At 49.8% G+C, this 69901-nt stretch overlaps 2 protein-coding genes, 1 long non-coding RNA gene and 1 pseudogene across 5 annotated transcripts in view; 2 read left to right on the top strand and 2 right to left on the bottom strand.

Moving 5' to 3' along the window:
• Positions 1-4141, top strand: part of LOC117086931 (TBC1 domain family member 3E-like) — a 5899-nt gene extending 1758 nt beyond the window's left edge. Inside the window, exons 2-7 of one of the 3 annotated variants that reach the window (XM_033216585.1) lie at positions 1-469; positions 649-697; positions 1693-1813; positions 2510-2604; positions 3519-3618; positions 3734-4141. The exon at positions 1-469 is cut by the window's left edge and continues 711 nt beyond it. In XM_033216585.1, the coding sequence (XP_033072476.1) occupies positions 282-469; positions 649-697; positions 1693-1813; positions 2510-2604; positions 3519-3618; positions 3734-3927 (747 nt within the window). In that variant the 5' untranslated portion in view covers positions 1-281 and the 3' untranslated portion in view covers positions 3928-4141. Of the gene's footprint in view, positions 470-648; positions 698-1692; positions 1814-2509; positions 3449-3518; positions 3619-3733 lie in introns of those variants that run through there. The other 2 variants (XM_033216576.1, XR_004438626.1) reach the window with 2 other exon arrangements.
• Positions 4142-30923: 26782 nt separating this feature from the next.
• Positions 30924-31417, bottom strand: LOC117086937 (annotated as a pseudogene).
• A 5938-nt stretch (positions 31418-37355) lies between these two features.
• Positions 37356-39537, bottom strand: LOC117086942. The gene is made up of 3 exons (XR_004438628.1): positions 39497-39537; positions 37714-37790; positions 37356-37395 (listed from the first exon to the last, which is right to left on the bottom strand). It is a non-coding gene; the product is annotated as an uncharacterized LOC117086942 (long non-coding RNA).
• Positions 39538-42194: 2657 nt separating this feature from the next.
• Positions 42195-65127, top strand: LOC117086925. Its single transcript, XM_033216563.1, has 6 exons — positions 42195-42231; positions 42495-42582; positions 43209-43344; positions 43865-43947; positions 62176-62917; positions 64892-65127. The coding sequence occupies exons 1-6, from the start codon at positions 42195-42197 to the stop codon at positions 65012-65014; spliced, it is 1209 nt and encodes a 402-aa protein (XP_033072454.1). The 3' UTR covers positions 65015-65127.
• The last annotated feature ends 4774 nt before the right edge of the window (positions 65128-69901 follow it).

Genomic DNA, 69901 nt, shown 5'->3' with positions numbered 1-69901 from the left:
CAACATGGATACTTAAGAGGAAGGAGGTTCCACTCCAGACAAAGATGACTCAGTGAGGAAAAGGAACGAATCCCCGATGTCCACAGGACCATGGGTGGAACTTAGATGCATATTGCTGAGGGAATGAAGCCAGACCCAACAGGCTACCATCGCAGGATTCCAATTCATCGGCCATTCTGGGAAAGAGCAAAGCATAGAGACAGAGAACAGGTCAGGATGGCCAGTGGCTGACGGAGCCGGGAGACGTTAGCTGTAAAGGGGACACACTGGGGACTTGGAGGATGAAGGAGCTGCTCTGGGAGGGGCTGCAGTGGTGGACGGGAGGCTCTGCACATTGGTTCAGAACCATGGAACTGCACATCCCAAAGACTGGACTTCCATGTCTGCAACCTGAGAAAAGCAGGAAGAAAAAAATCAACCAGAGTGAAAATGATTACGGATCCAACTGTATACCTACGATATTTGCATTGTAAGGAATGGGGATTTTACTGAAAAAACTCCTAAAAACCAGGTGTCCTGAAGAGTTCACTGCTTATTTGGGAGAATATCTGAACCCAGAATTGTGTTTGTTGCCCGGGTTTGCAGACAAAATGAAACTGACAACATCTGCACAAAACCAAAAAAACCCCTCTTTTCCCTCTTTTCTAGGCAGCAGGAATTATGTGACATCCTCGTGGCCTATTCTGCATATAACCCTGTGAGTATTCCCGGGCAGCGATATTCCTGGGCCATGTGCCCATATTCACAGGCATGGGTGTCTCTTGGGGGTGTCAGCACTTCTGGAAAATTCAGTGTTCGTGACCCACCAGCACACAGTAGGCAGGACTCAAGCTCACTGCTGGCGTGGACACCCAAGCAAGGGGGCGGTGCAAGGGATCAAACTGAGACAGAAAATGGTTGAAGCCCAGACTCCTGGTGTCATCTGAACCTGACCACCATGTCTCAAATGAAGAAATGACCTTCCCCTCCTGGTGTTGCCCCAAAGCCCAGGAGCTTGGCAGGGTTGCATGCAGATGGTCCTCACAGGAGACAGGTTTGACAAGTTGCTGAGGTGCCTGATGGGCCAGGCTCTTGTCATGAAATGAGTTTGCATCCTGAGGAAGCCTTTTCTTCACCAGAAACCAGGCAGAGATCCAATTTTCCCTTTCCCTGAACTTCAAAGGAGTGCAGCAGACAGGGAGGGTGTCACCCAGGTGGCTGCTCCTGCTCCACCCCCACTTTCCAGACCATTCTAGGCAGGGAGATTGGCTGAGCCAACTCCATGGGCTGCCCACACGGAGTCTGGACCCAGCTGCCCTCCTGTGCCTGGCAGGCAGCCCTTGGGCGGTTGCAGGATCCTTTGTGTGGTGGTCAGTGCCCCACGCCTGCCCTTACGGTGGGTGCAGTTCACAGGTGCTGCTCCAGGCCTGGCACAGAGGCCTCCCCAGCCTGGCCCAAGGGAGGGAGCATGAACAATCCCTGCCTGTGCCCTTTAGGGCCCTGTGAGCTTAGATGCTCGCTGCAGGAGTCCCCCCAGGATCCTTGTCAGCTGAGTCATACGTGACCTGCTCAGTCCTCATGCCCACCCCAAATCCCCGGGGGTTTGAGGCAGGTGTCCCTGAGGACCTCTGCCATCTCTGGTGACATGAGTCCTCCCAGGTGGCCTCAGCCCTCCCAGGTGACACCCTTCCACGGTGACTCTGGCTCTTGCAGGAGGTGGGCTACCACAGGGACCTGAGCCACGTCACTGCCATCCTCCTCCTGTATCTGCTGGAGGAAGATGCTTTCTGGGTGCTGGCCCAGCTGCTGGTCGGTGAGGGGCACTCCCTGCAGGGTAGGTGGACAGCTGCCCCTGGGGCCTTACACAGCCACGCCAGGGGACGGCCACCCTGGCTGGCGATCCTGACTTCCTGGCAAGGCGCCTTACTTGCATCCCAGCTTGTTTGGAGCCTCCAGGATGTCCCTGCTGAGGTCCCACAGCAGCCTGGGTCTGGACAGGGACCCTCTTACCTCAAGTCAGATGCCTTTCACCTCCAATAGCAGAGGTCATTGATACTTCCCCCTGGCTGGCCTTTGTTCCCTGAAGCCAGTCCCAACTTTGTGCAGGCACTGCTCAACTCCCTGAGTGTCCTCTTGCCTCCCAGCTGGCTGCGCTGCCAGCCACTCTCCCTGCCCACGAATGGGCCGATGAAGCCCAGAGGGTAATGTCCCCCATGCATCCCATGTCCCACAGCCTGACATCACATCCAGGAGATGACCACATAGCCCCCAGCACCCACCCCGTTCTCCCCACTGGCACCTGCCTGCCTCTGCCCTGTCCCAAAGCATCAAAGGCAGGCCTGCTCTCCTGGCACCTCAGCCCAGGATGCCACTGGGCACCACCTCCAACTAGGGCCCTCCTCCCCAGGGCTGAGACCGTGTGACGGGGTCACCAGATAGAGGCAGGGAGGCCTCAGGGCCCAGGGTCCTCTGCCACTACCCAGCTCTTGGGAGTGGACTCTGATGGGGTGATGGGTTGGGGGCTTCTCAGTATTCTACAGCCCAAATACTGCCTGGCTCTGGAGGCTCCTATCACACCAGGAGCAGGTGTTGCACAAGTCCTTCCCAAAGATCATGAGATACCTGGTGAGTGGACGACACCCTCTGCTCCTCCCCAGAGGCCCTGGGTCCCAAGAGCCAGGGGCAGCTCGAGTCCCTCATGGAGCTGACAAGAGGCCAAGTCCCAGCCATGGCCTGACCTGGGATGGGGATTCTCCGTGGGTTCGGAGTTGGGTTTCTTTTTCCTGCCCTGAGGGAGGCAGAGGCACTGGGACCAGGGCCAAGCTCTGGCTGAGCAGGGCTGAAGGAAGTGTGTCCATCGGGCTTCTGGGTATGGGGCAGGGGTTGGGGGATCCCTGGCCACTGCCCTGGGTTCTGCTGCTTGGAGAAGAGTCTGCAGAGGGGACTGAAAGTGGGAGGACTTCAGGGTAGCCCAGGGGGCCCTGAGCACCTCTGCTCCTCCCTTCAGGGCAAGGAAGGGCTGTGCACTGAGGGTTCCACGTTGATGAGGCTCCTCTGGTGTTTCATTGGTAGGGTAAGGAGGCACAGGGAGACGCCAGCCCAGGGATGCAGTGCCCGGCTCCCTCAGCCCAGGGGTCCAGCTCCCCCAGGAGGACCTGTTTCACCCCCAGGTCGCAGGAGGCACAGGCAGGTTCCTGCAGGGCTCACAAGCCAGGCCCTGCCCAAGAGGGGCATCCCATGGCAGAGGCCAGGACTCAGGCCCAGCCTCGTGGGAAGACTAGGGCAGGACCCGACTTGGGAGGACCCCAGGAAGCCCCAAATCCTCAGGAAGTCCCTCCTTCCGGAAGCCGCAGCGCTGCTGAGATGAGCCCCCCCATGAGGAGCTACAGGACCTTGTCTGACTCAGTCTTATGGGAGGGTCTCATCCCATGGAGAGGGGTCCCCAGGACTCCAGGGGACTGAAACCCCAGTGGGCCCTGCTCAGGCCACCAGCCCCAGCCTGGAAAGGCAAGGTCCTCCCATACCTGCTGTCCCCACAGAAATCCTTCGGGCTCACCCTGCAACTGTGGGATGTGTTTATCTTGGAGGGCGAGCGGGTACTGACAGCCATGGAGCATGCATCATTCAAAATACACAGGGGTAAGTCCTGTGTGCCCAAGGGTGACCAGGGGAGGGAACACGCAGGACAGATCCCAACTGGCTTGAGGGAAGTGTCCTCCCACTGTCCCCATGACTCTCTCCTCTGTCCTGATAGGGGGGTCTGGCCTGGTGGGCTGGGCAAGGCATGATCATACTGAGTCCACCCTCGACATGACCCAGATGAAAGTCAGGAGTGTGGTGAGCACTTCCCTGCCTAGCCTTCCCCAGCTGTCACCTCCTGTGCACAGCTGGATCCCAGGGTGGCCAAGAAGGACCAGGCACCACCTAGTGGGAGGTGGGCCTGGTTGAAATTGGGTGCAGGCACAGATCCCCCACAGGGAATCCTCCTGGCCTGATGCCTGCCCTGTCCCTAGAGCGCCTCATGAAGCTTTCCTGGAGCACCGTCTGGGAGTTTCAGGAGCGACTCTGTCAGAGCTGGGCCCTGGAGGACAACGCAGTCCTCAGGAACCTTCAAACCTCCATGAAGGAACTCACAAGGAAACACTGGGACCTGCCACCCCCAGGTGAGCCCCAGCACCGGGTCCCCTCCCAAGTCACCCTCTGGGACAGTCAGTGGTGGGGAGTGCCCAGGCCCCACCAGCCTTCCTACCTGGCCTTCCTCCTGCACCTCTTCTTCCTCTACTCTAAGAAACTCAAATGGGTCTGCCGGTCCTCAGGGCAGGCGCTGAGCACATGTGTGTGTGTGCTGGACATGCTGTGTGGACAGACAGGGGTTGTGGGCAGGACCCCATAACACCCCTTCCCGACTTTCCACATTGTCCCCCTCACCCCCTCAAAGGGCCCTGAAGGGCACTGGGGCAGTCAGACCCAGCTGTGGAAGCCCCCACCCCCACCTCCAAGCAACCTCAGAGAGCAGCAAGGGCCCCTCACTCCTGAGTGCCCCTCCAAGGGTGTCAGGACAATAAGCCAGGGGGACAAGAGAATCAGTGTCCCTGACCCAGAGAGGATTTGGGCAGAGGGGATGGGGGAAGCCCTGACGCAGAGCCAGCACCAAGAGTTCAGCTGGGCATGGGATCGGTCTGGCCCTGGTATGTGATCGGTCCAGCCCTGGCATGGGGTGGACGGACTGGAGGGCAGAGGGGAAGCTGTGGCCATTTACTTCTCACCTGCTGTGGAGACAGGCCCCCATGCAAGGTGCTCTGAAAGCTCCCCCACCCCAGGCTACACACAGCCCTCGCCCTGGGATCAGCAGCCTGCAAGGGCATCATCCTCAGTGTCAGGCCAGGGGGCCACACAAGGACCCCGAGGACTCCAGAGGCCCAGGTCTGTGGGGCCCACCCTGAAGGGACCTGATGGGCTTGGTGAAGATGTTGTTTCTTTTTTTCGGCTAAGATGGAGTGAGGGTCCTCGAGGGTGACCCCTGGCACTGGGCCCCTCTGTGAGGGGGACAGACTGGCCCTCCCCACCCCACCAGCTCAGCTCCAGGAGCTCATGCCATCAGTCCTCCTGGGACAAAAGCCTTGTCCTCCCCCAGCCTGGCTGGACAGGACTATCCCTAAGACCGAGGCTGAGGCCCAGCAGCACAAGGGGGCTTCCCCAGAACCCAGGGCAGCAAGCCACTCTTTGAGGGGCCCAGAAGCTCAAGATGAGGGCAGCCTGTCCCCCGGTGAGGTCAGGCTTTGTATTACACGGAAACACTTGTCCGGGAACGCTATGCCACAGCTCCACACAGACCTGCATGTCGGGAGTCCATGTTTCCTGTGCTGCCATTTTGAGCATGGCTCCTGGGACTCTGTCACTTCTCCATCATCTGTGGACAGCCTTGGAACAAAAAGACAGACCCCACCCAGCGAGCCCACTGGGACCCTGACACCAGGCCCTGCCCTGGCTTAGAACAGAGAAGAGGCCGGTCAAGAGACACCCCAGCAGCAAGGTGGCACCTGCCTGTGACTCCCCTCGGTAGAAGAAGACCTTGGAATGGAAGGAGCCCAGGCAGTACCCGCCCAGCTGCCTTACAGCCCCAGATGGCTGCTGGACCTTGGTTTTTATTGCTATTTTATTTTTATTTTATATTTTTGGCTTGTGGGCCTTGAGAAATCCCATTCAATGGGGGACTTGGTCCCATCAAGGCCTCAGGAGGGAAGGCTGAGCATGGGGTTCCCACAACCCCAGCCAGCCAGCAGCATGCCCTGGGGCCCCTGACCCCACCTGTGGGTCAGAGTCCCTCCTCCAGGGCCCAAGTCCCAGGCTCAGTGGGACCTGGCTTCAACCCGAGTCCTAGGAGGAGAGGGGCACCGCAGGCCTCCAGGTGACCACGCAGGGGACCAGGGCACTGCAAGCCCTGATGCTGTAAGGATTCACATCAGAGAACCTGGGTAAGCCAGGCCAGAGACGCTGAGCCCGTGCAGTGATGAGGATGTTGGGGGCTGGCTCAAGGGGGTCAACAGCTGTGAACACTGCTGCCTCTTCCCGGCCTCATTGCTGCAGTGCAGGCAGTCTGCACCCCGTAGCCTGGCCCAATAGCGCCCCAAGTGCCCTAGTCCACTATGCCAACATGGCACCTGGAGGCTTCGCAGCCCTGCCTGCCGCACCACCCCCCTCCTGGAAGCCTTGTCCTGCAGCCTAGCCCCTGTTGCAGCCACAGCAGGCACCACTGCCAAGCGCCTTCCAGCTCGGCTTCCCAGAGGGCGGGGGCGCCCTGCAGTCATTGCCTCAGCAGCTCACACTGTGAAGATAGTTTCATCTACATTCCCATGTTCCCACCAAAGAGAATCCCTGCAGAGGATGCTCTTGATCCTGAGGTGGGGAAAACGGCACGCCAGGTGGATGGAGTCAGCTCCTTTCCCTGGCCACCATGCTTGCTGGATGGGCCCACAAAGTGGCCATCAGACAGGAATGAGACTTAAGAGACTCAGCATCCTGCTCGTGCCCTGACCAGGCTGACCGGGCCGACACCACTGCCAAGTGCCCCATCTGCTGATGAGAGACTTGGTCGATCCCTGGGCTGGCACTGTTTCCCAGGAGGACCGGTTGGCCACCTGTGGGCAGGCTGTCCGCACTGTGGAGAGGGCTGAGATCGGCCTTCACTGCAGGGAGCCCCTACTTGGACACAGACTCGCTGGCCCTGCCTGTTGCCATCACAGCAGCCCACAGGGCATTGCTTGTGACCAGGGTACCCTATTCACAGTGAGGGACATGGAGCCATGGCCCCTGATCAGGGAACTAACTGTTCTCACTATGTCAGCCGCCACTCGGAAGCAACTGGGCTTAGGATCGCTCAGTTACCCTGAAGTGGTGGTTTGTTTTACAAGATAAATGTTATGCTTTCCACTGGAAACCAGCATATGGTGCTGACACTCCGAAAGCCAGCAGGTGTAGTTCTGAAAGTGAGGGTGTAAAAGTGGACGATGTGCAGTATTGCACGGAACCTCTCAGTCATAGAGTTTTCCTATGCCTGTCCTGGAGAAATGGAGTTTCGCTGGTTGAAAGGTCTGAGGACCCAGGCAGAGTGAAGCTTCCCCCAGGGGAACACAACAGTAGTTCTATTTAATATGAAGAGACAGGGCTAAGTCTGAAACCCAGGGTGTTCTCTGGTGTTCTTGGTGTTTTCATGCAAAGAGAATCAAACAAAGGTTTGCCACAGAGTCATCTGAAAAAGGAGGGGGAAGAACTACTCAGAACTCAGAGGCTTCAGAATCAAAGATGAGGCCAAGTAGGAGACTCCTGACCCACTGAGGAAGTATGTAGGGCTGCTGGGAGAGGATGTCATAGAGGTCCACCCCCACCTCGTGATCATGTCACAGAATCATGCTCTTGAATAGCTGTGCACATCTTCTTTCCACTGATTATAGTATTTCTTTCTATTTATGACTCTCCAATCAAGCAGGGAGCTTGCTACAAAATGCACATTGCTATCATAGCCTGGGTCTTGCAATCCAAGGTTGGCAAGGATTCCTGTACGTCAAGGGCCTCAGATGACTTTTGTGTACACCCAAGGACAGAGTCCTAGATGACACCTTCCTGCTCAAAAAAGAAGGAACGAGGGTCATCGAACAGCGAGCCGGTCACGGAAAGGGGTGAAATGTGAGTGCGTGGCTTTCCTGACACCCAGACAAGACTTTGGGCACAAAGGCAGGCTGCAGCTCTGGCCACTGACTCCGACCAGGGACGCCCCCATGCAGGCCGGTGTGCCCTGGCTGCTCTTCTCCCTCCTGCCACCCTCTCCTCGGTTGTCTGTGTTAGGAAGGGAGAATCTGCCAGTTTTCAGAAGAAAATGTAGCTTTATTATGACATAAGAAAGACTCAAGTTATTAGGGGAGCAGGAGGAGTCCTGAAACAGCTCCTGAAAATGAGAGGGGAAAGGAAGGTGTAAATATGTTGGTAATAAAGTCTCCAACTACAGCACAGTCATGGGAATGTTTTTTTACAATTTTTGTTTTCAAAGTTATAGTAAATAAAACAGTCTTCTGAACTGTCAAAAGAACAGCAGTTTTACACAATGAAAAGGATACACACCAAGCCAAAATAAATCACACTTGGGTCTCTATGTTGCAGTGGTGCTGGTGCAGGAGGGAACATCCAGGGAGGTTCCAGTGCCTGCCCGGCCCCCCAGGTCCACCGAGGGCCCCGGGGCTGGAGGGAGGTCACGTTCTACTCGGCTCAAAGCGCTCCCTTCAAGCATCTGAAGAGGGAAAGCCCATTTATCTTCTCCAAAATGCAGGCAAGTTTTCATACACTGGTGTGAATGTGTTGGGGTCATCCAGTGGCTCCCTTAGTGGCCAGATGCAGTTTGTCACAAACTGGTTTCCTGAATTTCTTATTGGATCGGGAGGTAAAAGAAGAGAGATTCCCAAACCCATCATGTAAGTATTTGGTTCTAACAAAGTAAAATCACAAAAGCACATCAAACACAGGACCTAATGCCCATGGTAGTGCCCAGGGCTGCTGTAAGAAGTTCTTTAGCAGCAGGCACAGAGGTAATTGCTTAGAAAGGCAATGCCACAGTGAGTAAGGGAGATTCACTGGATACAAACATTTAGAAAGATGCCTGAAAAAAACTAATGTGGCTCCATCTCTCTTCTGGATTCTAATGTTCCCAGAGCAGCAGCCACCCCTAAATGCAAGTGGAGACAGGATGGAGCCCAGGGGGACATGGGGGAGGCAGGGCTTGGCCAAACCACAGGTAGCAGCCAGAAAGGCCCACACACCTGTGTTCCACACTCTGTGGTGGACACCCCAGGAAAGCAGGGGTACCCCTGTAACTGCCAAACAGGTTCACCTTGCCCGTGGCCTCAACAGAGCCAATTTATTGAGACAGGGGAATTGCAATAGAGAAAGAGTAATTCATGCAGAGCTGGCTGTAGGAGAGACCAGAGTTATACTCCAATCAGTCTCCATTTGCATGATCCATCAGCATTTGGAGATCAGAGTTTGGAAGGATAATTTGGTAGGTGGTGGGGAAGGCCAGTGAGTGGGGAGCGCTGATTGCTTGGGTCAGACATGAAATCACAGGGAGTCGAAGCTGTCTTCTTGAGCTGAGTCAGTTCCTGGGTAAGAGCCATAAAATCAAATGAGTCAGTTTATCAATCTGGGTGGTGCCAGCTGATCCATCAAGTGCAAACCTCTCAAGCACTGATCTTAGGTTTTACAATAGGGATGTAATTCCCAGGAGCAATTTGGGGAAGGGCAGAATCTTGTAGCCTCCAGCTGCATGAGTCCTAAACCATAACTTCTAATCTTGTGGCTAATTTGTTAGTCTTACAAAGGCAGTCTAGTCCCCAGGAGAGAAGGACGTTTGTTTTGGGAAAGGGCTGTTATCATCTTTGTTTTAAAGTATAAACTATAAACTAATAAATGTGCTTTATCAATTGGGTGTGGTGGCTCACACCGGTAATCCCAGCACTTTGGGAGGTCAAGATAGGCAGATAACTTGAGCCCAGGAGTTAGAGACCAGCCTGGGCAACATGGAGACCCTGTCTCTACAAAAAATACAAAAATTAGCCAGCCATGGTGGTGTGGTATATGCCTGTAGTGTCAGCTACTCAAGAGGCTGAGGTGGGAGGATCTTGAGCTCAGGAGGTGGAGGTGGCAGCAAGCTGAGATCGCACTACTGCACTCCAGCCTGGGTGACAGAAGGAGACCCTGTCTCAAAAAAAGAGAGAAAAAAAATCATGTTTCTCCCTTCATTCTTGTAATGCAATGGATTACACTGATTGATTAGGCAGCTCTGATTTTCTAGCGTAAGCTGTAAACCTGCATTCTGGTGGGAAATTTTCCTTTTTTTTTTTTTTGAGGGGAGGGGGCTGTGTTTGAACTGACCTCTGTACTGAGTTCAGTAGCGACCTCCCCAAAAGTCATGTCCATCCAGCACCTGTGAACGTGACCTGATTTGGAAATGGGGTCTTCACAGATGTGATCAAGGAAAGATGAGGTCTTGCTGGATTAGGGAGGGCTCTAACCCAGTGACTGGTATCATTATAAGGCAGGAGATATTTGGACAGAGACATAGGAAGGAAGACCACGTGAAGACGGAGGCAGAGTTTGCATCCAGAGCCCAGGAACACTGAGGGCTTCCAGGCACCAGCAGAAGCCAGGGAAGGGGCCAGGAGGGGCAGAACCTGCCGACCCCTCGATCCTGGACTCTGGCTTGACAGGATAAACTTCTGTTGTGTTAAACCCCCTTTGTAATACTGTGTGATGACTGGCGTAGCAGCTTGAAGCACTCCCCAGCAGCTTGAAGCAGACCTTATCTAAAGGCCCTTAGGCACCTGTGGGTGGGCAGCCGCTCCTCCTGGGTGACAGCCCTCCTGAGTGACAGCCAGAGGTGACAGCCTTGGGTGACAACCCTCCTGGTTAACAGCCCTGGGTGGCAGCCCTTGCTGGGTGACAACCCAAATGGCAGACAGCCCTCTTGGGTGACATGCCTCCTGGGTGACAGTCCCGGGTAACAGACCCCCTGGATGACAGCCCTGGGTGAAAGCCCGGCTGGATGACAGCTTTCCTGAAACAGCCCCCTAGGTGATAGCCCTTCTGAGTAACAGCCCTCCTGGGTGACAGCCTCTCTGGGTGACAGCCTCCCTGGGTGAGAGCCCTCCTGCGAGACAGCCCTCCTGGGTGACAGCCCTGGATACTCCAGAGTGGATGCCTGGCATCCAGCAGAGAACCAGGTGCCAGCACCTCCTGATAGTTACCAGCAGGTGGCGCCGCTGACCTAAGCACTAGGCTCCTCTGCCCTCCCCCCCCCGCCCCCCCAGGCTCTAGATGGGGCTGGGAGGAACCAGTTTAGGTGGGAGGAGCCCTGGACCGCTTGCCCCGGACCGAAGTCAAGTGATGAGCACGGGGGGACCCAGCTTCTTCTTTTTTTTTTTTTTGAGCCGGAGTCTGGCTCTGTCGCCCAGGCTGGAGTGCAGTGGCCGGATCTCAGCTCACTGCAAGCTCCGCCTCCCGGGTTTACGCCATTCTCCTGCCTCAGCCTCCGAGTAGCTGGGACTACAGGCGCCCGCCACCTCGCCCGGCTAGTTTTTTGTATTTTTTAGTAGAGACGGGGTTTCACCGTGTTAGCCAGGATGGTCTCGATCTCCTGACCTCGTGATCCGCCCGTCTCGGCCTCCCAAAGTGCTGGGATTACAGGCTTGAGCCACCGCGCCCGGCCGGGACCCAGCTTCTTTACCTTCCTGAGGCCTTGGTCCAGGGGCTGGCTGCCTGCCCTGTGCAGAGGACTTTGTCCCTGGGGTTGGTGGGTGCGATAAATTTCAGGCTCTGACCCAGGGACAGAGGGGCACAGGGGGTTAAGGGTCCCTCACTCTCCTCTGGCAGCAGCCCCTTGTCACAATCTAGGAAAATGTCCAGAGACTGTGCCAGGTAGGGAGTTTTGCAAACCAGTCCAGTGGGTCGAAACCAGTCCAGCCGCCCCACTGAACAGATTCTGCAGTGGGTCACACCTGCAGTCCCAGCGCTTGGAGAGGCTGAGGCAGGAGGATGGCTTGAGCCCAGGAGTTCGAGGCTGCCTGCCCCCTGCACCCCAGCCTGAATGACAGAGCGAAGCAAGATCCCGTTGCCTCTTTATTTAACAAAACAAATCAAAACAAAAACAAAAAACTTTTAAAAAGTAGGTTCTGGAACCCGACTTTCTGGCCCAACTCTGGCTTTGTCACTGTCTCCGGCGACGGCTCAGAGTCAGACACCAGGACAAGGATTCCAGAGCAAGTGCTTGGTTTAGGAGATGCAGGAAGCCCCAGGGGAGGGCATGAGAGGCAGGGAAGGGAAGAAGTGAGTAAAGTATGCGTTATCAAGGCAGTTACCAGTGAAGCGCCAGGCTCCATGCTGCGGGGAGCCCTAGGAGACAGTGTGGAGCAGGCCCCAGAGGTTGCCCCACTGAGAAGCAAGGGGCTGGAGTAGCTGTCCACCACCCCCACAGCCACTGTTGGCTGAGACCCTCTCCCGGGGCAGGGACTCTCCAGGCCTCCAGCTGTGGCGCCTGCCCGTCCTTGCAGCTGGGAGAAGCAGCCCAAGGATCCTGCTCGGGTGTCCCAGACGTGAAGAGGCGAATCCTGCATGGGGTGGGTTGGTGACTGATGGATGGGACACCAGCTGTGTCCTCTGCGGCCACTGGGCAGCTGTGTGACCTCATGCAATTGCTTGGCTTCTTTGTGTCTTCTCATGCTCCTTTGGTAGGAGGCTACCTAAGCCCAGTGAAGGTAGAGGGCCTAGAACTGCACCTGACACAGCGCTACACATGCCAGGATCTCAGGAGTCCAAGAGGGAGTTCTGTCACACCCCATTTCACAGAGGATATCGGATATGGAGGTCAGAATGGCTAAGACACCTGCTCAATGCTGCTGGGCACGAGGGGGCATGTGGGGACTGGGGGACCCCGATCCCACATGCACAGTACCCCTGTCCAGTGCGCTCCTGTGGTTAGATCAAGGCAATGCTGCCTCCAGGACCACCTCCCTCTTGCCCTGCACCAGCCAGGCGTCCTCTAGGCAGGGACCACAGCACCACGGCCCCCAACCTTGGCCAGGCCTTCCGGGTCCTCTCCATAAGGTATCTTGGCACTATGCTGTGGCATCAGCATCACACACAATGCTGAGATGAAAAGTCTTATGCAGGTATCTTCGCACACCTGAGCAAACATTTCTACAGGAATAATCCACTCCAGCGGGATTCTTGGATCAAAAGGAAGCACACATGATTATTCTAGAAGTTGATAGGCATTGTCCAACTGATGCCCTCACCCACAGGGCTCTTTCCCTTGGCAATACCGGGTCCTTGTTTTTAAATCTGTGCCAAACCGATGGGCAGAGAGTGGCACCTTGTCATGTCGTCTCCTGCCCATTTGATCCAGGATTTTGTGGACCGTGGGTTTGGCAGCTGCTGGCACTTCCTCTTCTGCACGTTCCCTCTTTGTGTCCTTTTCCAGATTGCTGTTTCTTTGGGGCTTTTTTCTTAGTGATTTGTAGCGTGCTTTAAAATAAAATCCTCTGTCTGTCATGGTCTGCAGGTGACAAATATTTCTTCTCTGCTGATTGTTTTACTTTCAGCCATGTTGGTGGGGACTTTGTGATTGTTTTTGTAATTGGTCTTTGGAAGTTGCTCATGTTTGTGTAATTGGATTTATCATTCTTTCCCTTCCAGAGTTTGCGTCAGGAATTCTTCCTCTTCAACCCGTTCCTCCCCCTCCCTACGCAGACTAGCCGGCCTTCTCTCCAGATCTGCTTCTCCCGCCATGCCATGCTCTCAGGCCCTTCGTGGTGAAGCCAGGTGGACGTCCTCCTGCCCCTGCCCCTGAAGGAGGAAGCTCCAAGGCCTGCTGTGTTCATGTCCCCTTCCTGGAGCCCCACCTCCACGTGCCCACCTACCTCCTCGACATGCCTGAGCCCCTATCGCTCTCCTCTCGCAGCAGCCTCAGGTGCAGAGCCCGGGGACTCTGGTCTGACACTGATGGCTTCTCAACTGCAGTCAGCACACCTGCTGCTCACCAGCCCTGGCCAGGCCAAGCCACAGCCAGGCCCAGCCCTGGATTCAAGGTTGTTATTTCAGCAGAATGGATCATCCAGGCATCTCTGGCTTGTCTCTGCCCCCACCCCCGTACCCCGTGCCCCGATGCCCCAGGGCTGCTGCTGCTGATGTCTCCTTCCTGCCTACATCAGACCCGGCTCCCCCATGTTCATCCCTGGGGCCCGGGCCACCTGCTGCTCCCGCTGGCTCATCCACTGCTCGTTACCAGCCACACACAGCTCATCGACCTACAGCCACACTTGTCACACATCCTTGCAGACCATGAGTCCAGAGGAGCACGAGATGCAACCTCCCACACCTGACTCTTTTACAAACCAGCAGGCCGCTGGGAGGCTGCTCTCCTTGTCTCTGGGGCGGCAGTAGGGGAAGCAGGGAGAATGAACAGCCTCCAAAACACTCCTCAGACAGGGCCGCCATGGAGGAACAAAGGGTCACCATCAACAAAGCCCATTTAGCCCAATCAGCCTCCTGCCCAGCAAACCAGGGAGGCATGCTCTGCCCTCAGCCAGAGTCCCAGGGGCCTGGCCCTGGCAGCCTCCTTGTTATTCCTGGCTCCTGGGACCGGGACTCTCAGGGTGCCCATGCCAGGGAGGCCTGCATGGCCGGGAGCAGAGGTTTCCTTCTGTGCCCTCTGTGGGCTCAGGAAGACCCCACTCTGCAGGTGGCAGGAAGGGGCTGCATTGAGCAAGGGGCCCAGCAGCTGGAGTGGGCCTGGGTCTAACTCTCCACTCCTGTTCGCATTGGCAAAGCACCGCAGCTGACACAGGCTGCAGGAGCGCCACGCTCAGGGGAGCCGGCAACGGCTGTTTCCCAGCTGCTTTGCAATTTGCTGAGTTCAACACACATGTATTGACTGCCCACTGTGTTTTCTGTGCTCACTTGGAAATTCTGTTGAGCACCTACTATGTGGTAGGCACTCATCTGTGTGCTGGGGGTATGACCTGGGGCAAAAGTGTCAGTTCAGGTCGCCTGGGAAGTAGACAACAGATTGGAGTTAGAAATGCAAGAACTGTGTTAGGAGAAGGAGCTGTAAAGGAGAAAGGGGCGAGGGGCAGAGCAGTCAGGGAGAGCCTGGAGCGCACCAAGCACAATGCTTGTGAAGGAGAGGGGCCACTGGAGAGCTGGGCGGGGGAGCCTCAGCTGGCCCCAGGGGGTCTCTGGAGCAAAGATGGCCAGTAGTGGGGTCCCAGGTTGGGCAGGATGAATTGAATGTGGCGGAGGATCCCCAAGTAGCTAGAGGCTGTCCGCTGACTGCACTTCTTGCAGAGTCTTCTCTCTTGAAGGCCGACCTGAGAAGAGCACCTCCGTGGCGGCCACCAGAGATTAAATGCAGCTGCCATCCTGTGGAGGGGATGGACAACACACCAAGCAGCAACTGCACCCCCTTCTAGAACAGAGGCCCCAAATGACAGTGCTTCAAGGGAGGTGGGAGCTGGCTGCGCACAGTGGCTCATGCCTGTAATCCCAGAGCTATGGGAGGCCGAGGTGGGAGAATCTCTTGAGGCCAGGAGTTCAAGGCCTCCCTGGGCAACATAGTGAGAACCCATCTCTACGAAAAATACAAAAAAAAAAAAAAAAAAAATTCAGCTGGACATGGTGGCATGTGGCTATAGTCCCAGCTACTCAGGAAGCTGAGGTGGGAGGATTCCTAGAGCCCAGGTTAGGCTGCAGTGAGCTATGATGGTGCCACTGCACTGCAGCCTGGGTGACAAAGTGAGACCCAGTCTCTTAAAAAAAAAAAATTAAGCGGGAGGCAACCCCTTTTCCATTTTTTCTTAACCCTGCTGTTTAGGATGTGGACGTGATGGTGCACTGTCTTGAGCTACATGGACGAGAGAAACACCCTAGGGATGAGAGAGAGGAGGGTGGATCCCTGAATGGCTGCATGGAGCAGAGTTGCCACCACAGCCCTGGCCTGCCACCCCTAGACTGTGTGCTGGAGAAATGAACCTCTGTCTTGTTAAAGCCACTGTTGTTAGACGTAGCTAAACCTAGATCCTAAATACAAACATAACATGTTCTTTTTTTTTTTTTTTTCCCTGAGGCAGAGTCTCACTCTTCGCCCAGGCTGGAGTGCAATGGCACAATCTCAGCTCACTGCAATCTCCTCCTCCCGGGTTGAAGCAATTCTCCCACCTCAGCCTCCTGTGTAGCTGGGACTACAGGCATGCACAACCACATCCAGCTAATTTTTGTATTTTTAGTATAGACGAGGTTTCACCACGGTGGTCAGTCTGCTCTCGAACTCCTGACCTCAAGTGATCTGCCCGTCTTGGCCTCCCAAAGTGCTGGGATTACAGGCATGTAATCCTTACCTGGGTCCTTCCCAGTTTGGAGGGATCTCACAGTACTGTAGCCAGTACCACGTTCTACTGTCTCTTATAAAGCACAGTTCCTAGGCCAGAGCTTCAGCTTGGTATGCAATCTTGTTAGAAATGCTAATTCCAGGGCTCCCCTAGACCTCCTGACTCAGAAACTGGGGGTGGGGCCAACAATCTGGGGAATGAACCACTGCACCTCGCCAAACACAGCATGTTCTTTTTGTCCACCTAAAACTTACCGTCTTGACCACTGTGAAGTGTACAGTTCAGTGGCATTTAACACATTCACATTGTTGTGCAACCATTACCACCGTCCATCTCAAGAACTTTTTCGTCTTCCTCAAATTGAAACTCGGTCTCCAATGAACAGTAACTCCTCATTCTCCTTTCCTTAGCTCATATAAGTGGAATCATATAGAGTTTGTCTTTTCGTGGCTGGCTTTTTTCCCAGAATATTACATTCTCACGTTCTTCCATATTGTAGCATCTGCCAGAATTTCATTCCTTTGTAAGACTGAATAACATTTCATTGTGCGCATAGACCACATTTTGTTTAGCAATGGTTATTTCGGTGGCTTCCACCTTTTGGTTGTTGTAAAGAATGCTGCTATAAACGTGGGTTAACAAATATCTGTTGAAGACCCTGATCTCAATTATTTTTTGTGTTTTTTTTGGTATGTACCCAAAAGTGGAATTACTAGATTATATGGTAATTCTACACAGTGACTTTTCAACTAGTGTTTAACATGGTGTTTTGACAGAATAGCTGTAAGATTACACTGAAAAAACAGCCGAGAAAGTGCTGTGAAGGCGGCCCATGAGCTTTCAGGAAAGGCGGTCAGCAGCACACCTCCACTGTAATGGGTTTGTTACCTGCTTGTCTACTAACAGCTGCAGGCCTCTTTCCTGGCCCTGCCCCATCTTGCTTCCCACATTAGACCCAGCTGTGCTGCACCTCTGCCCTTTTGCCCGTTCCTGCTTGTTACAGGGAAGGGCTAGAGGGCTGTTCGTCCAGGTTTGTCATCCAATATAAGCGCTTAGTGCACATGGATGGCTTTACCTGGCTCTCAGCCAGTGAACTCAGCATCTGCTCTAGCCCTTTAGCCCTGAGCTAGGCTATCTACCTTCATAGGCTAATCACAGGCTATCACAGGTAAATGACCACACGTGGTTTGTGCCTCACTTTCTGACTTTGGAACATAATCCCATAGTGGGGGTGGGGGAGGGCCATTTTTCTGGAGCTTCCTCCTATTTTCAAGCTTTATCTTGCAGAACAAAACCTCCTAAGCAGAAGCCTCGATGTCCACTTTCTGTGGGTTGAATGTGTCCCCCAAAAGGCATGTATTCAACACTTAATCCCCAGTGCAATGAATGGTATTGGGAGCAGGGGCCTAATAGGAGGTGTTTAGGTTATGAAGTGCCCACCGTCACGCCTGGATTAATGCTGATTATAAAAGGCCTTGAGACTGTGAGTTTGGTCTCTCACCCTTCTGATTTCCACCATGGGATGAGGCAGCAAGAAGGCCCTCACCAAATGCTGGACTCAGGCCAGCACCATACTTTGGGCTTGCCAGCCTCCAGAACTATGAGCCGCATAAATGTCTGATTATTATAAATGATCCAGTCTCAGGTATTCTGTTATAGCAGCACAAAACGGACTCAGACATCTGTCTGCCAGCCCTGCCCTCCTGAGGCCTGGAATGCTGTTCGCCACACTTCCCAGCCTCTCTGCTTTGCCTTACACTAACTTCCTTCCCTGGAACCAGCAGTCCCTGCTTGTCTGGGCATTTTCAGATCTTATTGATTTTTCAAGGGCACCTCCTCTGTGAACTTACCTGGGTCCTTCCCAGCTTGGAGGGATCTCACAACACATGCTGTAGCCAGTACCATATTCTACTGTCTCTTCTAAAGCACAGTTCCTGGGCCAGAGCTTCAGCATGGCCTGCAGGCTTGTTGGAAATGCTAATTCCAGGGCCCCCCACGAGACCTCCTGACTCCGAAACTGGGGGTGGAGCCAACAATCTGTGTCTTATTGGCATAGATACTTCTAGGTCTACCAGGCTGCCAGGAGGCCTTAATGGCCTGACAATCATAAGGCACGAAGGCAATGCCCACAAGTCAGCAGCAGGGGATCCCCGCTGGTCTCCCCACGAGTTCTTCTTCCCTCCTCTTCTTCTTAAAATGGAGGCAAAATTTACAGCAAAGCACACGGGTTCTTCTTCCCTCCTCTTCTTCTTAAAATGGAGGCAAAATTTACAGCAAAGCACACAAATGTTGGTGTGCAACTCAATGCCTTTTAACAAACGTGTCCACCCCGTCATCACACCCCAGATGAAGACATGGAACATTTCCAGGACCCCAGAAAGCTCCCTGGTGCCTCCTTCCCGTCAATAACCCCATCCTCCACCAGCCCCACCAGGAAACCACCACCCTGACTTCTGTCTCCATAGATGACTTTTGCCTGTTTTTGAATTCCATACTGTACATGCTCTTTTGCATCTGGATTCTTTCGTCCAACTTTATCTGCGAGATTGATCTAAGTTGTTGCATGGCAGAGTCATTTGGTCTTTTCCTTTGCTATGCAATGCAGGATAACATTTGTTTGTTTTTAGTTTATAGAATGCAGTAAGTTTACTTTTGATGGACAACAGCACTTGTTTCTCTTGGTTGTCTGACCCTTTCCCATGCTTTCCAATCCTAGCTTCTAAGCTCTCCGAGGGTACAGAGTTTGCCTCTGTCCCTCCTGGCCTGGCATGCAGGCTGCTCCTGTCAGCATTTACTTAGTCCAAATTGCAACTGGGGCAGGTCCCTGCCAACTGAGGGAGCTTTTCTTCCAGCTCAGCCAGGGGTTGGCCAGTCTTGTCCCCTGGACAAAACCCAGCCAGAGCTCTGGGCACTGTGGTTCAGAAGGCCTGAGACACGTGGTTTTACCAGGGCTGGGTACCAAGAACCATGCTTAAGGCTAATGGCATTTCACTGGCAGTGTCTCTGGGAGGCTGGGGGACTCAACCGTGGGAAGCCTGTTCTGCACACAGCCATGGTGCAAGAAATGACTTTTCCTGTGACGGTTCAGTGAGAACCATGATGGCAGCAGTGCAGCATCCTCCCAGCTTGGTCTTTAAACATGGGAAGGGCTTCTAAAAAGTCACACAGCTGGTTAATGTTTGAACCAGGGTGGAAGAGGTTTGTGTGAAGCAGTGGGTGGAGCTGTCTGAATGCCAGGACGAGGGTCACCCTGGAAGCGAGTGACACCGTGGGCAGTGCAGGTCAGAGGCAGAGGCTGGGCCCAAATGCCATGCGAGTTCCAGGCCACTTTCCCAGAGAAGTGAGAAGTGGCCACGCTGCCGGAGACCATGTGGCCTCTTCAAGCCGTCACTGGTCCTGATTTTGAGGGGTGACTCATGCCGTCTTGGACATCCACTTCTGGCTCAAGTTGCTCTGGGTTCCTCCACACAGACCAGAGGGATTCCTGCGTCACAGGAATCCAGGAAGGGGTGGGGGGAGTTGCAGGTTGAGAAGACAGAGGTGAGTGGCCCCAGGGCCCCTCCCCTGTTGAGTCACAGGAAGGGAATGGAAATAGTGTGGGCTGAAGCTGAGTCAGGGCCCAGCCTCAGCTTCTCGGGACCTCATCTGGGCTCTGAGGTGAGAGGCCCACCTGTCCCTCCCTCCTTGCTGCCTCCTCTCCCGAGCATGAGGAGGGCAAGCAGGAAGGATTGAGGTTAGCTCTCAAGAAGGACTTCCTGACCCGTGTCGGGCGACACTAAGAGGCATCTCTCAAAGGAAGTTGTGAAATCTTCCTTGGGACCAATTTGAGGTTTGGTCTGGGTCCAACCAGGACTATCTTTATGGCTCTAGACTATTTTCAAGAGTTAGACATTCCTTCCTCGACGTGGCTTAGGGAACACCCGATGTGTGCCAGGCCTGGTGGCAGGAGCAGGGCCAGCTGAGTGTGGGACATGCCCCACTCTGGAGGTCTTCTCTAGATCAGCATTACAGCAGCCTTGGAGGAGACAGCCCCCACCCCTTCCCTCCTCCCCTCCTCCTGGCTCCCTTGGGCAGTCTGCTCTGCCAGCCACACCACACTCCACTTTCGGATTCCGGAAGGAAACTATGGGCAATAAATAAGACAAAGGGTCAATTTCCTTCCCATGCAAATCCCAGTAGCATTTGCATAGCGCCAAGCTTGGAGGGCGCCCTCCTAAGTGCTTTACCTGCCTTCACTCCGCCACAGCCGTGTGAGGAAGGTGCTCCCCTTTCACAGAGAAGGAAACTGAGGTTCAGTGAGGTGAGCAGCCTGGCTACAGTGGCACTGACAGCGAGCAGCAGACCCAGCCTGTGACCCGGGCAGTGGCATGGCAAACAGCCAGCAAGCACTGGGTGCTTTTCCTGCGCTGGGCCAGCACTTTGCAGGCATCGACTCAATTGAACCCTCACAACCACCACACGTTGGTAAGAAAACCACCCTGACAGTCCCGGGACAATGCACAGTCTTCATGCACTGAAGGAAACAAAAATGGACACAGCAGTCATCAAAGAGAACAGAGAGATCCATCTGGAGTGCCTTGAGTTGGCAAATGGTTTAATTTTGCTGTATAGGGACACTGGCCTTGCTGGGGCACCGTGGAGTGGGGCCCTGTGCTGGTGTGTTGTTCACTGGGACCACCTTTGTGATGCTGGAAGGCGGCACGGCAGGACCCACAGAATGCTTTCAAAAGTCAGTGGTCCATGCCCGTCTCCTTCCTTAGACTCTTTCAGAAGAGACTGTTCAGAGGTGCAGCACAGATGAACCTACAAAGCTGTTCATCAAAGCATCACTTACAATGGTGAAAAGGCAGAAGAATCGCTGAATTCCACCAAGGCGGAGCAACCGAGGAAATCGTGGGTAGAACACTAGGGAGCCACAAGAAACGACATGTTTGAGAGGATATTTATAGCACAGGAAAATGCTCATGATCTAATGCTACACAAAAAGGGCAGGATACAAACCAAGGCGTATTTGAAGAAAGAGGGTGGCATGGTTGTCCATCCACTGCTTTCAGGGACTGGACTAAGTGACCTGGATTAGAGCAAGGGCGAGAGATCTGCTTCCTGCCTGAGCCCTGTGAACAGCTCAAATCACTCGTGTGTCTGCAGGAATCATTCTTACATTTGCTATTCTGAGATAACTTCAAACCTACACAAAATTTGCAAGAATAAAAATACCCTGCCACATACTCTTCACCTACATTCACCCATTGCTAACATTTTATCGCATTTATTTTCTCTCTCATTCTTTTTTTTTTTTTTTGACAGAGTCTCACTCTGTCGCCCAGGCTGGAGTGCAGCGGCATGATCTCGGCTCACCGCAAGTTTCATCTCCTGAATGCAAGTGATTCTCCTGCCTCATCCTCCCGGTAACTGGGTCTGCCTGTGTGGACCACCATGCCTGGCTTATTTATTTGTATTTTTAGTAGAGGCAGGGTCTCACTGTGTTGGCCAGGTTGGTCTCAAACTTCTAATCTCAAATGATCTGCCCACCTCAGCCTCCCAAAGTGCTGGCATTAATGGTGTGAGCCACCGTGCCCAGCCTGTTTTTCACATTTCTATTTGATGCTCCGGAATTCAGAGCTCTAAGAGGAGGCTACCTGGGCGACCTGCCTGCAGTAGGGGTGGACAGGCTGCCTCCCAGCTGCTCTGAGGATGGCCCTGGGTCTGAGGGAGGGCATTGCACTCTGGCGTGTTTGCGATTGGCCTTTGCAGATGTAAACACCGAGCCTCCCTCAGGAACCCAGGGCAGGCGCCCCTGGGAAAAGGAATGGCTTCTTCTTTCCTCCCTCAGTCCCTTTCCTGAATGCCTATGTCACTTCTGGGCACACAGAGGCTCAGCTTGCAGGGAGCTGCTCTCCAGGTGAGGCTGAGATTTGGGGGCTCTCTGTGTGCCCCATCTGCTCCAGCACACTCTCCTCAGATGGGCCTCCTCTGTTCTCTGCTCTGTGCTCCCTGCAAGGAGTCCAATCCTTGAAGGCGGGAGAGTCCAGAGAAGAAAAGAGCCAAATGGAGGAAGAGGACCCTGGAAACCCTTGGGTGCAGCAGAGCTCAGGAGGTGACGCATCTGGCCCAGCTCTGCTCCTCTCTGCCAGTTCCCGAAGCCAGAAGTAGGCAGCTCCGTTTTCCCATCTTTTCAGAGGAAGTGTTGAGTCCAACAGGATGGGGTTCAAATCCCAGCCTCACCACCGATTCTGGACAAGTTTATTCTCCTTTCTTAGCCTCTTTCCTCATCTGGCAAGGGGGGCTGTCTGAGAACTAAACCTGAGAAGGCGCAGGAAGGGCTTCCCGTGGCTTCTGCAAAGAGCTCCATGAACACTCGCTCTCCTTCATCCGAGCAGCAATCCTCGCTGGGCCTCAGGTGCAGGGGGTAGCGGGGAACAAAACACCATCCTTGCCCTTTTGCAGCTTACAGTCTAGCGATTCTCATCATTAGTACATGTGGCCAAAGGCCCCTGGCTGTCTTGTAGGCTGTGGGGTTGAATATGAGCCTCTGGTTGGTGTGGAAAATCTGGGAAACAGGTGGAAAGGGCAGCTATTTGGACCCAGCAAGGGTGCTGGGGCCATCAGGTTACAAGTGGCAGCGCAGGTGAACTCAGGCCTTCTCACCTGAGGCTTGTCAGATACTAGGGACAGGAGGCACCCAGATTCCTCTGAGGAGCCACAGGGCCAGCCAGGCCTCAAGAAGAACAGAGTGTCAAAGTTCAGGGGACCCTGTCTGTCACCCCTTCAGGAGCCAGTGTCCCCACAGGGCCCTGACAGAGCACAGCTGAGCTTATCCCACTTTCTCTGTATCTCTTTCTGCCTTCAGCTTCCTCCGTGGCGGCCTTTGTTTTTCCTGACCATCTTTGATGGCTCTCAAATTTCATCCCCGCCCCACAGAGAAAAGGTTGCTGAGTGGCCAGCCATCCAGCATGAGGATCCCCTGCAGCAGCTCGCTCAGGCCAGGGCCCCCCTCAAGATGCTGGTTCCATGAATGGACAGAGGCTCCTGCCTGTCTTGTCACTGGGGCCCTGGTGGGGAGGGACAGTCAAGGAGCACAGGCAGGATTTGTGCAAAAGATCTGGCCTGTGGCTCCTACCTTGGTAGGGGCTGTGGGCTTCTAAACTTCCCAAGATTCCCCATGCAGAGCCAGGGCCTAAGCCTTGGACCCTTTGGTCGTCCAGGCCCCTCAAAGGCTCTGGGCCCACCGAGACCTCTGGCCTTGTGGTCCTCTGGTCCCCAGCTTATGTAAAACATGGCATGAGTGAGAAACTCAATCACAGTGGGTGAAGACCGCCACCTCTTTCCAGCCTGTCTTTTCTCTACCACACTTTGGGGAGGTGAGGGGTCTCAGACTTGATCATCAGGGGGTGCTCGGGCACCTCTTGCATAGGAAAGTTGTTTCCGGGCTCCCCAGCATGGGCTTGGCTTCCAGGAGCCCTTCCTCCTCCTGGGCTGACTCACCTGCTTGGCACCAGGACACAGGAGATTCAGGGCCAGGGGCGGGGTCCTGCGGTTGTGGGCTGCACGTGGGTGGTGAAGGCGAATCCGAGTTGAAATGCATAGAGGCTCTCTAGGACACAGTGCGAATGTACCGGCAATCCACCCACCGATTCCAACACCTGACCAAGATCCCCAGATGCAGAGCAGGCAGGCTTTGCCCGTAGCCATGGAGAAACCAAACCACTGGGAGGTTCCCTTCCCATCTCTACAAATGTGCTGTTCCCAGGAGCTCTGCCTACCTTGAATGCCCCATTTCTAGCTCTAGGATTTGCATCTGACAGTGGACTGTGTGTTTATGAAGGGAAGACCACAGAAAAGAATCTTTTGGGAAAATAAATGATCTTCCCGCTTGGCCTGCTTTGACAATGTAGATTTTCCTTGCACTTGGAGCTTTCCTTCTCTAGGCTATTCTCAATATAACAGTGGATGTGAGTTTGGCCCTGGAGCCAGACTACCTGGATTCAAAGCCACTTGCCACTTCCTAAGTGTGAGCCGTGGGACCTAAGGTGAGCTATGGAGCTCTAGGTCCCTCACCTGTGAAACGGGAAGGACCACGGTGCCCATGTTGCATCATACACTTGCATATGCAGGCACAACCTGCTTACAAAAAGCAAGGAGCAGGGTAAGGGAACAGCTATCTTGATCATGTTCCCCAGAAGCAGAGCCTGATTTGTATGGCAGTGACTGATGAAGGGCAGGCACCCAAGGAGAGCGGTAAGGGAATGGGGGTAGAAGACAGAGAAGGGAGAAGCCATGCAAGGCTGTGGCCCCAGGCAAAATCCCACAGAAGCAGGTCCCTTGGGGGACTGTGGAGTGGCGTCACATCTGTTTCCCAGCCTGAGCTAAGGATACATGTGTCAGTCATTAGTGAAGGGCCATCATGCGGCAGGGGGACAGTTCCAGCTCTCTGCAGAAAGGGCCAAGGGACTCCAATAGCCTGATAACAGTCTTACTGCAAAGAGTCATAGGTGTGGACAGTTGGAAACCAAGGCCACTCAGGCCAGGAAAGGAGCGCATGGAAGATGCGAGGGGTCACGCTTCTGTGACCTGCCGGTGGAGAGTGGACAGTAGCCACACATGACAAAGGTGAGCGTTCTGAATCCAGAGACCAGAAATGGAGGCTTTCACAAATATGCATGCACCATGCTTTTTCATGGGCTAGTCTATCTGGAAGATCATTCCAGGCTGCAGTGTGTAAAGCTACCTCATTCCTCTTTTTCACAGTTGCAAAGTTCACTGAGTGGCTACATTATTGTAGAGCTCACCAACCTCTACTGGTGGCTATTTAGATTCTTTCCAATCTTGCTATTACAAGAAAAACATACCACAATAAATATCCCTGTACTAGGGCCATCAGCACATTTGCAAGTGTCCTTGTAAATCTCTAGGAGTAAGTTTTCAGATCAAAAGGCATGTGCTTTAAAAAATAAATGTTGATAGTGGCTGTACCAGTTTATACTCCAACCAGTAACGTACGAGAGAGCATGTCTCCCACACCCACACCAACACAGTGTTATCACAGTTTTGAATGATTGCCAATGTGATAAGTGAAAAATGGTCTTGAACTATATTTTCCATTTGCACTTCTTTGGTTGTAAATAAGGCTAAACATTGTTTATAAGCTCAAGAGCCATTCTACTTCCTGCTCTGTGAACTATCTGTTCATGTCTATACTCTTGGGCGTTTTTTTCCATTTCATTTTTTCTATTGCAGTTTCATTTGTCTTATTGACTGATAGGAACTCTTTATATATTAAGGAAATTTGGATCTTGAGTAAAGTGACTTGAGGATGGAAGCAGAGGGAATTCATTCATCTAAGGACTTCCTATTAGTTTGGCTACCTAAATTTCATATCCAAACCAGTCCTTTCCAGTATGTGTTTTTTTACTTCTTCTTTTGGTTCTGTGAGCTAACCTATAACCTCCTGGCACATTCCTTGCTTGCTTTGCCTTGGCTGGACTTAGCCAGAGTTGATTTTGGTGGTGTAAGGAGTCTTGACGTATCCACTCTCCCTCACCAGGTTGAGTTTCCAAAGAGAAGGGTCTGAGTTTATGTCCCCATCTTCCAGCTGAGATTCCCTGCTTTTCTCTGTGGGTTTCTCAACTTCCAGGTCCAGGCAACTAGTGACCTTTCCTAACCAGCTCACTTATGGGCGTTTGCAGCCTCCTCTGCCCTGTCCTTGTGTCTAGGTCAGAGGTCCTGCTTTCTTCACTTGGAAGGTGATGTTGCTGATTGATTTAAGAGCTTGTTGGCCAGGTGCGGTGGCTCACACCTGTAATCCCAGCGCTTTGGAAGACTGAGCAGGCTGATCACCAGGTCAGGAGATCGAGACCATCCTGGCTAACACGATAAAACCCTGTATCTACTAAAAATACAAAAAAATTATCCAGGCATAGTGGCAGGTGCCTGTAGTACCAGCTACTTGGGAGGCCAAGGCTGAAGAATGGCGTGAACCTGGGAGGCGGAGCTTGCAGTGAGCTGAGATCGCACCATTGCACTCCAGCCTGGGCGACAGAGTGAGACTCCACCTCAAAAAAAAAAAAAAAAAAGGCCGGGCGTGGTGGCTCAAGCCTGTAATCCCAGCACTTTGGGAGGCCGAGACGGGCGGATCACGAGGTCAGGAGATCAAGACCATCCTGGCTAACCCGGTGAAACCCCGTCTCTACTAAAAAAAAAATACAAAAAACTAGCCGGGTGAGGTGGTGGGCGCCTGTAGTCCCAGCTACTCGGGAGGCTGAGGCAGGAGAATGGCGTAAACCCGGGAGGCGGAGCATGCAGTGAGCTGAGATCCGCCACTGCACTCCAGCGTGGGCAAAGAGCGAGACTCCGTCTCAAAAAAAAAAAAAAAAAAAAAAAAAAAGCTTGTTGGGCTCTCAGCTCTGGGAGTGTAGGAAGCGGATCTCCCTTGATAATTGTGTCCCAGAGCTTCAAAGGTGAGGGCCAGCAGGGCCCTTGGGGATCTTGGAGACCAACCACCACAGTAGACAGAGGAGATGGCGCAGGCCACACACTGTGTTGGGGGACACCTGTGGACCCAGGACCCTTTCTGAATCACTGTTGACGGCTCGTTCATTCTTTTGGCAAGCACTCCTCAATGGCTGGATTCCCCAACTTACAGGCAGGGCTGTGCCATAGGGGGCACCGACTCCACATGCAAAGGCAACCATAACTGCCCTGCAAGCCAAGGACAGAGGAGCCTGTTTGGGGAAGTGGGGAGGTGGCTCAGAGGGGGTGGTCTGGAAACCTTAGCTTGTGTTGGGGCATGGCAAGTGCAAAGACCTTGAGGCAGGTGAGAATGAGCATTTTGAGCATAGAGGCCACAGGGAGAGGGTCCCACTTGCACGGGTGTCAGTCAGAGAGACTGTCCTCCAACCAAGACCACATAACCAAGACCTGGCAGAAATGGAAACAACGGGCAAAGAGCCTTCTAGGCAGGGGAAGTGGCCCAGGGAAGGCCGTGCAGTTGGAAGGAGCCGCACAGCTGCAAGACAGTGTGGCTCCAGACTGGCGGGGACAGACAGAGTGAGCCAAAGCAGTCAGGCGGGATAGGGTGGACACAGATAGGATCCATCACAGGGTGGAGGGGGTCAGCTTTCCTCAGGCACCTCACTCAGCTGCCCTTGTCCATCTGGACAGATACCCCTCTGGGTGTGGCCATCGGGAAGGAATCCTGCTCCATCGCTGACAATGAGCTGCGTTATTTGGAGAGGCGGACCCAGTCCCTACAGCTGGTGTAAGCCCCGGGTGTAGCAGGTGCACTCTTGAGGAAGGGCTGCCAGCCCAGTGATGGGTGGAGCCATGTGCTTACCAAAGCTGGGTCTACCCAGTGTGGCCCGGCTGAGGCCACCATATGCATGGTTTTCAGCTATGCCTCATTCACTTGCTGTGTGAATCTGGGCTGCAGGGCCCGCTGCTCTGTGCCACAGGCCAGTGCCCTGCAGTGCAATTGTATCTGAGGACCTAAGGTGGCCAGGGAAGCCCCAGATGGGACTTGGCAGCGGAAGCAGGCCTGTGGATGGATGGAGAGCTGTCATGTAGAAAGGCAGTGTGTCTCCAGGCCCTGGCCCAGCCTCCAACCATCCCAAGTCCCCTCCAGGCCTCTCCAGACCCGGGCCACCACATACTGGCTGTGCCATTTGGGTGAGTGACCTCACTCTCCAAGCCTCAAAATCCTGATCCCCATTGAGAGGGTGCAGTGAGAGGGTGAGTCTGAGCCCACTGGGGCCTGGCAGGCACCTGCCCACACTGACCCCAGACATCTGCTTATTCCAGAAACCTCCTGGGAATGTCCACAATGTGCCAGGCACAGCGTCAGACAGGAGGGGACACAGAGAAGCAAGATCAACAACCACCCTTCCCTTGTGGAGCTGGCGTTCTAGTACAGGAGACAAAACAAGGTGCTTCTGAGGAGGAAGCCATGCTCATCAGGCAATCTGCATCACCGCTCAGTAGGAGACTTTGGAGAGAGATGGAGGAGACACCTGGGGTCTTGGCAGAGGGAACTGCAGCTGCAAAAGTCCTTGGGGGGAATGAGCGCCCAGCATTTGAGAAGCAGAGCTGGCCTCTCAGTGCTCACCCTAGGGAGCAGGTTTTCCACCTTATTCTTAGTACCCTAAGAGATCCCCTCCACTGCAAATGAACGAGGATGGCATTGGCCCTTTTATATAGGGGAAGTTCTTCCTAAGAGAAAACCAAAGTCCCTCTAGTTGCAACTGAAACTGAGCCTTCTCTTTTAGTCACGCTCACCCCCCAGACCCAGAGCCAGCTGGTTCCTCCTGCCTCCTGCTCACAGTTCCAGGAAAGCATCCCGGTGGGGAAAGTCAGTGAAACACCAGGTGGCCTAAGGATCTTCCCAGGACCCCAAGGTGACTGGATAGGGCTGGGATGCAGTCAGAGGGGCAAAGTTCTGCAACACAAACTGGACCCAGGGCACTGAGGGAAGCCTAGGTTCTGTCTGAGTGCTCTGCACAGAGATAGGAGGAAAGACAGTTGGGGGTTTTGTGAGGGAGGGGATAGGTGGGTGGTAGTAATGAGGGGTGTTCTAGTTGGTGCCCAGTAACCAAGAGGAAGAAGGAGGGAGGGGGGGATCAACTTCAGGCACAGCTGGATCCGGAACCCTGAGGCCTGGGCTATGGCTGTTCCCCACTCCTCGTATCATCCAGTCTCAGTCACCTTCCTCTCTGTGACAGTAGCCTCCTCCCTAGGGCTCCTTCCTTCCACTCTTGCCCCCACAAATCCATTCTCCATATATTGTCAAAACCATGCCACTCCCCTGCTTAACCCCTCTCCCCATGGCTTCCTGACGCCCTCCACATAAAGCAGAAACTCCCTACCTAGGCCCCAGAGGCCCCCGCTGACTCCTCAACCCCACCTCGCTCTCCTCTCCCCTCGCTCCCTCTGTCCTTTCTGTCCCTTGAACACACCAAGCATCTCCCCATCTGGCCAACATTGCACCTTCTGTCCTCTCCTCCTGGTATGTCACCATGTGGCCACCCCTTCTCAGCAGGACAGTCCAGATGTTTTGTCCTCGGCCATCCAGCCCCCAGCACCCCCGTCCACTCCCCACACCAGCCCTGTTTGGTGGTTCCTTCTGTGATGGAAATGCTCCCCGTTCGCCATCAAACACAGCAGCCACCCCGTGCGGCTAACAAGCCCCTCAAATGTGGCTATTGTGGTGGAAGAACTGAACTCTTAATTTTCTTTTTTTAAAAAAACAAAATTTCTGTAAACTGTTTGAGTGCAGAGATGTTCTTTGCAATCCCAATACAGTACAGTTTTCCAAAATGAAATGAGCAAGGAAAAAAGAAAAAGAGCTATATAAAATGTTCTCCTGAAGAAATAGGACAATCTCATCTTTCTTTAAAAACAAAACAGGCCAGGCGTGGTGGCTTACGTCTGTAATTTCAGCACTTTGGGAGGCTGAGGTGGGCAGATTACGAGGTCAGGAGTTTGAGACTAGCCTGACCCACATGGAGAAACCCCGTCTCTACTAAAAATGCAAAAATTAGCTGGACATGGTGGCGCATGCCTGTAATCCCAGCTACTCAGGAGGCTGAGGCAGGAGAATGGCTTGAATCCGGGAGGTGGAGGTTGCGGTGAGCCGAGATAGCACCAATGAACTCCAGTCTGGGCAACAAGAGCGAAACTCCGTCTCAAAAAACAAAGCCAAAAACAAAAATAAAACAAACAAAAAACATACGATCCTTTTGAATGTGTGGTGCAGGTATAGGATTGAAGCCATGGGCTTTAGCGGTACCGTGAACCCAGGGCTTTGCTCACAGCCAGCACCACAGGTAGGGTAGCACTCTGACGCGAGCCATCCTTGCTGCTTGCACAGAAGCTTCCTGAACCTAAGTGATCAGTTCCCAGCTCTCCTTAACTTCCCAGTCCCCACCCTGGGCCTCTCTCCCTAATACCTTCATTGCTTTGGGAGCCCCTGAAGTGAACCCTGAAATACTCCCTCCGTCAACTCTGAGCTCAGACCTTTGCCCTTCTCTGTGTCATGAGGAAATTTCAGTCAAGAGGGTGGGAATAGGTGGTTTCAGACTGTGCAGCAAAGCCACTGCCAGGCAAGTTTTTTTGTTTTTGTTTTTGTTTTTGTTTTTCAGACAGAGTCTCTCCCTCTCTCCCAGGCTGGAGTGCAATGGTGCAATCTCAGCTCACTGCAACCTCTGCCTTCTGGGTTCTAGCGATTCTCCTGCCTCAGCCTCCTGAGTAGCTGGGATTACAGGCATCTGTCACCATGTCCAGCTAATTTTTTTATTTTTAGTAGAGACGGGGTTTCACCATATTGGTCAGGCTGGTCTCGAACCCCTGACCTCAGGTGATCCACCCTGCCAGGTAAGTTTTAAGGCAAATTTTCTCTCTTATTTGGTCAGAGCTAGACCTAACCTTCTCACCACTGAGCAATCCTACCTTTGCCGGGGATAAAACTTAGGCAACTCTGGATGAAGGTGGGATGAGGGAGCCCGGGGCAGATTGCAGGAGGTCTGGGCCTGACTACAGGAATGGACTTGTGTGCTCATGAAAGCTGCAGTCACCAGGTGCCACTCCTGGCCCAGCTGCCCTCAGTGGTAAATAGGCGGGGGGGGCCCAAGAAAACTGAGATGGCAAAACAAATTCAGGCTCCAGAAGCAACATGAGGTCGCACAGATCCCACTAGGCAGCCTCATTACATGTAAGGGAAAAGCCAGGAGGCACCTCGGATCTGATAACAGGCAGGACCTTGCGTCAAAATGATTTTTCTTTAGAACAAAAGAGGGGGAGAAAAGAAAAAAAATCAAAGAAAGTGATTCCATGAGCTTCATGAGATAGGACACAGCAGTGTTGTAAGGGAAGCAGGAAGACGGGGGCTGTGGACACAGGGTGGCGGATGGTGCATCTCATGGCTTCTTTTCTCCCTGGTGGACTGGTGGGTTGGTAGCTGAGGCCGGAGGTCCCCTCCCCTGGGGAGCAGAGAGATGACTTTAGCAACAGGCATTGGGGAAGCTGGAATTACTCCATCTGGGCATTGTAATTGGCTCCCCCAGTCTTCTTCAGTTAACCCTTCATTAAATCTCCCTCCAGCTCCTTCTGATCACTGATCACAAACTCCTTAGTGAAATTCTGTACAGTCTCCTTCACCGGGGTCTTGACATTCTCGCCGATCCACCTGATGAGGGTGAACTTGGACCTCCTGCTCATGGCAACCCCTGTGGTGACGCACACGAAGGCAAGCAACCAGACCCTGTCTGTGCACTGTGGGATGAAGTGCTGGTATTACGCTCCTTGCTGGACAGAGACGATGACGGAGCCATCATATTTAAAAGTCACACAGATGACAGCCAAGCTGTTGTCTCGCGCCAGGTTGTAGGCCTCCCGACAAGCCTGTTTGTCAATCTTGGTGGCCATTGCCACGGGGCGGCAGCAGGGACACTGCCCGGGGTGACTGAGCTTGCCCCTGGCTGCGGCGGGGATGGGAGTGAGGTAGTGGTGACAGTGACACAGCACCTGCAAGCTCCAAGCACAGCTGCAGCTCTGCTAAACTCTTTTTTTTTTTTTTTTTGGAGACAGAGTCTTGCTTTGTTGCCCAGGCTGGAGTGCAGTGGCGTGATCTCGGCTCACTACAAGCTCCACCTCCCGGGTTCATGCCATTCTCTTGTCCCGGCCTCCCAAGTAACTGGGATTACAGGCGCCCACCACCATGCCTGGCTAATTTTTCTGTATTTTCAGTAGAGATGGGGTTTCACCATATTAGCCAGGATGGTCTCAATCTCCTGACCTTGTGATCCACCCGCTTCGGCCTCCCAAAGTGCTGGGATTACAGGCATGAGCCACTGTGCCCAGCTGCTAAACTCTTCATTTTCAATTACTCCAATTGCTTGAAACTCAAATAGCCACATGGGGCTAGTGGCCACCATTTGGACAGAGTGACTCCAACCTTCCATGTGGTGTAATTTTATTTGCTAGCCTTTAGCATCATGTGATGTGATCTTCTTCACTTGTTGTCTGTCTCTGTGACCAGAGCATCAGCTCCTTGAGGTGGAGATTGGTTTGCCTTGTTCACTGCTGTATGCTGGGCTAGAAGTGGATCTGGCATATAGTAGATGCTCAATACGTAATCGCTGAATGAATGCATGAGTAAATGAATGACTCCTGGGACCATACATTCTGAATTTCTCCAAAAGGATTGCTAGTTCTGCCAGGGATTGCTGCTCTGTGACCTCAAGTCAGGATCTTGCCCTCTCTGGGCTCAGCATCCTGACCAAGGGGCACCGGGGCCCCTCTGGTCTTAAGGCTCTGAAACTTCCTGCTTCTTACTCTGCCCTGTTGGGAGAAAAGCTGAGTGCTGGGAGAGAAGCCGAGGCAGGGCTTGCATGTCTGCTAGACTTGCTGGCTCCTTGCTTCTAGCACTCCCATTATCTCAGGTGGCCGTATGTTTCAAAGAAAATGCTACAACATCACAGCTGTAGCTCATTCACTGGATACATTGCTTCCTTTAAACACCCACATCCTCACCACTTGTTTCTTTGTTTGAGCACCAGTAAATAGTGTGGGCTCCCAGAGCTTGGGGCCTTCACAGCCTCCATACTAGCATTGGCCTCCAGGTCCCACTTTCTCTCTTGTCATTTCCCATTTCTTTGATTCTGCTGGACTTCATAGCCCCCACAGCCTGGTGTTGAGTCTGATCACCCCAACATGCCCAAACTGCCCCAATCTATCCTTCATCCCCAATGCCCACCACCAGCCTCCCCAGCCACCTCATAGGAAGGGGGCCAGACGGGCTTCCTGTCCCGGGAGACTGTGTCTAGGAAGCCAACAGAGCAGGCTGCCTGTGCCCGTCTCCTAGCAACAAATGGCCTTAGGAAGTATTTGGGGGCGGGATAAAGTGGTGATTGCTGTGTCCCAAGTCAACAGCTCTCCAGCTGGCCAAGGGTGTTTTCCAGGAGCCAGGCCAGGGCAAGCTGGCGGTTGTGGCACGTGCACCAGGAGTTGGCTCCAGGGTGCCACACTCACCCTCTCATGCCTGTGCTTGGGGTTCGGAGGTGGCAGGGGGTGTTTGGGCCCTACATGCTTCTTGGGGGGACCTGTAGGAACCAGGCATGAGGAAGTGAGGAGCGGGTGCTAACTGTGAGTGACTTGAACCCTGACTGCTCCAGCATCCACACTCACACGCATGCACATGTGCCTACTTAGACAGACACAACACACAGCTATGCACGCTGACATGCACATGCTCAAAGGCATGGGCACAGACACACACTTGCTTGTTTTTGTTTTCATTATTTTGAGACGAAGTCTTGCTCTGTCGCCAGGCTGGAGTGCAGTGGCATGATCTCAGCTCACTGCAACCTCTGCCTCCTGGGTTCAAGTGATTCTCCTGCCTGAGCCTCCTGAGTAGGTAGGACTACAGGCATGAGCCACCACACCCAGCTAATTTTTGTATTTTTTGCTAGAGACAGAGTTTCACCACGTTGGCCAGGATGGTCTCGATCTCTTGACCTCGTGATCCACCCGCCTTGGCCTCCCAAAGTGCTGGGATTACAGGAGTGAGTCACTGTGCTGAGCCATTTTATGTGTTATTTTTATAATTTTCATGTTTAGAGAGGAATCTTGCTGTCTTCCCCACGTTGGATTGCAGTGGTGGTATCCTAGCTCACTGCAGCCTCAACCTCCTGATCGCAAGCAAGACTCCCTCCACAGCCCTGCCAGTGGCTGAGATACAGGCCCACACCATGAGGCCCGGCATTTAAACAATTTTTTTGTACAGATGGGGTCTTGCTATGTTGCCCAGGCTGATCTCAAACTGCTAGGCTCAAGTAAGTGATCCTCCTACCTCAGCCTCCCAAACTCCTGGCATTACAGGCATAAGTCGCTATGCTCAGCCATGTTTATTCATTAGATTTGAATTGCAAATCTTCAAAGTTCATCCATATTTGTAGAATGTATAAGTATTCCATTCATTTTAACAACTGAATAGTATCCCCCAGTGCACATATAATACATGTTGCTCATTTATTCATCGGTTGATGAACAATCGGGCTGTTTCTACCTTTTGGCTGTTGTGAATATGCTGCTTTTAATGTTGGGACACAAGTATCTTTTTTTTTAAATTGTGTTTTATTTTTTGATAAGTTATTAGGGCACAGGTGGTATTTGGTTACATGAGTAAGTTCTTTAGTGGTGATTTCTGAGATTTTGGTGCACTCATCACCAGAGCAGTATACACTGCACCATACTTGTTGTCTTTTATCCCTTGCCCCCCTCCCACTCTTCCCCTGAAGTCTCCAGTGTCCATTGTATTATTCTTATGCCTTTGCATCCTCATAGCTTAGCTCCCACATATCAGTGAGAACATATGATGTTTGGTTTTGCATTCCTGAGTTGAAGTACCTGTTTGCAACCCTGCTGTCAGGAGTTTTGGACATCTACTTAATAGTGGAATTACTGGGTCATATGGTAGTTTTACGTTTGACTTTTTGAGGAACTGCCAAACTTTTCCACATTATACATTATACATTCCATGGGCCACTGCATTATATATTCCCATGAGCAATGCCTGAGGGTTCCAGTTCCTTCACATCTCCAACACTGGCTATTTTCCATTTGTTTGATGATAGCATCCTAATGAGTGCAAAATGGTATCTCATTGTGGTTTTGATTTGCATTTCCCTAATGACTAATGATGTTGAACATCTTCTCATATGTAGATGCTGGAGGTGGGGACACTGTGACAGGACAGCAACCTTGGCATTGCCTTAGGAGCAGCCTAGGATGGGTGCCAGGGAGCACGAATGAGGGTGAGGAGGGAGAGGAAGAGGGAGAGAGAAAGAGAGACGAGAGATGGGAAGAGAGAAGAAAGAGATGGAAAGCGAAAGATGGGTAGAGAGAGATGGGGGAGAGACAGAAGAGGCTGAGAGGGAGAGGAGGATGGAGAGAGCAGAGAGAGAAAGAGAGATGGGGAAAGGGGCAAGAGATGACAAGAGAGACAGAGAAGCCAGAGAGGCAGAGAGGGAGAAAGGGAGAGAGAGAGACAGAGAAGGAGGTCGGGGCACTTTGGGTCCCAGTTTCCAGTGCAGCTGTAGGTTGCCATCACCTAACCACATGTGCAATAAGGTCCTTGTGCCTGCTGCTCATAGCCCTGAGAGCCCCTCTTCCTGCAGAATAAAACCTTTGGTGACTGCCCTTCCTCACTGGATTTTGGTTGTGTCTAATGAACCGAATCGCCTGGTCTATCACCTTCCCGGGCACACGGCTCCACCAAACGCTGCCCCTCGGTTTGGGAGGACCAGTGGTGCCCCCATCTCACCAGGTTCCTGAGGAAGCTTGTGACCTTGGCTTGGGCCCAAAGTAGCCGGGTACCCGCTGGGGCTCTGCTTCTCCTTTCACTAAGAGAAGAAAGAGACCAAAGAATGGTCGGCAGAGAGGGTGCCTGTGCAAACACCCAGGGAACGAGGGGCTTGAGCCGTCTTCATTTCCTAACAGACACACATTCCCTTCCATGCCTCCTTAATGAGGGCATGAAGCACAGTATGCGTGTGTCCACCTGTGTGCAAAGGTATATGTGTGCATGTGTGTGTGTGTTGTGGGGGCCTACAGTAGGCAGCAAGGAGAGGGCAGCTCCTGCTCAAAGCTGCAAGTCTCTCTGAAAGAAAGATCGAGATTCTCTGGACCACAGCAGGACAGTGTTTTCATTTGCATCCATTTTTATTAGCACTTAAACCTGTATCTTGAGTAGCATATAAACCTTAAGTTGGTTAACTATTCTTATAAGCATTTCCAAGCTAAACACATGATAATGTACACTGAAATTATGCACCCTCACCCATCCTCCACCCCCACCAAAATTATCTTGCAAACCTACGCCCAGCAAAGGATCCCGTATGATACAATTTGGGAGGTGTAGACAGGAAGCCTGGGTCTCCATCGCTCATTCCATCTTTTCACCATCTGTGGGCTACCAGGCTGCATTGGTTTGCTAGGGCTCCCTTAAAGTACCACAGACTGGGCAGCTTCAGCAACAGAATCTCACTATCTCGCAGTCCTGGAAGCCGTAGGTCCAAGATCAAGATGTCAGCAGTGTAGGTCTCTTTCCAGGGAGGTCCAGGAAGACTCTGTTCCAGGCCTCTCTTCTGGCATGTAGGTGGCCTTTCCTGTGTCTCTTCACCTCATCTGCCCTCTATGCGTGTCTCTGTGTCCAAATTTGCCCTTTTTATAAGGACATCAGTCATATTGAATTGGGTACCCCCTACTGACCTCATTTTTTATTTTAGCTTATTTCTGTAAGAGGCTATCTCCAAATAAGATCACATTCTCAGGCACTGGGGCTAAGGACATCAACACAGGAATTTCAGGGGACAAATTCAACCCATCACACCGGCCCTCCCCAAGGCCACCTCTGCGTTATCTTTGTCTACAGGCAAGTTGGCATCTAAAAAGTGTCTGCCCAAGACATGCGTCTGGCCCATGGTACAGCCAGTCCACACAGCCAATGGTGAGATCCGGGTGGCATTGTTTCCTCACCGCCATGCCTCACGCAAGCAGCTGCCTTCTTATAACAGGGTGGACACAAATCCCGGCACTGGTGCAATCCCTTGCTGGCTGTGTGTGAAGTAGCCCCACGTCAGTGTGCTGCAAAGATGTGGCTTAGAATGTTACGGCTTGTGTGAAAGATGCGCAGATTTCTATTCCTTCCGATCTGTGGTTTCAAGTTCTGCTTGTCTGAACCCAAGGGGCTCTGTAGGGTGCCTCTGGAACAGCCGGGGTGCTGAAAACACAAGGTACTCAGGCTCAACCCCAGCTTCAATCACACAATCTTGTTGACATGTTTTTTTGGTCAGTTTTTTAATTGATCTTTTGTATAATTTTTTTAAGGAAGGGACCCTTGGCAGAAAGAAAATCTGAAACTCTAAATACCTAAATACTGTCCATTTTATCCATGTGTTGTTGGTCCTACCCCCAAAACATATCCTGATTCCATCCATTGTCATGACTGCTTTAATCTGAGCTCCCATCATTTTTCGCCTGGATTACTATACCAGCCTCCCCAATGGCCTCCCTGCTGCCACCTGGCCCTCTCCCCAGAGTTCAGCAAGATTTTTCTGAAAAGGACCTGGTAGTAAGCATCTTGGGCTTTGTGGACCCTGTGGTCTTTGTTGCACATACTCAACAATTACTCAGGTCCACCACTGCAGCCCCAAAGCAGCCACAGACAAGAAGTGAACACAGGGGAGGAACTGTGGCTCCAATAAACCTTTATTCACCACAACAGGAGTGGGGCTTCATCTGGATTGTGGGCCACAGTTTGCCAACCCCTGCCTGACTTCATGGCAACACTGACCTTCATATTTATGCCTCTTAAAAACATGTGTAAGCCTAGTGCAGTGGCTCATGCCTGTAATCCCAACACTTTGAGAGGCCGAAGCTGGAGGATTGCTTGGAAGCAGGAGGTCCAGACCAGCCTGGATAGCACAGCGAGATCCTGTCTCTGCAAGAAACCATTTCAAAAGCAGCCAGGCATGGGGTCCCACACATGTAGTCCCAGCTACTCAGGAGGCTGAGGTGGGAGGATTGCTTGAGCCTAGGAAGTCAAGGCTGTAGTGAGCTGTGTTTGGGCCACTGCACTTCAGCCTGGGTGACAGAGCAAGACTCTCTCTCTCTCTCTCTCTCTATATATATATATATATACTGTGTTTGAGAGTAATGGTTATCTACAAGACACACCTTTAATTAATCACAGCCAGCCCTCAAATAATCCGCATAGTGTAGGACCCTTACAATGCTACACTCCAACTCTTCTCTCCACCCATCTTTTGTTTTCTTTCTTTCCACGGATTCTGTGACCATCTTCCTCTCCTCATTGACTCTGCATGAAGGGGATTCCTGTGGGGGAAGGGTAGCCGGTGAGAAATGAAGTATCAAGAAACTAGCAAAGGGTCTTCTGGCTGTTTGGGGAGAGTCCTTTTGTCGTCCCCAGCCTAGTCTCAAGGGTTCTGGGCCGGTCACCCTGTGGCCTCTGTGCTCTGTGTCTCTGAATCTGGCCTCCGTGGGAAGGACCCTGGGAGACCCAGCAGAGTGGGGTGCCTGGGTTGATAAACACCCTCCTGCTCCTCTGGCTGTGTGGCTCAGGGATAGGCCCACACAGCGCATCCAGGTGTGCCAGGCCACATCACCGCCCCCTTTGAGATGGACCCAGAGGACCTGTGGTGCAAGCATGAAGCTTGGCACCCAGAGCCTGGGACCAACTGCCCCTCCCTGTGTCCTGGAGTTGGGGTCCAGTCCTAAGAAGACTTTCAGTCACCTGTGGCTGCTGATGAGGGGAGGGAGGGGTCTGTGGACTGAGAGGGGCCATTGCTAGGGGACTCTTAGCAGCACTCCTCAGTGGTCTGGTCAGTGGGGGTCTGGTCAGCAGAGAGTTGAACTCTGGGGCTCAGACACAGAAAAGCTGGTCAGTGACCCTTTCTCCTTTTTCAGTTCTTGCCACACGTGCAGAAAGAGAGGAACTTCCAGTGCTTGCTATGGAGCCAGAGCCCACAGCATGGGGAGGGCACCGTCAAGAGGCAGCACTGCAGCTAGAGGTAGCTCCAGAGCCCTCTGGGCCCTGCACCGGTACAGCCAAGGACCAGCCAAGCGAGGAGCTACCAGACCTCATGCCACCTGCTGTAGCCATTGGCTTCAACCCTGGAGCTGAGAGCGTAGCTGGAGATAGACGTGGCAGAGAGGAGATTTCGAGCAAGGCTCCAGCCAGCAGTTCCCACACTGTCCCTAGTCCTGGGCATGGTGCGAGCCTTGGTGTCGGAGGCCAGGGTGTTAAGCCTGGGCTCCTCTACCTCACTAAAGAGAGGCCTCTTTTATTTACTAGAGCCACAGCCCTGCTGCATCAGGACCTTTTCATTTTGCCGGTGCTGGGGCTGTCTATCGCAAGCTGGAGGTGCTTGAGAGCAGGAAAAGAAGCCTGTGAGAGGCCGGGCGCGGTGGCTCAACCTGTAATCCCAGCACTTTGGGAGGCCGAGACGGGTGGATCATGAGGTCAGGAGATCGAGACCATCCTGGCTAATCTGGTGAAACCCCGTCTCCACTAAAAAATACAAAAAAAACTAGTCGGGCGTGGTGGCGGGCGCCTGTAGTCCCAGCTACTCGGGAGGCTGAGGCAGGAGAATGGCATAAACCCGGGAGGCGGAGCTTGCAGTGAGCTGAGATCCGGCCACTGCACTCCAGCCTGGGTGACAGAGCGAGACTCCGTCTCAAAAAAAAAAAAAAAGAAGAAGCCTGCGAGAAAGAGTTCCAGCAGCTCTTCCTGCTCCCAGAGGTGGACTCCTCCTCCAGGCATGGAGGTCTCTCCGCTACTGGGTTTCTGGGCTATTTGCCCGATTTGCTCCCTGGGACAGGCTTTTCTTAAGAGGCAGGCAAGGGGTATGGGGACTAGGTGGGGGCTTCAAAGGGTACAGCATCAAATCTTCCAAACTCAGCACTTGTGCCCCGGGGTCTCTAATCTGTCTTCTGCCCTAGACTGTTAAATTACCAGTTTATGCAAATGACTTTCATATTTATGCCTCTTAAAAACGTGTAAGCCGAGTGCAGTGATTTACGCCTGTAATCCCAACACTTTGAGAGGCCGAGGCTGGAGGATTGCTTGGGGTCAGGAGGTCCAGATGAGCCTGGATAACACAGCGAGATCCTGTCTCTATAAGAAACCATTTCAAAATCAGCCAGGCATGGGGTCCCACACATGTAGTCCCAGCTACTCAGGAGGCTGAGGTGGGAGGATTGCTTGAGCCTAGGAAGTCAAGGCTGTAGTGAGCTGTGTTTGGGCCACTGCACTTCAGCCTGGGTGACAGAGCAAGACTCTCTCTCTATGTGTGTGTGTGTGTGTGTGTGTATAATGTGTGTGTGTATAATGTGTGTGTGTGTAATGGTTGTCTACAAGACACACCTTTAATTAATCACAGCCAGCCCTCAGATAATCTGTATAGTGTAGGACCCTTACAATGCTACACTCCCAACTCTTCTCCTCAGCCGTCTTTTGCTTTCTTTCTTTCCATGGATTCTGTGACCATCTTCCTCTCCTCATTGACTCTGCATGAAGGGGATTCCTGGTGGGGGAAGGGTAGCCGGTGAGAAATGAAGTACCAAGAAACTAGCAAAGGGTCTTCTGGCTGTTTGGGGAGAGTCCTTGTGTCATCCCTACCCTAGTCTCCAGCGTTCTGGGCCGGTCACCCTGTGGCCTCTGTGCTCTGTGTCTCTGAATCTGGCCTCCGTGGGAAGGACCCTGGGAGACCCAGCAGAGTGGGGTGCCTGGGTTGACAAACATCCTCCTGTTCCTCTGGCTGTGTGGCTCAGGGATAGGCCCACACAGCGCATCCAGGTGTGCCAGGCCACATCACTGCCCCCTTTGAGATGGGCCCAGAGGACCTTGTGGCACAAGCATGAAGCTTAGCACCTGGAGCCTGGGGCCAACTGCCCCTCCCTGTGTCCTGGAGTTGGGATTCAGTCCTGAGAAGACTTTCAATCACCTGTGGGTGCTGATGAGGGGAGGAGAGGTCTGTCAACTGACAGGGGCCATTGCTAGGGGACTCAGCACTACAGCTCAGGGGTCTGGTCAGTGGGGGTCTGGTCAGCAGGGATTGAACTCTGAGGCTCAGACACAGAAAAGCTGGTCAGTGACCCTTTCTCCTTTTTCAGCTCTTGCCGCAGGTGCAGAGAGAGAGGAACTTCCAGTGCCTGCTACCGAGCCAGAGCCCATAGTATGGGGAAGGCCCCATCCAGAGGCAGCACTGCAGCTAGAGGTAGCTCCAGAGCCCTCTGGGCCCTGCACCGGTATAGCCAAAGACCAGCCAAGCGAGGAACTGCCAGACCTCATGCTACCTGCCATGGCCACTGGCCTCAACCCTGCAGCTGAGAGCGTAGCTGGAGATAGACGTGGCAGAGAGGAGATTGCAAGCAAGGCCCCAGCCAGCAGCTCCCACGCTGCCCCTAGTCCTGGGCATGGTGCGAGCCTTGGTGTCGGAGACCAGGGTGTGCAGCCTGAGTTCCTCTATCTCACTAAAGAGAGGCCTCTTTTATTTACCAGAGCCACAGCCCTGCTGCATCGGGACCTTTTCACTCTGCTGGTGCTGGGGCTGTCTATCTGCAAGCTGGAGGTGCTTGAGAGCAGGAAAAGGAGCCTGTGAGGAAGGGTTCCAGCAGCTCCTCCTACTCCCAGAGGTGGACTCCTCCTCCAGGCATGGAGGTCTCTCTGCTACTGGGCTTCTGGGCTATTTGCCCCTGATTTGCTCTTCTTAACAGGCTCTTCTTTTTTTTTTTTTTTTTTTTTGAGACGGAGTCTCGCTCTGTGGCCCGGGCTGGAGTGCAGTGGCCGGATCTCAGCTCACTGCAAGCTCCTCCTCCCGGGTTCACGCCATTCTCCTGCCTCAGCCTCCCGAGTAGCTGGGACTACAGGCGCCCGCCACCTCGCCCGGCTAGTTTTTTGTATTTTTTAATAGAGACGGGGTTTCACCACGTTAGCCAGGATGGTCTCGATCTCCTGACCTCGTGATCCGCCCGTCTCGGCCTCCCAAAGTGCTGGGATTACAGGCTTGAGCCACCGCGCCCGGCCAACAGGCTCTTCTTAACAGGCAGGCAAGGGGCGCGGGGACCAGGCAGGGGAGCTTCAAAGGGTACAGCACCAAATTTTCCAAACTCAGCAGTTGTGCCCCAGGGTCTCCAATCTGTCTTCTGCCCTATGATTTATTCATACTGCTAAATTACCATTTTATACAAATGACGTTTAAATAAAGTTTGATTTCTGAAACTTCATGCCTTTTTGAACTCCCTAATGTTAGATGGTGTTTTTGAGGCGATCCTGAAACTCTCTGATAGTTGTGTCTTTTGTTGCGGTTGTTTGTGTGACTGAGTTACCACCAAATCAACTGTTATTGGAAACCTTTCAGGTATGGCTTTTAAAAGACCTTGACCTACTCTTGCCTGTTTTGACCCTCCAGTTTATTGTGGAAAGAAGGATCATATAGTTTCATGTCTCCGGCAGATCAATCACTTTCCTCCGTCCATAGCAGGGAGGAGTCATGGCACCCCAGAGGGTTACTGGGAGGAGGAGGTGACGAGGTATATGGAATCTGGCCCTGCCACACAGACCTAGCACGTTACACCCTAGCTGAGTCTCCTGCTAAGGAAGGGGCACACCCCCTGCCCTCAACTGTCAGCCACCCATCCCCCACCTGCATCCCCAGGACTGCCCCAGATGGGGAGGTCTGCGATTGGGGAGGACACATAGATGTTCTGATGCTAGCTATGGGACCTGGGGGTGATGACAGTGACAAGGATCTGGGTGCATACTTGAGTTGGGCAGCCAGGTCTGGCCAGAGCAGTGACACATGCATCCACACATTAGTGCACTCACATACATGTGCATGCTCACCTGCACAAACACGCTGCACACACGCATGTTGTAACTTCAGGGACGGGAGGATGCTGACTCTGGACCCTGCTGACCCCAGGCAGGGGCCCTCTGTAATGGGTGCCATGACTCCACAATGTCACTGGTGCTGAGTACCCCACCTGTCTACCTGCCTGCCCTCTCTGTGTCTGCAGCTCTTGGAGACAAAACACACAGCAGTATCTGGTTCTGTGCAGGGGAGGCTTTCCTGAGTAAGAGGCACAGCTGGATCAGCAGACTCAGGTGAGTGTGACCTGCTGTGTTCCCTCCCTGCTGACGTGGGACAGTCGCTACCTGGTGAGCAGTGCTGTCCTCTGGGCAGGTGCCGAGAAGGGCCATCCCTGAGCACTCACCAGGTGCCCATTCTGCACTGACTGTGTAGACAGTTGTTTCCTGCATCCTCACAGCAACTGTGTGGGGTGGGTGCTGTCCCCAAATGCACCCGTTTGACAAGTGAGCTGTCCAGGGTCAGAGGAGCTGATACTGGCCCAGGGACCCAGACGTGAGCCTGGGATGTGCTCTCAGCCCTGCCCTGTGCTGTGCTGGACTCAAGCCCTGACCTCTGCGGCATCCCTGCCCTGGATTCCAAATCTCCCTGGGGTTCTGGACTTCAGTGGGGCACAGCCTGGCCCTGGAAGAGGCACTAAAATGGAGGCCCTGTGGGTGGTGGGAAGGTGGGGGTTCTCAGTCCAATTCTGTGCCTTAAGGTGGGAGGAGGTCTCACCAACTCAGACTTCAGGTGTGGTCACTGATGATCCTTGTGGGACTCACTGGACACATGGGGTCCTGGGGGAGTGCGTCTCCCCCGGCCAGAGTGCGTGAGAACTGGAGTAAGACAGAGCAGTCACCAGATGTCTTGCTTCCTACAGAAAACTGGGCATCTTCATGGAGATTGTTCTTATACAGATGTCCAGTCCTGACCCCATCTGCCTCCAGGTGCCTGGAATGGCTCATCGTGAGCCCTTGACACTCGACAGGTGGACGCCGTTTGCCCTGCTGGGGCAGGTGTGTATCCACCTGAGAGCACTTGAGGACAATAGGCCTCTCTTTCCAGGTTGCCCTGTGCTCAAGTCCTCAGGAAGGAGCCCACCCCAGGTGGGATGCAAGGACTCCAGAGACTGAGGAAGGGGTGGGGTCACTGGGTCTGGCCCCCTGTCACCTGGAAGGGGTGGTAGAATGGGGCTCCTCGGGCCAGAGGGTGTCTAGGGGTGTGGCAGGAGTGGTTGGGTGTTGTCTGGAGCACTCGGGTACAGCCGAACCATTGGATGACTTGGTCTTGTGGGATGGTGACGGATGAGGTCATGGATACCCTGCATGTGCATGGGTGAGGGGACATTATTGAAAAGTATGAGCAGGTACAGGTGGGGCCGCTCCTCAAGAGAGGTGGGGGCTCTCCTCCCTTGCTGTGCCTGGTCAAAGGCTCCTGGGATCCCTAAGATCACAGGGCAGGGACAGGCTGTCCACGCCCTCAGGACCGCAAGCGCCTCACCTTGCCCCCCTCTCCCTGGCCCCCTCTGGGTCACAGGGACACGGAGCTGGGTCAACAGTGGACATGGAGCATGAGCATGTTGACATCTGGAAATTCACTGATGGCTTCGAAATTGTATGGTGAGTCCTCTGTTCCCTGACACATCGGTCTCACCTTAGGGACAGGTTTTGTTTTTAGAAAGATCTCTCGGAGGCAGAACATGTCTCCCTGGCTCGTGCCAACCTCCTCTCCAGGATCAGAACTCCTCCCTGCCTCTCCTGCAGGTCCAGTCAGTGGTCAGGGTTAGGGCAGAGCCTTGAGGCCCATCTAGGGAGCCCGGCAGAGCCGGTGGGACAGAGAGGGGGCTGAGTCTGACCCCTGAGCTCTCAGCACTTAGGTCTCCACATCAGCAGGAGAAGAGGGGGCAGCCTGTGGGTCTGGCCCTGTCCCCTTGGGGGCTGCCCTGATGAGATCTGGGGGTGGTGACCACAGGCTAGGGGGCCCCTGGCCAGGCCGGAGGGCCATTGTGTAGCAGGTCTCCAAGGGCTCAGGGGACCAGCTGAGGCATACTTGTAGGAGGGGCATGAGGACATCAATGGCTGTGACCGTGGGACGCTGGGGAAGAAGGGGAGGGCCTGGCCTTGGCATCTCACAATGAGGCCAGGGAGCAACCGAGTGTGCAGCTGAAGGCCCTGGGAGTGGTGCTGGGAAGGGATCTGGGCCTGGTAAGGGGAGCCCAGCCTGGAGTCAGCCCCTCAGGACTCACAGGATTGAGAGAGGGAGGAGTCTGGGGAAGAGGGGTGGGGTGAGCCCGTGAGACCTGCCACTTCTGGGATGCACCTGAACCAAGCCAGCCCAGGGTGGAGCTGACAGCCTTGGGAGGATGACAGATGCGGCGGGCAGAGAACAGTGGCACACCTGGGACCCCTCAGTGGGGGGACTTGGTCAGTCCCCAAGGCTCTGCGTGGCCCTCCAGAGACTCTGGTTCCCGCTGGCTCAGTCAGCACTGTGCAGGGTAGATGGGGGTGCTGAGTCGGTGCAGGTAGGACAGCCAGGCACCCCATGTCCTGGCTGCTGCAGTGGCTGGAAGGAAGCTGAGGGATGAAGGCTGACTGCCCTGAGACCAGCTTTGGCTGGAGGTGGGGTGGTGGGTCTAGTCCCTACTGCCTGCAGAGTCCTTGGTCACCCTTGTCAACCCAGGTTTCTCCCCAGCATGCTGGGCAGCCCAGAGAAAGACCTGGGAGTCTCATGCCTAGGCTCTGGCAGGAAGAGGGTCACAGAAAGGCCAGAGTGGCCAGAGAGAGGGCCACAGACTCTGGGCCAGGCAGGATGGGGGAAGATGGGGAACAGCCTGAGTCAACGGCCAGGCTTGCAGGGAGAGACAGGTGCACACTGGGAGGTCAGACCCTGCAAGGCCTGTGGGGAGTGTCGGGTGGGACGGGCTCCAGGTGCATCTTCTGGGCACTGGGCAGCTCTCAGGCCAGGCTCCCTGGACTCTGGTAGGTGATGTGGTCACTCCCAAGGTACTGCTGTTAGTCAGGGCTCAGCCACCCACCCTAGGTGGCACCCATCCTGTCTCAGGACTGGACTTTCTCAGCTCCCACAGAAGGTGCTGCCTCCAGCCCAGGAGGGGCATTCCCATTGTGCAGCCTGAGGCCCCTCACGGGCCCCGAGTGGCCCCCACCAGGCCAGCCTCGCACTCCTTCTTTTCCAGGGTTCTCATGGGGACCATGTGCCCAGCTCCGCAGGGAGGCCTTGCCTTCCTTCCGTGTGCCTTCCTCTGGGCTGAGACTTAGGGTGGATGGGAGGGGCTGGGGCCCTCTCAGGGAGGGAGACGGTTCCTGCCCGGGCATGTCCTCACCTCTGTCTGAGTTGCCTTACAGTGAGACGAAGCTGGTTCCTGTCAGTGCCCTGGAGGTGAAGATAAGAGCCTGTGCCTGCTGCATGTGAGGCTGCCCCACGGACAGGGAATCAGGGCTGGTGGGCGAGGCAGAGGGGGCAGCCTGTGGGCCGAAGTGGTGGTGACTGGGAGTGACACTGTCACTGGGAGAAATGGCAGTTCCTGCTCCACCTGAACCCAAGATTCTGTCTCCATGGTGGTTCAATCAAAACCCAAACTAGAACACAGTCTTGCTCAGAAGTCACTGTCTTCTTGTTCCAGGACCCCAGCTGAAGGATTGGAAACAACCGTAACTCAAGCTTTTTGTGGTCTGAAGATGCTGAGTCCTGCTATCAGGAGTCCAGGCAGCCGGTGCCCGTTCTATCAGAGGGTCTCAGTCCCCCAGGGTTTGCCCTTTTCTGGCTCCTTCCAGTTCCTAGAGCCCAGGACCCAGCATCCATAGGCTGCTGCCAGAGGCCAGACACCTCCGCTAACTCCATCCTGGCTCATTTGATAGCAAAGAGATCAGGAAATAAAACCATTGACAAGTGGCTGAAGATGCTTGGAGACTGGCCAAAATATAAGAACGGCAAAAAGTAACATGGGGAGGGAGTGGCCCCGTGACTGCTCTCTACAGAGCCAGGAGACAGGCACCCATGGCCGTGACCTGGCACCGTCTACCTCTCAGCAGGTGGGTGGCACCCTGTCCCCACCCAGAGGACACCAGGCCTGGTTGCCAGCATTTTGCCCATCCATGCAAGCATCGCCTTTCTAGGAGAAAACCTAATACCAGGACCTGGGCCACCCCTAGCTCAGGGGTAGGGACGTGTCCTGGTGACCTGAAAAAAGGAATAGGTCCAGGTCAGAGTGCACAACCCTGAGTGCTCCTTCACACTTTCAATTGTTAGGGAGTGGTCTGCCTCTCCCTGGGACCCAAAAAAGGCTGGAGACTTCCAGAACCCTCAGGCTCTGATCCTCCCTGAGTTGCCCTGTGTCCTGTCTCACTAAAGCATTTTGTCTGTTTCTGTCTCGCAGGGTTTACAGAGGAATTCCCCCCACGGGTGAGGGACTGGGCGTGCTCACTCCTTCTAGACATTGAGGAAGTCAAGACTGAGAACCCAGGGGAATACAAGGTAAGGCCCTCCCATACTTGGCCAAGGCAGGACAAACAGGCCAGGCCATGTCAGGAGCCCAGGACTCCAGCTGGAGGGAGCGTCGAGTCGGGGTTGCGGGTGGGGGCTGTGGTCAGACACACATCCTGGGCACAGACAGTGACTCAGGCACCACAGGTGCACTGGACTCTGCTGACACTTCCTGGTTTCAGAAACAAGGCAAAAAAGGAGCTTTCTGCAGAAGGAAACCTTCCTCCTTTCCTTCCAGAAGTGCTGATGGTGGGATGACTGCCATTTGGGGCAGGGAGTCTTTTGTGTGTTCTGAGGCTGCTTCCTCCTCTTGGCCCTGCCCTACAGGTCATGAAGAAGAAGGGCAAGAGGTCTCCACATGATGTTTAGAGAGCAATATGGAGTCAAGGCACGTGGTATTTAGAGAACGATTCAGTGTCAAGGCATTTCCGGGGCTGCAGGGGTCCTAGGGGAGATGGGCAATCCAGAGGGATGGGAGCTTCCCCAGGGCAGAGGCCAGGGTCACCCAGGTGGGCTGACAGAGCCACCAAGGGCTCTTCTGCCCAGGGAGCAGCCAGCATTATGGATTGAGCACCTCCCAGGTTCCCCTGGGCTGGGCTGGAGCATTTGGGGCCAGAACCCAGGTGGCTCCTAAGGAGACGCCAGGCAGCAAACAAAATAATGCAGAATGGTGAAAAGTTCTCTCCATGATCCATGGAGGCTGAGGTGGGCAGATTGCTCGAGGTCAGAAGTTTGAGACGAGCCTGGTCAACATGACGAAACCCTGTCCCTACAAAAAATATCAAAATTAGCCTTGCGTGGGGGTGTATGCCTGTGGTCCCAGCTACTCAGGAGGCTGATATGGAAATATCAAAGCGACTTGACTCAGGGTTCTGCTAGAAAATATTTAACCAAAATAAAATACCAGTTACCTTCAAAGGGCACACAACACTATTTTCAAAGGTAAACTAAGTTCAGAAACTTTAATATTTCACAATAGACATTTTCCTCAATTTCTAAAACTAGATACAGAATGAAAATGCTCAGGCCGGGCGCGGTGGCTCAAGCCTGTAATCCCAGCACTCTGGGAGGCCGAGACGGGTGGATCACGAGGTCAGGAGATCGAGACCACCCTGGCTAACACGGTGAAACCCCGTCTCTACTAAAAAATACAAAAAAAAAAAAAAAACTAGGCGGGCGAGGTGGCAGGCACCTGTAGTCCCAGCTACTCGGGAGGCTGAGGCAGGAGAATGGCGTGAACCCGGGAGGTGGAGTCTGCAGTGAGCTGAGATCCGGCCACTGCACTCCAGCCTGGGCGACAGAGCGAGACTCCGTCTCAAAAAAAAAAGAAAGTGCTCAGTTTTCATATAATCGCTTTAGCCAGTCATAGACCTGTGTTTACAAAAGAAAGGCAACAGTGATCCTCTGTTTCAGCACAAAAAGATCTATATCTGCTGAAAATTCATTGAAAGACTCTTTGTATAACTGTATTTGTCCTTCACTTTCATAGATCACTGGATTTGGGTTCAGCAGTTTTAAAAAATCTCTCTACCCATGTATGAATTCATATATGGATATCTACATATGTAGATATGTACGAATGTTTGCATGTATGTGTGTACCTATCTCTCTGTGATCTATCTAGTCCCTTGGTTCTCATCTGTGATGCCACGATTCAAAGAAAAGCAATATGGCATCACTGCTGTGACACGGTTACTGAACATGCAGTATAGCGTAGGATTCGGTCAGCCTCCTCAACCATTTTCTTGTCTACTTGATTTTAGAGTCGTTTCTTACTATCAGGCAGCTACTAATTAGTTGATATTAAAAGCAGCCCTTGTTTAGGCATTTTACTTCAATAATATAGTTTTCATTGTTTAGACATTTTATAAACTTAATCTTTCTCTTGCTATCTCTCCAGAAAGATGACGAGACTGCATTTATAGTTTTGCAGCTACAGATAATTGTACAAATAACTAAATATGTGGAATTGTTAATGTGTCAAGCACTGTACTAGGCATATTATATACATAATTTAGTTACTCTACATAGCCACAGTATAAACTAGTTACCATTTAATCCACATTTTTCAGATAAGGAAAATGAGGCACAGAGAATTTAAGAAATATATGTACGTTACACTAGTAGGACATAGCAAAACCCACATTTCTCCCCAAAGAGCTTAACTTCCTAACTTTTTATGTTATACTGATTTGGTACTTATCACTTTTGAGTCTCAGTTTTCTCATCTAGGAAGTATACTACTTCATTTATTCATTAATTCTCAGTCGTTTGTCTACTATGTGCTAGGTTATATGGAGGTGCAGGCACAAGGATTAACCAGGAACAAAACAGACTGTGTATGCTGTCAAGGACATAACATTCCAGTGAGAAGAGTCAGAGAGCCAGGAAATAAATGACTGTAACATGTCATGTGGTGACAAGAACTTTTATGAAAAATGAAGCAGGCTAGAGAGGAAGTACTATTTTATACCATATATGGAAAATTCTGCTAATGAGGCATTTGAATAGCAAGAAGAAGATTCTAGGCAAAAAGTAAGACAAATCTAAGAAGGAGGATGTTCTAGGAAGAACGTGTCCATCAGTGAGGCCAGAGCAAAGTGCACAAGGGGAGGATGGTAGACGATAGTTTCAGAGCAATGCCACGAACTAAATCATGCAAGGCCTTGGAAGACATTGTGGTCAGTTACTGTCCAACCAGGAGACTGAAACTGCACAGTAATTTGAATAAGGAAAATTGAAAGTAAATAACTGTTAACTATTTCAGGGAATTATCTCTTAAAGCAGGGGTGTCCAATCTTTTGGCTTCCCTGGGCCACACTGGAAGAATTGTCTCAGGCCACACATAAAATACATGAACACTAATGATGGCTAACAAGCTAAAAAAAAAAAAAAAAGTCACAGGAAAATCCCATAGTGTTTTTTTGTTTGTTTTGGGTTTTTGTTGTTCTTGTTGTTATTCTTTTTTTTTTTTTTTTTGAGATGGAGTCTTGCCCTGTTGCCAGACTAGAGTGCGGTGGCATCATCTCAACTCACTGCACCTCCGCTTCCTGGGTTAAGCGATTCTCCTGCCTCAGCCTCCTGAGTAGCTCGAACTACAGTCACACGCCCAGTTAATTTTTGTCTTTTTAGTAAAGACGAGGTTTCACCATGTTGGCCAGGATGGTTTTGATCTCTTGACCTCGTGATCTGCCCGGCTCAGCCTTCCAAAGTTCTGGGATTACAGGCATGAGCCACTGTACCCAACCTTGTTTTGTTTTTTGAGACAGAGTCTTACTCTGTCACCCAGGCTGGAGTGTAGTGGCATGAAATCTGCTGACTGCAACTCTGCCTCCAGACTCAATCAATTCTTGTGCCTCAGCCTCCTGAGTAGGTGGGATTACAGGCATGTGCCACCACACCTGGCTAATTTGTGTACTTTTAGTAGAGAGACAGGTTTTCACCATGTTGGCCAGGCTGGTCTTGAATTCCTCAACTCAGGTGATCTGCCTGCCTCGGGCACCCAAAGTGCTGGGATTACAGGCATGAACCACTGGCACCCAGCCAAAAAGCTCATAGTGTTTTAAGAAAGTTTACAAGTTTGTGTTGGGCCTCATTCAAACCAGCCCTGGGTTGTGCATTGGACAAGCTTGTGAAAGGCCAAGCAAACACACACACAAAATAGGGACAGCAAATTCAGGGAGCTGCCACTGCACTCTCCAGGGCTTCAGGCAAGCACTGCAGGAAGAAACAAATCTGGAAGAATCTCCCACACACATCAGAGCTGAGTGCTAGATCTCCTTGGAGAGGGTGAGGATGTGGCCTGCTCAACAGCAGAGAATTTTGCTGAGTTTCTACACTGACAAAACACTGGGAAGCTGCTCCCCTAGGTGCTGCCTGTGACCTGCTCTGTCCCCAGAGAGGTAATTGGCCACTGTTGGCTGCTGTCCCCCACAAGGGAAAGGTAAGAGAAACACTCAGAACTAGAAAGAGCCCCAATCTTCTCCAGCGTCCCTCTAGCAGATGCTACAGATGAAGTTTCACACCGTGCCGCAGACAAGGCAAAGCCAGCAAGCAGGGTAAAGGGAGGAGGTTTGGAACTGATGGTAATCAGCTCAACAGTGCAAGAAAAATGACTTTTCTTTTGGAAAACATCACTGATCATTAGAGAAATGCAAATCAAAACCACAATGAGATGCTACCTCACACTACTTAGAATGGCTATTACTAAAAAGTCAAAAAATAACAGATGCTGGCAGCGTTGTGGAGGAAAAAGGAACACTTATGCACTGTTGGTGGGAGTGTAAATTAATTCAGCCATCGTGGAAGACAGTGGTGATTCCTCAAAGACCCAAGACAGAAATACCATTCAATGAAGCAATCCCATTACTGGGTATATACCCAAAGGAATATAAATCATTTAATTATGAAGACACATGCATGTGTATGTTCTTTCCAGCACTAGTCACAATAGCAAAGACATGGAATCAACCCAAATGCCCATCAATGATAGACTGGATTTAAAAAATGTGGTATATATACATCATGGGGTCCTATGCAGCCATAAAAAAGAACGAGATCATGTCCTTTGCAGGGACATGGATGGAACTGGAGGCCATTATCCTTAGGCAAGCTTATAAGTGTGAGCTAAATGATAACACATGGACACATAGAGGGGAATGACAAACACTGGGGCCTTTGGAAGGGTGGAGAGGTGGGAGGAGGGAGAAGAGCAGGAAAAAAAAAAACTAGTGGGTACTAGGCTTAATACCTGGATGATGAAAGAATCTATACAACAAACCCCCATGATACAAGTGTACCTACGTAACAAACCTGCGTATGTACCCTGACCTTAAAAGTTAAATTTTTTTGAAAAAAGATGAGTTCTGCCCTTGTTCAAAGAATTTGAGCCAAAGAGCCAAAGGGTGACATTTTAAATATTTTCGAAAAATCAGCTAGGTGGCTTCATGGAAAGACAAAAGGAACAATAGAAGGAATAAAAAGCATCTAGAAGGACAGGCTACTAATCGAGACCTGAGATGACAGATGGGCAGGGGTGGTAGCAGTAGACCGGTAAGAGATGCTTGGATTCACAATATGTTTTTGTTTGTTTGTTTGTTGTTTTGAGACAGAGTTTCCTCTGCTGCTCAGGCTGGAGAGCAGTGGCACAATCTCGGTTCACTGCAAGCTCCTCCTCCCGGGTTCACGCCATTCTGCTGCCTCAGCCTCTCCAGTAGCTGCCACAACAGGCGCCCGCCATCACTCCCGTCTAATTTTTTTGTATTTTTAGTAGGGACGGGGTTTCACCGTGTTAGCCAGGATGGTCTCGATCTCCTGACTTCGTGATCCGCCCGCCTCGGCCCCACAAAGTACTGGGATTACAGGCGTGAGCAACCACGCCTGGCAGTATTCACAATATGTTTTAAAAGAATCACAGCACTATCTACTGATAAAATGGTTTGGCGTATAAGAGAAAGAAAGTAGTCCCAGAGGATTCCAGATTTCTTATGGAAGAATAGAAGTGACATTTACTGGATGTTAAAGACTGAATAAAAGTGAAAAACAGTGAGCTTCTCACTTCAAGAAAAACTGACAATATCCTATATGTCAGTGATAAAATTTAAAATCTGAATTAAAAAAAAGAATTTTCAAAAACTTTTATCAACTACTTGAGCCAGACTGCTGTCCAAACACCTAAAGATCTTTCTGTTAGGGTGACCATGATTTAACAAAGCTGTTGTTTATTTTACATTGTGTAATGAAGTGTGCCAACAGTTAAAAGATCTGCTTAACTCCGTGAAACAATGTCTAATGGATGATATTATAAAATTGGGCATGGGTAAAAATTATAAGTGTAAGATAGAACAACAGATTTTAGAGTAAAATTAATCTTTTTAAAATCTTAAGAGTTTTAGGAGTTTTCATATTTAAGTTTCCAGATTCCACATTACAGCTAACTTTTAAGAAACTACCCCTTTAAAATTTTCAGTGTAGTATCAAAAGAAGATTGTCCCTCATTACCTGAAAAGGTTATTAAAATACTTCTCCCTTTCTATTTTTCTCTGTCAGACCAGACTTTTTCCATGCACTTGTTTAAACTCAATAACATATTTTAACAGATTATATGTGGAGTTAAATATGATAATCCAGCTACAATCTATTAAATCAGATATTAAGGAGCTTAATAAAACTAATATCACTCTTCACATTAATTTCTATTTTGTTTAATTTTTCATGCAAATGTGTTACTTATGTTAACACATAATGAGTTTGTCATCATTGCTTTGAATCAACTCATATACTTCTTTCAAGTTATTAGACTCAATTTTAATACGGTAAATACCTAAACATATAATGCAGATAAATCAAATGACTTTGTGGCCCCCCAATAATTTTTAATTTTTAAAGAGTTCCTGATGCCAAAAATTTTGAAAACTTGTCTTTATTCTTTTGTACTGTAATTTTTATTCCATTTTCAAGACTACATACTTGCTGTCCAGAAAGATTCAAGTTGACAGAAAATTGAAAACTAACCATAAACTCAATACAGAGAACATTACTAAGTTAATAAAAATGTGTATTTATCTCTCTTTTAAAATTTGTGTCATGTTTGACTAGAAAAACCTTACTTACATTATCGATCGTATTTTTTTTCCCTTAACCTCTGAATTTGGAAATATCATGCAGAGATGTACCTTTAACAACTCTTTCAAATTTTGTTTATATCGTCAAGGGCTACAAAGGATCACATTTATCCAAAAATGTAAAGAAAGAAATGATAGAAACACAATATTTGTGCCTTGGGAACTATGGGCTTAAGTTCTGAAAGGAAATGTCTAGTTGTCTTAATGTAAATAAGAATTTTATGTTTTCTGCTAGGAGGTATAGTATTCCACCTTGTGCTACTCATGTTATTTGGCTTTCATGAATTTCTGTCCTTCCCTATTTTCAGAGCACATGTATTTCCTAACATCTTCATATTTCTACTGCGTCCATCCGCTAAGCTTTCCCTAACTTGTAAAATAACATAATGCCTTGGAAATGAGAACAAAAAACATGGACTCCCCCAAGTCAGCAAGGTGAACTTTCACTCTTAATTTAAATTTTAGACTGTAATCATATGCAAAAAATATGAATATACTGCTTAAATGAAACAATCATCTATAAATTTAATACCCAGGTCAAAATCATCATGAAATACACATCTATAAATTCAATATCCAGATCAAGTTTCCTCAACAGTCTAGAATTTCCCATCTGCCATTTCCCCAATCACAATTTACCCTCAATAGTAGTCGCTGTGCAATCTCCTACCACTTTCTCAGGTGCGTTTTGTCTTGCCTGCTTTTTGTTCCCTTTTCTTGGCATTTCTTGCCTTCTTTTGATGAATATAGATTTTCTTAAACATTCATTTTATTCCCTTTGGTTTGGAATTTATACACTCTTACTCTCTTGTTATAAATTTACTAGAAATTACAATATATTTTTTGACTTATCAAAATTTAATAGTTATTAATACTTTTACCATTATTCTGGAAAATGCAAGGAAGGACCTTATCCCTTCTTTTGTTTTTTTTGTTTTTGTTTTTTTTTTGAAACAGTCTCACTGTGTCACCCAGGCTGGAGTGCAAGTGGCTTGATCTCGGCTCACTGTAACCTCTGCCTCCTGGGTTCAAGTGATTCTCCTGCCTCAGCTTCCTCCCAAGCAGCTGGGACTAGAGGCGCCCACCACCACGCCCAGCTAATTTTTGTATTTTTAGTAGAGACAGGCTTTCACTATGTTGGCCAGGCTGGTGTTGAATTCCTGACCTCATGATCTGCCCGCCTCAGCCTCCCAAAGTGCTGGGATTGCAGGCGTGAGCCACTGTGCCCAGCCCTGTTATCCCTTCTCACATGTACTTGTGTGTGAACTGGGTCTGTGTTGTGTATTTAATACCCCCAAGGCATTGCTGATTTAGTCCATTTGTGTATTGGCAAGATATCTGCCACTTCTGCTGCTCTCCGTTCATCCCTGAATCCTTGAAAACATTTATTTGTGATCATTTTGCTTTTTCTTCTCAATAAACACGCTTTAGAATTTCATTTAGGATCTATCTGCTGATAAAAAAAAATTATGTCAGTTTTTACACATCTGAACATATTTTAATGTTATCTTTGTTTTTAAAAGATACTTTTGTTGTGTAGGGAATTTTTTGACTAGCGATTAGTATCTTACATCACAGCGAGGCTCTAGTAATTTCTACTTCTTGGTTTTCTGCAGCTTCATTACCAGGAGTTTGTCTTTCTGAAATTGCAGGTTATTATATTTCATTAACTTTAGAAAATTCTCAGCAATTGGATCTTTAAATATTTTTCTGTCCCATTCTTACTTTCCTCTCTTTTCTTCGGTGTATATTAGATTTTATTATTAAATATCCTCAGTGACTCTTAAACTCTTGTATCCATATCTTTATGAATGTACGTATAAACATGCATATTTTTCTGGTTAGTTTCTTATGATATCAATTATAATCCACTGCTGCTTTACTCAGTTGTCTCATTTGCTGTTAAACTCATCTATTGAGTCACCTTTTTCTTCCTCACATTTTTTAGTCTTAGAATTTTTTTTTGTTTTTTTTACCCTAATCTGTCACTTTTATAATTTCCACTTTCTTCTTGAAATTTCCAAGCTTGACCTCATGTCTTTGAATATAGTAATTCTAGTTGCTTTGAGACATTTTTTTTCCTCCTTGGCGTCTGTTTATTCCTTCTCACAGTGTCTTTTTTCTTCATTGACCTTCGTATCTTTGAGCAAATGTACAAAAGATAGTGGGTGAACAACTGGTTTTGGCTGTCTTTAGAGGCCCAGATAATGTTTCCTTTCTCAAATGATTGCTATTGGCTCATGCCAGAAGGATAAGGACAGTCAAGTCCTGAATTACTTTCATAAAAATTTGGAGTTGGACTTTTCGGGGCACTCAGGTGGAGAGCAGCCAGCCTGCTGTGGTGACTGGGTGAATTCTAGTTCCTTCGCACAGCTTTAACGCACCAGAAGCCTTTAATATCCATGACCAAACCCGGGGCCTCTGCAAGACTAGCAGAGGTTTAACACAACCTGGTAGATATCCCATCTGAAGTAACAAATGGATCCAGGGCAAAGCAGCTCTTATTTCTCTAGATGCTGTCTCTCTCCAAATCTCAGCCTGACAATTCTTGGCTGTGCACTAATTTAGTGTTAAAAAAATTAAATTATTACCTCCGATATTTATTTATTTATTTAATTTTTTATTTTTTTGTGATGGAATCTTGCTGTCACCCAGGCTGGAGTACAGTGGCACAATCCCGGCTCACTGCAACCTCCACCTCCGAGAATCAAGGGATTCTCCTACCTCAGCTTCCCAAGTAGCTGTGACTGCAGGAGCATGCCACTACTAATTTTTGTATTTTTAGTAGAGACGGGGTTTCGCCATATTAGCCAGGCTGGTCTCGACCTCCTGACCTCAGTGATCCACCCGCCTCGGCCTCCCAAAGTGCTGGGACTATAGACGTGAGCCACCGTGCCTGGATCTGATGTGTTTTAAAATGTGATTTTACATACAAAAACTAATTTAAATTATTCTAGGGTACCTAGTCTGTCTTTATCAGAAGCCTAAGTCTGACATTTATTCATCATAAAAGACGATATTTGAAATTTTCTCTCACTTGTGATCTGTTTTGTTGTCGACCTCACAAAGTTATCTTATAAAAATGTTCTTGATTATGTCTGATAATATTGTTTTGACAAATAATTTTTTATTTGTGCCATTCTTGAAACTTTTATGTTGTAAATGGTTAGATGAAAAGAAGAACTATTTTAAACTGGTGTTACAAAGCAGTGCTTACTAAGGACCTATGTGTTAAAAGAGAAATGGCAAATTTGTCAAAATGTCTATGCAAGTACCTAATTTGAATGTATGCTATACTGCAAATAAAATGTTTCTATTTATAAATGTCTTATTTTTTGTCACAGCATAGAATGGAGTGCAGAAGGAATAAAGAAATCTGTAACCGGCCGGGCGCGGTGGCTCAAGCCTGTAATCCCAGCACTTTGGGAGGCCGAGACGGGTGGATCACGAGGTCAGGAGATCGAGACCATCCTGGCTAACACGGTGAAACCCCGTCTCTACTAAAAAAATACAAAAAAATTAGCCGGGCGAGATGGCGGGCGCCTGTAGTCCCAGCTACTCGGGAGGCTGAGGCAGGAGAATGGCGTAAACCCGGGAGGCGGAGCTTGCAGTGAGCCGAGATCGCGCCACTGCACTCCAGCCTGGGTGACAGAGCGAGACTCCGTCTCAAAAAAAAAAAAAAAAAAAAAAAAGAAATCTGTAACCAGTGTCATCAATCAGTTGTAAACCCCAGCCTCCAAATTATGTTATTAATCGTTGGTACTGAGAGTTCATAGTGAAATAGAACAATCAGAAAACATGGGCAAATAAAATTGTTAAAAACTCATCTCTATGATATGCCATGTTCTGAATAGGCAGTTTCTGAGTGTCCGGGCAATCTGTACAAGAAAGAGAGTTGTTATTTGGTCAAGGACACATGCATTTTTTCAGTCTAGAAGAATGTCATCATTTTCTTGAAGTAATTGCAGTGTTCCCACTCTGTATCAAACAGCAAATACCTCTGATTCCTAAGTCAACAGCATAGTTATTATTTGATTTTTTTCCAAGTGAATAAAATGAAAAATAAATTGTTATGTCACAGTCCCAAAAAACTACTGGTATATGGAATAGTTGAGATGATAGAACATGATTTTACAACTCCAAACTGAAAATACCTATCCAAGCAGTTGCATCCCTGAAAAACTATTATATTGTCTGGCAAAAGCCTCTCTCAGGATAGGAAGATTTCTAGATTTTTCTAGAAATAGAGACAGGGATTAAATTTTGTGTGGCCCCAAGAAAAGGAATCAGAATTTAGTATTGTCAATGATTGCTTATGGGCTTGAGTTACATAACCACCGGGTGCCATGGAACTAATTTGACATACTGAAATAATTTTCTATAATCATTCAGATTTGTTTATGACAAATCAAATTATAGCTATGAAATTCATACTTATGTAAGTTACAAGTCAAATCTTATTTTAAAGTACATTCAAACTCTTTGAAGATTTATCTTAACAATGACAAAGCAATTGACTGGGAAGTAGTATTGTTAACCATTCAACTGACTATTTGACCTAAGAATACTGTATGGACATATATTTAACTTATATTGAAACAAATGAACATGTTTGTTTATACCATATATAGTTTTATTTGATTTTTTAAATAATTCAACCAAAACCATCAATCCTGAAGTATCAAACTCCAGTAACTTCAGCAATTCTACTTTTGAACTCAGTGATTTGGTAACAAATGTTAAGTAAAATAATTTTGGCCAGGCGTGGAGGCTCACACCTATAATCCCAGCACTTTGGGAGGCCGAGGCGGGCGGATCACAAGGTCGGGAGATCGAGACCACGGTGAAACCCTGTCTCTACTAAAAATAAAAAAATAAGCTGGGCACGGTGGCGGGTGCCTGTAGTCCCAGCTACTCTGGAGGCTGAGGCAGGAGAATGGCATGAACCCGGAAGGCAGAGCTTGCAGTGAGCCAAGATCGTGCCACCACACTCCAGCCTGGGCAACAGAGTGAGATTCTTGTCTCAAAAAAAAAAAAATAATAATAATAATAATAATAATTTCATGCTAACCCTCTCCATTTATTTCAGAATCAGAACATTTTATCTTGGCTGATTATTAAGCAATGTTCTTAGTATCATCTAATATTTATGCTCTTTGCAAATGCAAGCACTGAACACTGATGTTTTAAATAACATCTTGTTTTTAAAAATCATGTATCGTTCATGCATCTGTAACCATCTGATCAATGATAGGAAAACAGGGAAGTGAGTATCACTGGGATTCTCTGGGAGAGGCACATTTAATTGACTCGGCCCCTCTGAATTTCCATCTAGAGTCTTCTGAGGTTAATGTATAAGTGATCACTCTGTATAAAAGCAGCTTAAAATACTGGACACAGCTTCAGTATCAGAACACTTTTCAACTACAGTGTGACGTGCACAATTGCTTTGTCTTTCTTGAATATTTTCTCTCTTCCACTTGGTTAAGAATTGAGCAGATTGTGCTTTTCTGGAGGAAAAAAACAATGTTGGAAACCAAGTTCTATTTAACAAAATTAAGTGATTTAAGCAGAGATAGATTTTGAACTTAATTCTACAGTACATGTTTCACAACAAATTTCCTTGGATTAATGGTAGGCCATTTCACACACAGAGCAAGTTCGAGCATCGCAGAACACAGCTAATTCTGCTAATGTATCACAATCACAGAAATACCTGTGCTAAATAACCTTGTCCTATTTTCATGAAAATGAAGTGTTCAGTAACCCTCAAAATATTTTATTTCATGCTGATTCAGATTTTTTCTAACCATTTTTTTCTGTGACATTGCTTCCACAATGACATAGAACGCTTTTAAAAAGACAAATGTTTGTTTTCATGTATCTTTTTCAGATACTCTTTCTTAAGAAAGCATGGTGACTTGCAGTTATTACCTTGCGTATTCTTTCTTTTTGGCTAAAGGATATAATTTGTTTTAAAAAGCCAATCCGAACACTGTCCTATGTGTATATAGGGTGGCCATGCTGTTAAATTTGCACATAGAGACTGTCAGTGACTGAGAATGACTCAAATTGCAACCTCCTGTTTTAATGTTGCAAAGGTTGCCTATGCCTGATGCTGTGTTAAATACCCACAGCTTGCACAGAGGGAACTAACAATGGACCTTTTCACTGGGTGGTGGTGCAGTTGTACTTCCAGAATCTTCATCCACTTTACTTCATAGTACAATAAGATGAAAACAAAACACAAACCGCCTGATTTCCAAGAGCTTATTTAAAACCAAAACCACGTGAGACTTAATAATTCAATTTATTACAGTTAGTATAGTACACATTAGATATGGATGACATATCTGCAGTAAGTCATTTAAGTCTAGCAAATATCCAGATGATAACATCTGTTTAAGAGCAACATTGATAATTATATACGAGGAGGTCATGTTAGCGTTCCACAACAAATTAAAGAGATGAAGTCTGTGAAATTATCTATGCTACTCTATATAACTCTATATAACAGATGGGAAAAGCTTGGGCAATAGTGCGGATACTGACTTGTGTTCCTGACTCATAGGTGGTGCTCAGATACATTTAACCCACTGTCTGACAGTGTGAATGAACGTGTGTTGTAAGTGAACCCCTTTTGGGCATGAGGTTAATTATTTTCTGTATGAGTACATTAAATCATTCTGTTTTCCAAGTAAAAATGAAGCCTTCAATTTGATCGAATAAATACAAGAGGTGCACCATCATGCCCGGCTAATTTTTTGTTTATTTTTCTATAGGCAGGGTTTCACCATGTTGCCCACGCTGGTCTGGGATTCCTGAGTTCAAGCCATCCACCTACCTTGGCCTCCCAAAGTGCTGGGATTACAGGTGCAAGCCACTGCAACTGTCCTAAAATACAAATTTTGCTTAATTTCTGCACTTGATGTTCTGGTACAGACATTTGCTTGGAAATACAATATAGTTAGCTGAAGCCTTTTCATGGGGAAATAAGATCAGTAAGTACTCCAGGATTTTAAACTAGAATGCAAAAGAAGAAAATATTTTTTTTTTTTTTTTTTTTTTTTGAGACGGAGTCTTGCTCTGTCACCCGGGCTGGAGTGCAGTGGCCAGATCTCAGCTCACTGCAAGCTCCGCCTCCCGGGTTCCCGCCATTCTCCTGCCTCAGCCTCCCGAGTAGCTGGGACTACAGGCGCCCGCCACCTCGCCCGGCTAGTTTTTTGTATTTTTAGTAGAGACGGGGTTTCACCGTGTTAGCCAGGATGGTCTCGATCTCCTGACCTTGTGATCCGCCCATCTCGGCCTCCCAAAGTGCTGGGATTACAGGCTTGAGCCACCGCGCCCGGCCAGAAAATATTTTTTAAAAATGTAGGGTAATATAAATCCTTTACATTTAACTGCTTTTTTTTTTACAAGCAATAATAGTTATCATTAACCAATTAGTTTATGTCAAGTTCACCTGTGTTAATACACATAAACTTCTATGAAGTTCTATAATGCCAAATAAAAAAGCAACATTTAGGTTTAATATGTATTTTATATAGGCATAACTCAACATTACAGGATTGCATTTACAAATTTTCTTGACTCTAAGCATGAAGTTACGTTAAAAGACTAAGGCAATTTAATTGTTTTTGAGTTTTTTATATTAAGGAAACCTAAATTTGTATGAGTGAATTAATTGAATTAATTACATTTTCTTATCGGCTTATCAGTTTACCCCATCTTTGTTAAAATAACATGCACTGCCCTACAAAATGAATGCCGTATTCACAATCATGTTTCTGCCACATTCTTTAAGATCTGGGGAAACAATGCAATCTAAAATCAGAGACTCCGTGTTCAATGCCAAAGCTACACACCTCTATTTTTTCCCCAGTGAGCCTTTTGGAAAAGTCTTTTAATTACATATCAAAGTGCGCTTCAAGGAAATGTCATCTTTTCGTTTATAGCTGGTGAACAGCATGCAATTTGATAGCACCGTCACTAACAATCAGAGACTGCTCTGGATCTAAGTACTAAAAATGACCCACACTGCAATCGCAAAATATTTGGAAGTGGGAATTTATTGAACCAAGTTAGGCCGGGACTGTAAAGCAACACTTGATTCTTTAGCTCCAAGACGACAACGTTTAAACATTAGTATCACTGTTGTTTCTTTTTCCCCCAACTCTTCTCCCACGCTGCCTTCTTCTCCCCCACTACCTTCTCCCACCTTCTTTCCCCGCTTCCCTTCTCCCTCCCTCCGCCCTCCCCTCTTCTCCCAGCACTGTCTTCTCTCTCAGCCCGTCTTTCTGCCTTTTTCTTTCCCTCTCCCCACCTCGTTCCCTGCCTCATCCTCTTCTCTCCCACCGATCTTTTTCCCCTCTCCGTCTCTTTCCCCAACGTCATCTTCGCCACTTTCTCCTCCCTTCTTCCTCCCCACCCTTTTCTTCCCCTCTCCCTCTCCCCTTTCCAACCGTCTTCTTCCCCACCTTCTGCCCTTTCCCTCCTCTCTCCTTCCCGACCCTTCTCCTTTCCCACCTCTCCCTTCCCCAACGTCTTCTTCTCTTTTTCTCCCCTCTCCTTCTCCTCAACGTCTTCTCCCTTCTTCCCTTCTCCCCTCCTTCTTCCCCACCGCGGTCTTCCCGCATCCTCTGCTGCCCTCTCCCCACCGTCTTCTTCCCGCACCTTCTCCCCCGCACAGTTTTTTTCCCTTCCCCACCGTTTTCTTCCCCTCAGTCTCTCCGCCTCCTCGCAGCACCGGTTCCTGTGGCGGCACCTTTTCCTCCCATCTCCCTCTCCCCACGGCCTCCCCCACGCTCCCCTCCACCCGCACGCTTCCCCTCTCCACCTTCCCGCCTATTCCCGCAGCAGCGTCTTCCCGCCGCTCCCTCTTCTCCCCGCCCCTCCACCGTCTTCTCCCGGCCTATTACCGCAACCGTTTTCTTCCTCACCCCGCACCATTTTCTTCCCGTCTTCCCACCTCCTCGCAGCAGCGTCTGTCTGCCCCAGTCTCTTCCCACCCTCTTCTCCTCTCCCCATCGTCTTCTTTCCCAGCCTATTATTCGCCACCGTTTTTTCCCCTCCCCACCATTTTCTTCCCGTTTCCATCTCCCCACCTTCTCGCAGCAGCGACTTCCTGCCGCTCTTTTCTCTCCCCGCTTCCTCTCCCCACCGTCTTCTCCCCCGATCGTCTTCTCGCCCACTCCCTTCTTCGCGCTCTCTCACTGCCTTTCACCTAGAAGCCCTCCACGCGTGCGCGCGCCTGTGTCCCTGCACCCGGTGTGTGTCTGCGCTCAGGCAGCCCCTGAGCTGGGCCCCTGAGCTCCGCCCCAGCAGCCAGCTGGAGACCCCGGAGAGTCGCTGCCTGTGCCACCGCGGCTGCTGCCGCCGCTACCTCAGAACTGAACAGTGTTGGCTGCAGGTGGAAGACAGTGGGGCCAGAAGACTTCGGGGAGAAGGGGAGGAGGGTATGGAGAAGGTGGGAAAGAACCTTGGAAAGTCGGAGAGGGAGAAAGGAGGGTGAGAAAACAGTGAGGACACGGCAGGGCTCGGTGGCTCATACCTGTAATCCCAGCACTTTGGGAGGCTGAGGCGGACGGATCACAAGGTCAGGAGTTCGAGACCTGCCTGGCCAACATGCTGAAACAGTCTCTACTAAAAATACAAAAATTAGCCGGGTGTGATGGCGACCATCTGTAATCCCAGCTACTCCAGAGGCTGAGGCAGGAGAATCGCTTGAACCCGGGAGGCGGAGGTTGCAGTGAGCTGAGACTGGACCATCGTACTCCAGCCTGGAGTTTTATCTCAAAAGAAAAAAGAAAAAAATACTGTGGGGAGAGGGCGAGGGGAAGAAGATAGTGGGAAAGAAGACCACCGAGAGAAGGAGATGTGGGGAGAGCTCTATTGTTTCACTCAACATTCCTCAGTTAAAGTTAAAATGTTCTCATAAGTTCTGTATTTTCAACTTTTGCTCTTCGAGTCGGTATATTCTTTTCTTCCTCCATCTCGTTATTCAACACCAAGTTAGAACTCCAACGACCTTTCTCTTTTTTTTTTTTTTTTGAGACGGAGTCTCGCTCTGTCGCCCAGGCTGGAGTGCAGTGGCCGGATCTCAGCTCACTGCAAGCTCCACCTCCCGGGTTCCCGCCATTCTCCTGCCTCAGCCTCCCGAGTAGCTGGGACTACAAGCGCCCGCCACCTCGCCCGGCTAGTTTTTTGTATTTTTTAGTAGAGACGGGGTTTCACGGTGTTAGCCAGGATGGTCTCGAGCTCCTGACCTCGTGATCCACCCGTCTCGGCCTCCCAAAGTGCTGGGATTACAGGCTTGAGCCACCGCGCCGGCCTCTCTTTTTATTTTCCTATGTTTTTCTTCTCAGAACATTCCTAACGCTGGTAACACTTCACAATGTTGCAAACTCTGAATCCTATTTCCTGTCATCTGCATGCTTTCCCATTGAGGTATCAGGAGATTTTCACCCTATTATTTTGTTTACACTAGGAACATTTCAGCTTGACTAGACCTGTTTTCTACTTAATTTTTTTCAACTTCAAACTTGACAAACCCCAATGTGCTCCTTTACCAATTGTTTCTGTCTCAGGGATTAGTTTCTTGTTGCACTGTGATACACATGAAGCCATATACCTTTTTCAGCTCATTATCCCCAGAATGTTTTTGTGCATTATCAACAGAATAGCCACCCAATAAATATTTCTAAATTTTTGTTGTTCTTCCTTGCCACAAAACAGCAATCACTTTTTTTTTAGCATGATGTACATGCCCTTCTCTCATCTTGCCTTAAACTATTTATCAAATCTTATTTCTTCCCACTCCCCCATTTGTTTCCCATGCTGTGGCCGTTCAGAACTAGAGAGCTCTGTCAACTGTCCATGCTATTTTATAATAATCAACACTAATGAAAAGGGGATTTATAGCAGAGGCAGAACTCATTATTTTCTTTTTTTTTTTTTTTTTTTTTTTTGAGGCGGAGTCTCGCTCTGTCGCCGGGACTGGAGTGCAGTGGCCAGATCTCAGCTCACTGCAAGCTCCGCCTCCCGGGTTTATGCCATTCTCCTGCCTCAGCCTCCGAGTAGCTGGGACTACAGGCGCCCGCCATCTCGCCCGGCTAGTTTTTTTTGTATTTTTTAGTAGAGACGGGGTTTCACCGTGTTAGCCAGGATGGTCTCGATCTCCTGACCTCGTGATCCGCCCGTCTCGGCCTCCCAAAGTGCTGGGATTACAGGCTTGAGCCACCGCGCCCGGCCAGAACTCATTATTTTCTAAAAAATACATGCATATCTCCCATGTTGGATAGTGTCCCGCAGAAAGTCATGTCCACCTGGAACCCAAGAATGTTTAGCTATTCGGAAACAGTGTCTCTGCAGATACACTTGGTGAAGATGAGGTCACAATACATTAGGGTGGCCCGTAAAGCCAATGGCTGTGTCCTTACAGGAAGGTCGTGGGAACATACAGAGACCTACAGGGAAGATGGCCATGAGACAAGGGAGGCAGTCTGGAGTTATGCTGCCTACAGTCACGGAATGCCAAGGAGAGCTGGAAACCACCAGAAGCTAAGAAGGAGATTTTACCTGAAAGCCTCCCAAAGAAATCAATCATACTCACACCTCCCTTTTGAATTTCTGGCCTCGTGAACTGTGAAAAAATAAATTTGTATCGTCTTAAGCGCCGCGGTTTGTGGTCATTTGTTCTGTTCCTAGCCTTAGGAAACTAACACAGCATGCTAAGGGAAAAGAAGAAAATTCTGCATAAAATGTCATTTTCCTTTAAACAACTACTATTGACAGTAAATGAGTATTCTTCCAAGATTCATATGCAGAACATACATGCAGCCCAGAACATTTTTGGAGACCCATGGCATAAGTGATACGATCAATAAAATCCAAATATTAACCTGCCAAAAGTTATTTTTTCTTTTACAGTCATTTAGAGGTAATAAGCAAAAGTCATGAGCCCTATAAAAATTAATCTATTCATTTGTTGTCACTTGATACTTACGACCCATTGACATATTTAGGTTTTTAATTCTTTGTACAGATTACGGTTTGTCTTGCACTTTAATTTTATTGCACAACAAATTTTTTATTTATCATATATCTAAGTTGTTTCTTTTTTCTTTTTTTTTTGAGACGGAGTCTTGCTCTTTCGCCCGGGCTGGAGTGCAGTGGCCGGATCTCAGCTCACTGCAAGCTCCGCCTCCCGGGTTTATGCCATTCTCCTGCCTCAGCCTCCGGAGTAGCTGGGACTACAGGCGCCCGCCACCTCGCCCGGCTAGTTTTTTGTATTTTTAGTACAGACGGGGTTTCACCATGTTAGCCAGGATGGTCTCGATCTCCTGACCTCGTGATCCGCCCGTCTCGGCCTCCCAAAGTGCTGGGATTACAGGCTTGAGCCACCGCGCCGGCCAATAAATTTTTTAAACCAAGAAACTCTTTTCACATACCAGGCCCAGTGATTGGAATTGAGTATTCAGTATTGCACAGAGCAAACAAATTTCTTATCATTAAGCTTATATTCTATGTCATAAATATTTTTCCAGTGAAATTACTGGAATGTTTTTAAGCAATATTGAATTGTGTTCTTATAATCGCCTATCTCCATTTATTGTTGAGAATGAAGAAAATTTTGGAGCATACAATTCAATGCAATAATTTTTTTTTTTTTTTTTGAGACAGAATTTCACTCTTGCTGCCCAGGCTGGAGTGCAGTGTCACCATCTCAGCTCACTGCAACCTCCACCTCCCGGGTTCAAGCAATTCTCCTACCTCAACCTCCTGGGTAGCTGAGATTATAGGCTTGTGCCACCACACTCGGCTAATTTTTTGTTTAGTAGAGATGGGGTTTCACCAGGTTGTCCAGGCTAGTCTTGAACTCCTGACTTCAGATGATCCACCCGCCTCAGCCTCCCAAAGTGCTGGCATTACAGGCATGAGCCACTGCGCCTGGCCCAATGCAATGATTTCATAGTTATTATGGTGGTTTTAAAATGACCTGAGTGAAACATAGTGCTTATAGCAATTCCTTATCTGTCATACATTTCTTTTTTTTTTTTTTATTATACTTTAAGTTCTAGGGTACATGTGCATAACGTTTATATCATGTATAACTCCCCAATGCAATCCCTCCCTCCTCCCCCCTCCCCATGATAGGCCCCAGTGTGTGATGTTCCCCTTCCCGAGTCCAAGTGATCTCATTGTTCAGTTCCCACCTATGAGTGAGAACATGCGGTGTTTGGTTTTCTCTTCTTGTGATAGTTTGCTAAGAATGATGGTTTCCAGCTGCATCCACGTCCCTACAAAGGACGCAAACTCATCCTTTTTTATGGCTGTATAGTATTCCATGGTGTATATGTGCCACATTTTCTTAATCCAGTCTGTCACAGATGGACATTTGGGTTGATTCCAAGTCTTTGCTATTGTGAATAGTGCCGCAATAAACATACGTGTGCATGTGTCTTTGTAGTAGAGTAATTTATAATCCTTTGGGTATATACCCAGTAGTGGGATGGCTGGGTCATATGGTACATCTAGTTCTAGATCCTTGAGGAATCGCCATACTGTTTTCCATAATGGTTGAACTAGTTTACAATCCCACCAACAGTGTAAAAGTGTTCCTATTTCTCCACATCCTCTCTAACATCTGTTGTTTCCTGACTTCTTAATGATTGCCATTCTAACTGGTGTGAGATGGTATCTCATTGTGGTTTTGATTTGCATTTCTCTGATGGCGAGTGATGATGAGCATTTTTTGTCATACATTTCATCTAGTAATCTGCTCTAACTACATTAACATTATTTCTTTTTATTAAATGTCTTGGGATTTAAAAAGATATTTTGTAGTTATACTCAAGCTTGGAACCATAGTGACCAACTGGTACGGACTGGATTGTATCCTGGATTGTATCCCCCTCCAATTAAGTTACGGTGCTGCTTCAGAAGGAAAAGAGGTGAACTATTTTTTAAAAGCATATATCTACTGGCTTTGAAAATGCCTATATCATCATGAATAGAATGTTGGTAAAATTATGAAAGGTGAAGGCCATTCTGGTGAGGTCTCATATGGAAATAAGATGCAGCTTATTAGAAACAGGAGGAAAAGGCCAGGCACGGTGGCTCTCGCCTGTAATCCCAGCACTTTGGGAGGCCAAGGCCGGTGGATCACATGGTTAAGAGATTGAGACCATCCTGGCTAACATGGTGAAACCCAGTCTCTACTAAAAATACAAAAAATTAGCCGGGCATGGTGGCAGGCGCCTGTAGTCCCAGCTACTCGGGAGGCTGAGGCAGGAGAATGGCGTAAACCCGGAAGGCGCAGCTTGCAGTGAGCTGAGATCGCACCACTGCAATCCAGCCTGGGCAACAGGGCGACAGAGTGAGACTCCGTCTCAACAACAACAACAACAACAACAACAACAACAACAACAACAAAAAAAGAGACTCCGTCTCAAAAAAAAAAAAAAAAAAGAAAAGAAAGAAAAAGAAACAGGAGGAAAAGTGATCCTTGTTATATTGTTATAAAGTGGCAAAGAACTTGGATGTATCATGTTCCAATATTTTGTGACAGGTAGAACTTGCAAGTGATGAAATTGTGTATTTTGCTGAGAAGATTTCTAAGCAAAGTGATGAATGAGTGGTGTGGTTTCTCTTTACCACTTATAGTAAAGTGCAACAGAAAAGAGATAAATTAAAATAATACTTAAATAAAAAGGAATCACAGGCCACCTGCAGTGGTTCACTCCTGTAATGTCAGCACTTTGGAAGGCCGAGGAGAGCAGATCACTTGAGGTCAGGAGTTCGAGACCAGCTTAGTGAAACCCTACCTCTACTATTTTTGTAAACATACCAAAAATAGCTAGGTGTGGTGGCATGCACCTGTAGTCCCATCTTCTTGGGAGGCTGAGGCATGAGAATCACTCGAACCTGTGAGGTGGAGGCTGCAGTGAGCTGAGATCACTCCACTACACTTCAGCCTGGGTGATGGAGCAAGAGTCTGTCCAAGAAAAAAAAAAAGGAAATCACAGCTTGAATATCTAAAAAATCCTCAGCCTAACTATATTGCAAAACATAAGAAACATGTTCAGCCGGGCGCAGTGGCTCATGCCTATAATCCTTGCATTTTGGGAGCCCCAGGTGAGTGGCTCACCAGAGGTCGGGAGTTCAAGACCAGCCTGACCAACGTGGAGAAACCCCGTCTCTACTGAAAATACAAAATTAACCAGGCATGGTGGTGCATGCCTGTAATCCCAGCTACTCGGGAGGCTGACTCAGGAGAATCGCTTGAACCCAGGAGGCGGAGGTTGCGGTGAGCTAAGATTGCACCATTGCACTCCAGCCTGGGCAACAAGAGCAAAACTCCATCTCAGAAAAAAAAAAAAAAAAAAAAAAAGGCCGGCCCCAGTGTCTCACGCCTGTAATCCCAGCACTTTGGGAGGCCGAGGTGGGTGGATCACGAAGTCAGGAGATCAAGACCATCCTGGCTATCACGGTGAAATGCCATCTCTACTAAAAATACAAAAAATTAGCTGGGCATGGTGGCAGGCGCCTGTAGTCCCAGCTACTCGGGAGGCTGAGGCAGGAGAATGGCATGAACCGGGGAGGCAGAGCTTGCTGTGAGCCGAGATTGCACCACTGCACTCCAGCCTGGGCAACACAGTGAGACTCCATCTAAAAAAAACAAAGAAAGAAAGAAAAGGAAGAAAGAAAGAAAAGGAAAGGAAAGAAACATGTTCTGAACAGAAAACAAAAGGTGAGGCAGAACAGCCATATGATGGAGATCATGGATGTGACTCATAGATTAATCAGCCATCTCAGGAAAAGCCAAGAATGGAGATGGATTATATCCACAGAGATAGAGCTAGTTTGAACTAAAGAGGAATTAAAAAGTGGGATGACTTAAAGGAAGACTGTCAAACTTCTTGGATTCTACAGGACAGGACAGTAAAACTGTTAGGCTGCAAACATTTTTTTGAATGCTGTATCATTCAAGAAAAGAGAATGATCATGAAGATGACTCAGTGGTCATCAGAGCTGCACCCTCCCCAGAGACCCAGGGAGGACATCAGGACTCTCCCTTCCCAACTTGAAAAGGAAGGGCCACAGCTTTGGTTTCCTAGGCCAGGCTGCTGCTGCATAGCATCTTGGTTTTCTCTAGTAAGATTATGATTTTTCAAAGTGGATATTTTATTTATCCTGCTTGAGATGTATTGGTCTTATCAAATCTTTGGGTTGATATTTTATTGATTCTGGAAAATCAGACATTTTTGAACTATTTTTCTTCAAATGTGATGTTTCTGTCACTTTCTCAACTCCCCAGTGACAACAGTTAAATGCATGTTAGGCTATCTCAATGTATTCCCAAAGTTTCTACCTTCTCTTCTGTGTTTTCATTTGTAGACTGTTTTCTGTATATTATGACTTTTCCTCAGGTCCATTAATTTTTTCCTTC

This window comes from Trachypithecus francoisi, unplaced genomic scaffold (assembly GCF_009764315.1).
Source record: "Trachypithecus francoisi isolate TF-2019V2 unplaced genomic scaffold, Tfra_2.0 Contig00601, whole genome shotgun sequence".
Classification (NCBI taxonomy): Eukaryota; Metazoa; Chordata; class Mammalia; order Primates; family Cercopithecidae; genus Trachypithecus; species Trachypithecus francoisi.
Note: the sequence above shows the minus strand (reverse complement) of the source record. Positions and strands in the feature narration are given on the sequence as shown.

Bases quoted from the DNA above. Each gene is read 5' to 3' on its own strand.
- LOC117086925 (XM_033216563.1), top strand. From the start codon at position 42,195: ATGGGACCTGGGGGTGATGACAGTGACAAGGATCTGG. The intron at 42,232-42,494 runs GTGCATACTTGA...CTGTGTCTGCAG, and splicing joins TGACAGTGACAAGGATCTGG to CTCTTGGAGACAAAACACAC. The intron at 42,583-43,208 runs GTGAGTGTGACC...TGCTTCCTACAG, and splicing joins AGCTGGATCAGCAGACTCAG to AAAACTGGGCATCTTCATGG.